At 41.3% G+C, this 70,834-nt stretch overlaps 5 protein-coding genes across 5 annotated transcripts in view; all 5 read right to left on the bottom strand.

The window, feature by feature from the left end:
- Positions 1 to 10,779, bottom strand: part of LOC128415929 (embryonic pepsinogen-like) — an 11,713-nt gene extending 934 nt beyond the window's left edge. The window contains exons 1-8 of the mRNA XM_053392796.1: positions 10,724 to 10,779; positions 10,014 to 10,173; positions 9,072 to 9,189; positions 8,254 to 8,372; positions 4,964 to 5,163; positions 3,623 to 3,739; positions 2,579 to 2,723; positions 572 to 670 (exon numbers count right to left, since the gene is read on the bottom strand). Of these exons, the coding sequence (XP_053248771.1) occupies positions 572 to 670; positions 2,579 to 2,723; positions 3,623 to 3,739; positions 4,964 to 5,163; positions 8,254 to 8,372; positions 9,072 to 9,189; positions 10,014 to 10,173; positions 10,724 to 10,779 (1,014 nt within the window). The remainder of the gene's footprint in view (positions 1 to 571; positions 671 to 2,578; positions 2,724 to 3,622; positions 3,740 to 4,963; positions 5,164 to 8,253; positions 8,373 to 9,071; positions 9,190 to 10,013; positions 10,174 to 10,723) is intronic.
- A 3,182-nt stretch (positions 10,780 to 13,961) lies between these two features.
- LOC128415927 (embryonic pepsinogen-like) lies at positions 13,962 to 28,595 on the bottom strand. Its single transcript, XM_053392794.1, has 9 exons — positions 28,473 to 28,595; positions 26,981 to 27,143; positions 25,085 to 25,202; positions 23,757 to 23,875; positions 22,842 to 23,026; positions 21,317 to 21,427; positions 20,476 to 20,605; positions 15,350 to 15,448; positions 13,962 to 14,158 (listed from the first exon to the last, which is right to left on the bottom strand). Exons 1-9 carry the CDS (start codon positions 28,526 to 28,528, stop codon positions 14,018 to 14,020), a joined length of 1,122 nt encoding a protein of 373 aa, XP_053248769.1. The 5' UTR covers positions 28,529 to 28,595; the 3' UTR covers positions 13,962 to 14,017.
- A 4,493-nt stretch (positions 28,596 to 33,088) lies between these two features.
- LOC128415928 (chymosin-like) lies at positions 33,089 to 43,816 on the bottom strand. The gene is made up of 9 exons (XM_053392795.1): positions 43,761 to 43,816; positions 42,439 to 42,595; positions 41,124 to 41,241; positions 39,240 to 39,358; positions 37,593 to 37,774; positions 36,146 to 36,253; positions 35,412 to 35,568; positions 34,426 to 34,524; positions 33,089 to 33,450 (listed from the first exon to the last, which is right to left on the bottom strand). Exons 1-9 carry the CDS (start codon positions 43,814 to 43,816, stop codon positions 33,310 to 33,312), a joined length of 1,137 nt encoding a protein of 378 aa, XP_053248770.1. The 3' UTR covers positions 33,089 to 33,309.
- Positions 43,817 to 50,215: 6,399 nt separating this feature from the next.
- Positions 50,216 to 59,477, bottom strand: LOC128415926 (embryonic pepsinogen-like). The gene is made up of 9 exons (XM_053392793.1): positions 59,368 to 59,477; positions 58,132 to 58,294; positions 57,515 to 57,632; positions 56,846 to 56,964; positions 55,925 to 56,124; positions 54,533 to 54,646; positions 53,618 to 53,762; positions 52,178 to 52,276; positions 50,216 to 50,589 (listed from the first exon to the last, which is right to left on the bottom strand). The coding sequence occupies exons 1-9, from the start codon at positions 59,421 to 59,423 to the stop codon at positions 50,452 to 50,454; spliced, it is 1,152 nt and encodes a 383-aa protein (XP_053248768.1). The 5' UTR covers positions 59,424 to 59,477; the 3' UTR covers positions 50,216 to 50,451.
- Positions 59,478 to 66,646: 7,169 nt separating this feature from the next.
- Positions 66,647 to 70,834, bottom strand: part of PROK1 (prokineticin 1) — a 5,422-nt gene continuing 1,234 nt past the window's right edge. The window contains exons 2-3 of the mRNA XM_053392798.1: positions 67,748 to 67,873; positions 66,647 to 67,190 (exon numbers count right to left, since the gene is read on the bottom strand). Coding sequence (XP_053248773.1) covers positions 67,071 to 67,190; positions 67,748 to 67,873 — 246 coding nt within the window. The 3' untranslated portion in view covers positions 66,647 to 67,070. The remainder of the gene's footprint in view (positions 67,191 to 67,747; positions 67,874 to 70,834) is intronic.

The following is a 70,834-nucleotide window of genomic DNA, read 5'->3' on the forward strand; positions in this document are numbered from 1 at the left end:
AGGAGATGAGGGGAGGAAAAATAGTGTTTGCTTCCAGCTTCTGTCTTCTCTGCAACTTCCATGCAAATACTTGGAACACCTGAGCGCTCCATAGATACATTGCTACATTTTGATGGAAGGTGTAATATGCGTCCTGAGGATAAGTGGGCACCCAGGTTTTGCACTAATGGGGGCAACATTCTGGGGATAGGAATAATTATTCTGTGGTCAGAGATACAATATCTGTAGTCAGAGATATAATACAATTGTACTGTATTGTACAATACAATTCTGTAGTCAGAGATACAATACAATCAATAAATCATGTTGGTATGGAATCGGGATGCTGCTCAGCAGAGCAGAGCCCTTATCCGAATTTGGATTGATTTTTTCCCTATCAGACATGCATGTATTAGCCCAGCATTTCTGACATTTTCAGCATATCTAATATGATTTCCCCCTAAATATTTATTCCATTTTTTCTGTTTTCAGCCCATGTGTTCATAAAGATTTTGCACTTTAAATCTGCCCCAACCCCTTTTGAATTTGCATTCTTATGGCAAGTAAATGAGATTCAAGAATGATTATGTACCTTTAGAGTGTAGGCTGATGGAGGCAAAGGATAGTGGATTCCATTGATTACAAAAACAACGTCTGGCATATTGGAGAGTTTACTGCAGTTGATTTCACTCTGAAAAAAATAAGGAAGAGAGCTGAGTTCTTGTGTTGTTCTGATGATGAAGGAAATGAACTGGCAGACCTCAAGCTTGGTTAAGAAATGCAGTGGACTCGTCCCAGTGCCAATCTCAGGAAAGAACCTTAAGAGAGAACTTGAGTATTCTGGACTTCCCTTCAGACCATCTAATGTAGCACACATGAACAGTGAATTGAACAGTGCATTGTAGCACAGAAACAGGGCATAGTGTGTTCTCCATCACGGAGAGCACGTGTTGCGGTTGGGGATTCCAAGACACCTTGCTGTTTCTGGGCAGATGGTTTGGCCAACTCGTAAGCAGGGGCGGGCTGTTACTGGGGAAATTTAGATGTTGCCATTTAGTGATTGACAGCCCTATTTGTTAAATACAAGGCACGCAGCAACGGACGTCCTCTTTCGCTGCGTGCTTCGGATCACCCGCCCTCCCTTCCCTAATGTTAGGCTGTTTGCTTGACCTTGCTATTGCCTGTCATGGGGTCGTCTGCTTTGGGGCAGGGGCCCGGTAGGAATTTTGCCATTTGGCTGATTAGTGTGTGCCACTTGGTTTTCGCCTACCGCGTAGCAAATCGTCACAACTTGTAAGGTTTGCGGTTAGGCATTGGTCTGGAATTGGTTGCTGGAGGGGTATGGATTCGGCTGTGCCTGCCCCCCAAAATGCTGCTGCTGGTGGAGGGGTATGGATTCGGCTGTGCCTGCCCCTCCAAAATGCTGCTGCTGCTGCTGAAGGGTTTTACCGTTAAAGGAACCCAGGGGCTCCCCCATGCTTTTGTCCGAAACCCCCTGGCAAGGGGCTAGGGCCACGCAAGCCCCTGGGAGCATGCTGGGGAGAGGTGAGGCATGGTTCCCAGTCCCGTCTCTCTCCCCAGGTGACTTAACTTCCTAACTTCGCGGGGGGTGCGAATGTCAGAGCTGTCCCCGTGCGGGGGCAGTTAGTGCTACCAATGCCTAAGCAACCACTCACATTGCTGTATTTGAATAAAGTTGTGGCCAAAATTATGCCAAAAAATTTAAACAAAAATTAAGTGTCAATTGTGTTTTCCTTTGGGGTGTATTGGGGACCTTGACACGCAACTAGCTGAAGATTGCAAACAAATAAACTCAAAGCTTTGAGTCCAGTCTTCATATCCCAAACCATATCCTCTCAATTAAGATGATACAACCATCCATTCTAAATTCTGCTCTGAGACCAAATTCCCCATTCTAAAGGGATGCTGATGCCATGCTGACATACTGAATCTGTATGTCTGTTCTTTCTTGAAATATTCTGTTTGGGGATATCACAACTGGGAATACAACTGTTTTGAGGAGAGGCAATGGTACTAGATAATAGCAGCAAAGCCTGCCCCCCTCTCTCTGCAGATGGAGTGCAAAAGAATTGTGCACCTTTCATATTTGTACTGAAGAAGGACCTTCCGCAAGTTTAAGGTTGCATGACAAGGTACATCTGCTGAACTTCCTTCTTCTGCATAACTCTTAAAGGTCCTCTTTTGCCAAGAGCCAATAAACCCATGAAAAACATATCCTCACTTCAGCTAACTTTGTTAATTCAACATTAGGCCCATTTTTTCATTGGATGTCACACTGGTCCAGCCAAACTCCAGTTTGTTTCCTTTTCCTGCTCTTACCATTGCCTCTCCTTCCTGCACTCTCACTACATACTCACAAAGCCTTGCATGCCATATCCCCTATGCTCAGGCACATTAGTGTGCATGAGCAATACCATGAAGAACTGTGAAGACTAGGACTGGGATGCAAGCAGGAATCCGAGGTCAAGCCTAATCTTAAGCACCTTACTCTGCTTGTATCTGAAATGTGAGCTCAGCTAATGATATGGGGTCTCTTTCAGCTACTGTGTGAAGACAATGGCCAAAAAGTAAAACTTACCATGCCAAAGTGCGTTGGAGTGGCTCCAATGGCTTTTTCGATTTTAATCATATCATATCTTGGGCCAAGCAAGAGGGATGTCCCTGTATCAACGATTCCGTGGCATCCACCTTTGCAGGCAATCTCTGTACCATTCACTAAAATGCTGAGAAATGAGAAATCATTAGACTGTGACATAGAACATTCATTGGATCAGACCACTGGTCCATCGAGCTCAGTATAGTCTATGGTGAATGGCAGCAGCTCTCCAGGATTTAAAATGCGGGGTTCTTCTAACCACGTTTGGAGATATCAGTTATTAAACCTGGGATCTTCTGCATGCAAAACATAGGCCCTACCACTGAGATACAACCCTTCCCCAAACATGGACTTAAAACAAAATGGATAGTGGGATATGATAAGTGGTTTCAGGAAGCTATCCATCCCTATGCAGCTTAGGTTCTCCATTGTGATAGCCAATATTACATCACATATTGGAAGCTGTAGACGGTAGTAAAGCAAAATGCATGAACTATTGATTGTAAGGTCTTCAGGGCAGGAACCTGTCCTTATATACACTGTAGATCACCATGAACATAATAAATAAATAAATAAATAAATAAATATGATAATAACATTGACAATTCATCCTAACAACTGACATCTTGCAAATACAAAGTAAACTACATATTAGTATTTACATTTTATTGCAAATCCTTCTCTTCATTTCCTTTTGTGCCTTATATTTTTAGCTAGCCAATAACTAGGGCTGGATCTGCACTGATATGTAAAAACGCCATTGAAGGATTTTATTTTAAAGTTACATGGCTCTCAATGTAATTTCTCATTGCCAACTGATTGCGTCTCTGCAGCACAGCGCTGGTGTCATATTTTTATAACACATTTTAATGTTATAACTGTCCAGTATAGATTTGGCCAATGAATATTAGTCACAAAAAATTTCCAGTGTTATTGTAGACGGCACCTACTTTCCCTTGTGGCAGTCCATATGTTAAGAATACCTTAATGCTACAACATCAACTACTAATAATAATTCCTGCTTACCTATCCAGTGCAATCTGCCAAAAACCCGACTGATAATTAACAGGTATCCAATTAATACGACCAGTATAGTGAGACTGATCAATTCCACCAAAAATGAACTCACTTCCTCTTTTCTTTCTGAAACATGAATATATGGTGTGCTGTTAGCAAGCCATTCATTCAGAATAAGTTGAACTGCATGTTAAAAAACGAATGTATCATATTCTTGTACCTCTGTGCAAATTACTACCGAAAGAGGAAAAAAAGAAAGGAACATTCGTAATGCACCAGTATCTAATTGTGAACAATGAAGGCTCTAAGATTCTGAAAGGTGAATGCTGTTAATACTGTATACTTTTCCTGTTTTGTTCTCCATATCACCATGCTTCCTGTTCTGCTTTGTACATCACACACTGACTTCCCCCTTCATAATCTTCATAAGATTTGTTCTTCCCTAATTGGTTTTCATTGTGATTTTAAGGGAGCCAGTTTGGAGCAGTGGAGGCCATTTTGCAGAAGGGGCCTCTACTCCACCAACCTCAGTTTACCTCCAGCCAGCCTCACCTGCCTGCCTGCCTGCCTGCTTGCACCCAGTCCAGGGAGTGTCATTGCCTGTGAGATGCCTTCCCCTCAGTCAGTCTTACTGCTGCCATTATATACACAGCAGGGAGGAGAATGGGGAAGAAAGCGAGAATTGGTTGTCTTTGCTTGTGACTGGCTCTGCTTCCACATACTGTTTGCCTTCCTGCCTTCTGCCCTAGAAAGGCTAGCTGACATCACTCCACCCTTCACTCTGGCCTTTGTCTGTCTAACTACTAGCAAGTAGAAGGAGGGGGTCCCACTTATTTGCTGCCTAGCACAGAGATCCTTCCTTTGTTGCCTGGATAACTCATCACCCAAGCTATCACTTCAGCAAAGAAGCTAGCCTAGCTATTCCAGGAATTCGAATCCTCGATTATATTGTTGGACCCAGGAATTAAAAGGGTCTTGCCATACAGCCTACGCCACTTGACCTTAAAAATAGTCAGGTGAAAAGGTCTTTGTAATGCTGTCCTCCCATTATTCTGGATGGGGTACAGTTGCAATTGGGAACAAAGATTCCATAAGTGTTTTTAGGTAGGAGGGTCTCAAGGTGATCCAATATTAAATTAAAATCAAAAGCGATGTGAGCTATACTGATGAGATATAATCTAATTTCCTATTCTGCATTTACATAAATTATAGAATGCTCTTCGTCTTCACTCTCAGCCTCAACTCTCTACCTTCCCACATCAACATAGTTCACCTGAACTTAGCTCTTCCCTTAAAGCAAAGCTCTTCTCTCAACAAATCAACTTAGCAGTAAAGCAAAATAGTATTTACCTGCTGAGATAAACAGAAAATTGGTGTTTCTCAAGCAAGCCTTCCTTCATCAGGCTATCAAAGAATGGAGTTGCTTTTTCTTCAGAAACGGAGGGGTAGGCTAAGCCCAGGATCCCATCAAATGTCATGTTGACAAAGGCTTTACCTGGCTCAGTGGTACTCAAGCCAAATCCCTGATGAGAAATGGAAAGACTGGATACCTAGGAGAGAAGCAAAGTATCTCTTTACTTTTATATCAAGCTGTGAAGTACAGAGCAGGGTTTTACTAGTGATGTTCATCTGCTTATTGACACACACACACACACACACGTGATGTATTGAAGTTACAGCCCTGTGCATGTTAACAAAAAGGAAACCTCATCAAACAGTGTTCTGTCTTGCTTTTCTTTTTAAACATGTATGGAATTTGGCTTTCCAGAGAATAATATTCAAATGTAGATAGTGGGTAAGTGTGACTTACATCCCAGTTTTAAACCTCTTTATTCAGAAGTAAATCTCAACAATTTCATTGACGTTTACTTCAGGATCCCATGATTTTGTACTGCTTCAATTTCGTATTATTTTGATGCTAACAATGGCAATTAAAAATCAAGAAATCAATGGACTATGCTGCTACGTGGGGAATGCTTTGATGTATACTAAAAAACAAACTCAGGGTTGGCATGTTCCCATCATTTTTTATTTTATTTGGCAGTAGCCCTTTCTGCTTCCTCCCCCAAAATAGTATTCTCATTTTCTTGATTGATATTAGATCGAACCTTTCTATGTTATTAAGTGATATCTAACTATGTATCACAGATCTATCATAGTAAGTCACCAGTTGGTTCTTTTTTGTTGTATTGTATAATGTTTCGATTACTCAGTAAAGTCTTTTTAAACAAAAAACAAAACAGCTATTAAGTTAAAATATATTTTGTTTTGAGTTCCTTTATATGCATCCATCTGCAGCTACATCTACATATGTATGTATTTATGTATATATGTATATGTATATGTGTGTGTGTGTGTGTGTGTTTCCAGAGAAAATAATGGGCTGTTTTGTTTTTCCTGTGTTAAAGTTTGAGTTCCAGCATTCAAACAGGCTGAGATTCACTGGCCTTCGAAATGCACAGAACTGGGGACTTCCGGGTTAGCGCCATCAGCAATGGCGGAGTTCCTCTGACTGGGAGGAACCCACTCCATAAAAATCGGGTCTTGCCGCCGCGGCGAAGGCGGAGGCCCCTCAAAAATCCCAGGCGGACGAAGCCTGGGAACGTGGGATTCGGCTGACACCAGGAGCGCCTCCCCTACTCGCAGGCAAACCCTCTTTCGGGGATCCGAAGCGACGTGGGGTGAGCAGCGCGGTGTTTTGAATCGACCGCTACTTTTACGGAGTGAAGCCGCACAGCCGTTGCCGGAGAGCGCTGACTTTTTCCTGTGGACAATTGGACTCTAAACAAGTACCCGTGAGTAGAAACGGAAAATTGGATTAAGAAACATTTTAATTTGGCACCGAAGCGGGAAGGTTCAAAACAGGAAGTCCGCCTTCCGCTTTTGTAAATAGACTGAAGCAAAAACCTTGCAAGCTAAAGTCTGGAAAGTCGTATATAATTTCCTTCATTTATAACCACCAAAACCCCCCTTGGAAGCAGGAGAAAAGGGGGGGAACTTTGACTGTTCAAGCCTGCAGGAGAGAGAGTAAAGAAAGATAAATTTCCACCGTCTCAAACCTGGGAATGGGGTGTCAGAGACAGAAATTTTTGGGGATGTTCATTGACTGTGAATGGAACGTCTTTGACAAATAGCAAAAAAAAGAGAAACAAGTTGATTCCAATGTTGCCTTTTGCATTCAAAAGAAACAAAATATTTGAAAAATGAAAGTAATTTTCCTTTGTTGGACCTGCTTTAAAAAGATGGATACAAATAGAAATTGTCTCTTCTAGAGGGAGCTTTTTAAATTGTTGCTGCAGTCGATTTGGGGATTTCACAGCTGGGAGATTAGGATCGTGGGACCAGTCTCTGACCTTGAACAAAAAATGTGTTTAGAATAAGTTTTGGTGCTTGCTTTTTTGCAAGACAAGCGCCTTGTTGGAGCAGATGCATGAGAAGATGGATCTGATGACTGTTGCAGTTAAAAACTTTGGACAAACGGTGAACACTCATATAGAAACCGTTCAGGAACCAACTCAGGAACCTGTTTTGATAGGGCAAGTGCAAGTGCAGAAGATAATGGAGGAGGTTGCTGTTGAACCTCAAGTAATACAAATGGAGAGACCTGAGGCCCCTGCAGGAGCATAAGCTGTCGTTCTTGAAGATTGAATTTGGAGTGGGCCAGGGGGGGTCTGGAGCTGTGGGGGCTCTTAATCTTGGAGGGACTTTGAAACATGCTTTTAAATATTTTCTGGATTACACTGCTGACTGTGGGGAGTGGGGCTGTGGGGAATGGGCTGATCTGATGAGGGGAGATGGAGATAATTTTGGGTTGGAGTCTCCCCGAGACCTACTCCTCAATGAGAAAGGAAAGAAATTAAGAAAGTGATCATCAAAAGACAAGGAAAAGTGCAGTTATAAACAGGAAGAAGATCTGCAGAAGGGACATGGAAAAGTCTTAAGAGCCTCGGACATAAGATTACCAGGTTGATGGACTAGATGGAATGGCCAGTAAGGACTGACATAACCCGAGACCAGGAAGAAGGGACGTTGGATGAAGATTGGAAGAAAGTTTATAAAAAAATTTATTTTGGGATTTAGTGTAAAATTAATGAATATTAGGGAAAATGTTGGAATGAAACTATCTGGCTTTAGTAGAAATGATATAAGGAGTTATGTATAAATAAGTATTAAGTTTTAAGCTTTAAGGTATTTTATGGTAAGATAAGGTTAAAATAAATTAAGGCAAATTGAATGACAGAATATAGTGAAAGATGGAAAGGATTTGCTGAGTTAATTAATAGGTTAGACTGTTAAGATAAATTACTCAACAAAAATTGAGAAAGATGGAAAGAATTTGCTGAAACAATTAATTAAACTAGAACACAAAAAGGGAGGTGTGAGGAGGTCGATGAAACAAGCAAATGAAAGATAAAGATATGGAATATTGGATCTGTGTTTTCCCCCGCTGTATTGTTGTATTGGTTTTTATGTACTTTCCCCCCCTTTTTTATGTATTGTAATGTATGTTTTGTTAAATCTTTTTGTTGTTTTCTTTTCTTCTTTTTTCTGTAATCTTTAAATTTCTAATAAAGGGAAATGCACAGTACCAATAGCTGAGTATAACATTGTACTGTACCTATATAATATTATTAGTTTACCTTAACTGTATCAAATACCAAGATTCCTTTCATGCTTCCAGTCCCATACACAATGTGGAAGTGTTTTCCTGTTCTGCGGAAGGTAGAAGACTTAGATGAGTCAAACCTCCGATGTTTTACTAAAAGTAAAAAAGAAAGAAAGCATTAAATAGATATAAAAATAGTGTTTAATTAATCATAGATATCAGGCAGAAATCACAGTATAAATTTGCTGTCTGAAGAAAACTATTGTAAAATTTTAAAGTAAAGGGTGTTTGGAAAATACTAGCAATCTTGTTAGTCTACCTGCAGGAAATATTTAGATAAAACTGGGAGCTATTATTATTTAACTGAATAAATTTTACCCAATACAAAATGATTCCCTGATATTGAAACTTGAATCTTTCTTTCCCTCCCCCATTTCTCTCTCTCTCTCTCTCTCCACACATGCATATATTCATTCTAACATTTTCGTACAATTAACTAAAAATGTCTATGTACGATGATGGGAATTGAGTTGCACACAACCAAATCCACTTGATATTCTTGTATACTCTTATGTGTGTTTACTCAGAAGTAATGCCTCTAATGGACTTTGATGGCACTTCCTTCCAGGAAAGTGGGTATATAGGATTGGAGGCTCACTCGCCAATCCAATGCATATTTATTCAGAAGCAAGTCCCTGTGCATTCAGTGAGTCCTAGGTAACTGGAATTATAGCCTCAACCAGACTCTGGATTTCTGGTTGTGAAATAATGAGCCTATTCCTTATAGCTCCCCACCACCACTTTTACATCTGACTAACATGTTTGACTACATTGAGGTACTCAGTTACTTACGGCATGCCTCACTACTGCACTTGACAGATGGTACCCAGAGATCGGATGACCCAGTGTCAAAAACAACAGAGAACTTCTGTGGTGGGGTTCCAATGTAGATTGTTCCATAGTATTCGAGCTGTTGATTTATAAAACAAATACACTTTGTAACACTTATTTTGGTTACTTCTCTCTTTTTTTAGACTTTTGAAAATTTTAGTTCCTCACAGATATGCAAGTTAATCACTGTAAATTTGAGTGCCACATAACTAACTGAAGGGTGGAAGCAGGAAATAGATTCTTGGCAAAGATTGGTTCATGCAGAAAGGGGATTTTTTTCCTCTCAAATAATTGAAGAATAAGCATCAAAATGTTCAAGCTGAATGCACAGAAACGTAACCTACAATCAGCAAATATACAACAGTAGGGCTACCAATTTTCCCCAGTGTCCTTCTGTGCATAGTCAGTAAGGTAAAATAATATTTTTCTGGCTCACATCACCCCAACTTGCCCTACATATGGTTCAGTAGGGTGGCCAGATGCAAAGGAAGTCAGGACTCATAGACCTTTCATGGATGTGTAGAATTAGGGTTGTTATTTAGTAAAGGGCATTTCAGCAGGTGTTAAGTTTGCATGATGAGAAATCACTCCTGTAGGAAATATCAAAGGTGCATCTAGCTCCCCCTAGGTGTCAACGGGATTTCAAAGTGCTTAACTATGGGTGGATCATGGGTACAATCCATCCAAAGTTAGTTTCAACATGTCCCATAGAAATCAACAAAGCTTTAAGCTAGCCATGACTAAATCGTATTCGGTTGCTTTTAGTGGGAATCACTAAGTCTTGCTTAATTGTGCCTGCATGCCGAGATAAATATAAAAAGGGTCTCAACTGAGCCTCATGTATATATTTGGGAATGTTGTTCTGCAGCACAGCAAATTGATAAAAGCAAAACATGAACTCACATCCAAGAAATCCAGAAGCGGTTCCTTAGACACATGGCCATTTTTTGCAAAAGGGAGGTATTGACAAAAGAAGCCATAACAGTGTTTCAAAAGAAAATTTTCCAACAAGTTTTCCTCCCTGAGAATCTTTCTTAGACTCTTCCTCCTCTCCAAAGAAATCCTGGTACAAAAGAAACAAACAACAACAACAACGTATTTATATGCCACCCGTCTGACTGTGTTACCCCAACCACTCTGAGTGGCTTACAACAGATTAAAACACAGTAAGATATCAAACATTTCAAACTTCCATATACAGGGGTCCCTTTAGATGTCCTCTAAAAGTCAGGTAGTTGTTTATTTCCTTGACATCTGATGGGAGGGCATTCCACAGGGCGGGCACCACTACCGAGAAGGCCCTCTGCCTCGTTCCTTCAGGGAGGGTGCAACTACTGAAAAGGCCCTCTATCTGGTTCCCCATAATGTGCTTATTTTGCAATTAGTCTTTCCACTCTATAGTCCAAAACTTAAGAATAGGTTTGATGCAGTGTGTATATATGTATATATACACACAAATATAAGTGTACACACACACACACACACACACACACACACATATATTCTTAGATTTGTAGATACAATTCACACTCCCTTTCCTCTCTTGCTTGATTAGTTAATCAGAAAGCACATATGTCTGTGAAATAAATATCAGCAATATAACGATAACTTACTTAAAGAGACATTCGGAGAGAGTAATAATGGTGAAGAGAACTGTAAGGCACTTCATCCTGCTTGTTCAGCAGAGGCTGCTCCAGTTTCTCTAGTGTTTGTTGCAGAAATGCTCTTATTTTATAGCTCCTTGTGAAGTATTCAATGTTATTGGAAGGGTGAATTATGATATTTCATCACAGAAAGCCCCTCCCATTCCAGGAAACCAAAACTGACCAGTCATATTTCTTTGTAAATATGCTGAAATTTTCCCTAAGGTGTGTCCTCATCATAAAATATTTTCAGTTATAAATAAATCCAGTGAATAAATTGCCATGCATTATATTTTCATATCTTATTTGAAACCATGAAGATGTGCTGATGGTCAATGCAGGCCAGTAGTCTTCAACCAGTCCAGACTCAAGACTAGAGATAGTGGAGAAATTCATCCAGGCAAACTGAACAGGCCCATGGTTTGCGTGTCCATTGTCTTTGTGGTCTTGCTTACAGAGAAATACGGTGGCTTTCCAATACAGGGGCTGAGCTTGCTTGCTTGTTTGTCTTTGAGAATTTTGCCAGTATGTCAACATTGCTTTCTATACAATTCAATCAGCTTCTGTCAGACTTGGCATCTGAACTAAAGTGCCTGCTACTACTGAAATCTGTATTTGCTTTAACTTCAGTCTCATTGATTGATTGTGGGGGAAATGATGTTAGCCATTAACTAATAACATTCACCATCTTATTCTTGTCTCTCCCACCCCTGCCCCCTGTGACTATAGCCTCCTTCCTGCATTTTCTTAGTCCTTTCTCTGTTGCCACTTACAGGTCTTCCCTCCTGTCACAATTCTTCCTTTTGTCAGCTCTCTGCCTGTCCCCTTTCCCTCTCTGTTGACATCTTCGTCTACCTTCTCTTTGCCTAATCACACAGCGGAGTCCTCCATTTCTCTCACCATATTCTACTGTCTTTCACCAGCTTTTATTGCTTTTCTTATAGGCATTCAAAGCCATTCCATCACGCTCCTATGACCCAATAAGAATTAGCTAAAATCATCTCTCCACCCCTTCTTCACACACGTAAATCTACTTCTGATGCACATGGAAAGTTTAGCACATATTTCTTCATGTGTAGCTCACCAGAACATTAAAAAAAATAAAAGTGTTGGTGTGAGGCTGGGTAAAATGGGCATATGACCTGACCAGATACCCTGAGAAGGGTACATATGAAGCAGGATGAAGGTGAATGGCAACAGGGCCACTTGAAGCATTAGGAACTTGACAACTGAACAGAGAGACCTCTAAATGGATCCCTTCTCTCTGCCCAGCAAGGAACTTTTCCCTTCACCCAGTCCTATTGCAGGTTGCTGGGAGTATTGTTGGCATAGACATGTGTTTCGGCTCCCTCCAATTCTTACCACCTTCAACCACCAGATTCCTGCCATCACTGGTAGGGTCCAGAGGATGCCATCATGGCAGCAAATGGGCAACCAAGCGCTCCCACTGGACTGACACTTCTGCATTCCAGCATCCTCCCATTCCTGGAGAAGAAGACCACAGAAACAGGCTAGAAAGTGAACCAAGAACCTCTGCTCCATATAGAGGTAGAGCCAGGGCCAGCCCATCCATGAGACAAGGTGGGATGACCACCTTAGGCAGCAAGATCCACAGGGGCAGCACATCCCACCTCCAAGGAATGCATCGCCTGCTGTTGCTGCCATTGGCATGTGCTCCTTGCATGCCAGATCTGCTGCCTCCTCAGCAGCCCCCTCCATGCCACCTCTACAGCGACTTGGAGGAGCTACTGGTCTCCTCTTAGGTTCTGCATTAACCCAACATGATTCAGACCTAACATGGGACTGAACTTTCAACTTAATGCGTTTTAAGAATTGGGTAGCAAGAAAAACAAGGAAACTTGGACCTAATCTAAATTCCACCAAAACAGATGAATCACTTTTATTTGGGTGTGATCATTAATGGTGCAACATCAGGAAGGTGATATAGCTTTCACAATCACTCATTTCTTCAGAAGAAGTTTTGCAAAAGCAACAGCTGTGAGGATGAAGACAGCAAATAGGTGCGATTTCCTTTATGCTGGAGAAATTTGTAAGTTCCAACTCAAAGCTCAGAGCTGCAGTTCGACTGCCCCAGAAATAAGGAAAGGCAGGTTGGCTCTTCAATAAGCTTGGTTATTTTATCCTTAACAGTTGTTTTTATCCTCCAGTCTTCCTTGGAGAATTGTTAAGGTAAGCAGCCTGTTTTTTACAGGAGCCCCCCCCCCCCAGATCACTTCCTAAAAATAGGTTATACATTGGCTACTTTCCAGGTTTGTTTCCATTCTATTCTCCATTTGGACAAGACTTATTTCTTTTAAAGAAGCCTTCTTGCCTATACTAGCTTCTTCGACATTGCTCATTAACTATGCTGGTATCCTTTGGGCTTTCATGGTATCTTTCCTGATCTGTACTATACAGTCAGTGGATGGTGAAGCAACCTAAAAACTCCTTGATCAAGAAACTCCCCAAGGTCCAATCAAGTTGAAAAGGCTGCCAAGTTTGAATCAGATGTCTCATCTGGTCAGAATGTGAAATTGTGAAAGGAGGCAGTGAAAACAGATATTGCTCCAGAGAAACCACTAGCTGGTGAGGGGGCACAGTCCTTTCACTGCCACACAGTTTAGGACAATATGCAATTATCAATAAGGGCAGGCATGGAGAACTTTTGACCCTACAGTTTCCATCATTCCTGAACTCTGGTCATGCAGGTTGGGGCTGAACTGCAGCTCAACAACATATGGGGGCCCACAGGTTCCCTGTCCCTGCAGGAGGAGTGCTTGTATCCGTGACAACTCTCCAGTTTTGTGTGTGGTATTAGTGTACAGTACTCGCTGTGTATTATTTATAGGGCATAAAAAAGAAATAAATGAGTAAAAATACTGTTAATGTACATTGGTGGCTTTTTACTCTCTCTTTCTCTCCATAACTTAAACTTGACTGTCCTGAGACTGGGCCCTTTTCCTTTTCCTTTTCCCTCCTCATTGACCTCAGAAATGGCACCTCAGCTTCACTCACATTAGCTATAGGGTATTGTACACGAATCACATCCAAAAGCTTAGCCATGGAACAGTTTATTAATTTGAAATACATAATTTTCAGATCATATATGCCACAACAACGCTACCACCTGCATCTTCTTTAAAGACATCTGACAAATATAATTTTTAATAGGACACCGAGTGATAGTATTTGTTCAAATACATTGCTATTAGTTGATTAAATGAGCAACTACAGCACTTGCATAGTTTAAATGCAGAAATTTTTTTACACTGCCTTTGCCAGTCCAACTTGGTTGTTCCCCCTGTCAAATATACTGTAGTATTCTCTGAGGAACATATCTCCTAGTATCAAGTGATCATAATCTTTGCTGCCAGAGCTAAAGCCACTCTTGCAATGGTCGTCATCCTAGAAGGAAAGGAAAGGAAAGGATATCCTTAAGATGTGGGTGATTCGACATCCATATCAACCAAGAAATTAATCTAGGTAAAAATGCACAAGGAAGGGTTGCCATATTTTAAACTCTAGCATAAGGTAACATTCCAACATAAAGAAGGACAAGGAAGGATTTTTCCTGGAAGAAAAGTCTCAAAAGGAGATAAATGTTGTAGATGTAACACTAGGACAATAGTAATAGTGCACAATATTGTAAATTGTGTATTCAGTCTATAATAATTAGCATAATAATGAACAACCAAATTGTACAAGTCAGCAAACTATTTTAAAATTATAGGCAGTCTCCACAATTCAAAATGTTTTTTGCTCTCCTCTGTTGGAAGAAATAATTGCATGGAAATGCCATCTTATCCCTGGAATTATGCCGGCTTAAAGATGATAGAATCAGTTCCACACAAGGAATCTTTGCTAAGCCCACTTGGAAATGTTGGAGGTTTAAGCTGTGAACTTCTATTGACAAAGCAAATCCTCTACTACTGAGCTATGGCCCCTCCCTATGGAGTCAATGGAGATCACAAGAGACTTATTTCCCATCTCCTCCTCACTCCGCCTCTCTTGCTAGCTATAAAGGATAGGATCACTGTGTCCCTCTGCCAATAGAAGCCCTTCTTCAGGTCTACATGTGGAGCATTAGGATGCTGCTGAGAGTGAGATTTAGAAACTCTCTAGATTGTGTTGTCACTACAAAGAGGAAACGAGGGGAGAAAGAACATTATTTGCTTCAAAATTGTTCCATATCTGCAACTGTCAAACAAACACATCTGCATACAGTATATATGTTGCTATATGTGATGGAAGGTTTAAGTCCTTCTTGGGGTCATCAAGCACCCATGTTATACAACACGTCAGAGGCAACCTTCCTGGGATGGGAATCATCTGTAGTCAGAGATACTATACTAAACTGTCATGAAACTATGTTGGTGGGAATTTGCATTGGCCTTTTTTCTATAAGACATGCAAGTTTGGGTCCAGCTCTTCTGACCGTCTCAGGATATCTAATAGGCTTTCTGCCCCAAAACGTATTCCATTTCCCCCTGTCTTTAGCCCATGTGTTCATAAATATTTTGCACTTCTAATCTGCCCTAAACTGTTTGAACCTGCATTATTATGGCAAGTAGATAATATTCCAGTTCTATCATATACCTTATGAGTATAGGCTTGTGGAGTCAAAGGATATTGAATTCCATTGATTACAAAAACAACATCTGGCATATTGTGGAGGTTTCTGCAGTTGAAGGAATGCTGAAAGAGATAAGGAAGAGTTGAGTTTGGGCATTATTCTTATCATGAAGGAAATGAACCAGCAAACCTCAAGTTTGCTCAAGAAATGTCATGGATTTGTCCCTGAGTCAGTCTCAGGAAAGCAAACATACCGCTTTAAGTAAGAACTTAATAACCATCTAGTGTAACTCACAGGTTTGAACAGCACAATGTAGAACACTGTAGCACAGAAGCACACCATCTAGCTGAATATTACAAATAAATCATCTCAACACTTCACATCTAACCCAATGGAGATGATCCAATCCATTTTTAAAGTCTGGTATGAGACCAAATTCCCTATTCTAAAATGGGTGCTGATGGCAGGCTGATGTACTGAATCTGTTTTGAGAGATGTTGTCTGGAGGAAATAAAGCCAATGTATTATGCAGGAAAGACTACGGTATGAAATAACAGCAGTGCTCTCTCTCCCCCCCTTCCTTTACTGGATCCCACAGTTTATTTTCTTTTCCTGCCATTTCCATTGTTGTAGCTTGGATGCTCATGCACATTTGCATGCATGTGCAGTAGGTATCATGAAGAACCCTGAAGGCTAACACTGAGGTGCCAGCAGCTATAGTCCAGGAGGCAGGGCGGGGCACCGACTTGGGCCCCAGATTATGGGTGCCCAATGTCACGTTACATTGCACACGCTGCAGCAGTGCCTGGTAGGCCTCCATTGCAATCTCCGGGGTCATGTCTGAGGCCTCTCAAAGCCTCCAATGTGACTTCCGGTTTCTCCTGAAAGTGCTTCGGGAGGCCCCGCAAGGCCTTGGATGTGACTTCTGGGGCCTTGTGAAGCACCCTAAATCACATCGGAGGCTCCGCAGTGTGGGTGCCAAACACCCACAATTTTGTGTGTGGTGCCTGGGCCCCCATGGGCCCCCTGGAGTTGGTACCAGTGCCAGGAGGTATCCAAAGTCAAGTCTAATCCTCACCACCTTCGGTTGTGTGCCTCTGAAACCTGAGCTCCGGCTAACAATTAGAGTATGGAGTGTGGACACTAGAGTGATAAGGATGAAATGCACCCTCTATCTGTCCATGTATGGGACTTGGAGGTAGAAGAGGGGTTTTCAGCAGAACTAATACCTGCTGAAAGTTCCTCCTCTGCACAACTATTAAAGGTGCAAGAGTTTTGTTGTGTTTTGCATCTGGCCACTTTTTATGTACTGTATAGTGGATTCTTTTCAGAACCCTGCATATAGGAAAGGATAGCCAGATAGCCCAAAGCACATGTTGTTGTTTATTAGTCATTTAGTCGTGTCCGACTCTTCGTGTCCCCATGGACTAGAGCACGCCAGGCACTCCTGTCTTCTACTGCCTCCCGCAGTTTGGTCAGACTCATGTTTGTAGCTTCGAGAACACTGTCCAACCATCTCGTCCTCTGTCGTCCCCTTCTCCTTGTGCCCTCCATCTTTCCCAACATCAGGGTCTTTTCCAGGGAGCCTTCTCTTCTCATGAGGTGGCCAAAGTATTGGAGCCTCAGCTTCACGATCTGTCCTTCCAGTGAGCACTCAGGGCTGATTTCCTTAAGAATGGATACGTTTGATCTTCTTGCAGTCCATGGGACTCTCAAGAGTCTCCTCTAGCACCATAATTCAAAAGCATCAATTCTTCGGCGATCAGCCTTCTTTAAGGTCCAGCTCTCACTTCCATACATTACTACTGGGAAAACCATGGCTTTAACTATACGGACCTTTGTTGGTAAGGTGATGTCTCTGCTTTTAAAGATGTTGTCTAGGTTTGCCATCGCCTTTCTCCCAAGGAGCAGGCGTCTTTTAATTTCGTGACTGCTGTCACCATCTGCAGTGATCATAGAGCCCAAGAAAGTAAAATCTCTCACTGCCTCCATTTCTTCCCCTTCTATTTGCCAGGAGGTGATGGGACCAGTGGCCATGATCTTCGTTTTTTTGATGTTGAGCTTCAGACCATATTTTGCACTCTCCTCTTTCACCCTCATTAAAAGGTTCTTTAATTCCTCCTCACTTTCTGCTATCAAGGTTGTGTCATCTGCATATCTGAGGTTGTTGATATTTCTTCCAGCGATCTTAATTCCGGCTTGGGGTTCATCCAGCCCAGCCTTTCGCATGATGAATTCTGCATATAAGTTAAATAAGCAGGGAGACAATATACAGCCTTGCCGTACTCCTTTCCCAATTTTGAACCAATCAGTTGTTCCATATCCAGTTCTAACTGTAGCTTCTTGTCCCACATAGAGATTTCTCAGGAGACAGATGAAGTGATCAGGCACTCCCATTTCTTTAAGAACTTGCCATAGTTTGCTGTGGTCGACACAGTCAAATGCTTTTGCATAGTCAATGAAGTAGATGTTTTTCTGGAACTCTCTAGCTTCCTCCATAATCCAACGCATGTTTGCAATTTGGTCTCTGGTTCCTCTGCCCCTTCAAAATCCAGTTTGCACTTCTGGGAGTTCTTGGTCCACATACTGCTTAAGCCTGCCTTGTAGAATTTTAAGCATAACCTTGCTAGCGTGTGAAATGAGTGCAATTGTGTGGTAGTTGGAGCATTCTTTGGCACTTCCCTTCTTTGGGATTGGGATGTAAACTGATCTTCTCCAATCCTCTGGCTACTGCTGAGTTTTCCAAATTTGCTGGCATATTGAGTGTAGCACCTTAACAGCATCAGCTTTTAAGATTTTAAATAGTTCAGCTGGAATATCATCACTTCCACTGGCCTTGTTATTAGCAGTGCTTTCTAAGGCCCATTTGACTTCACTCTCCAGGATGTCTGGCTCAAGGTCAGCAACCACACTACCTGGGGTATACGAGACATCCATTTCTTTCTGGTATAGTTCCTCTGTGTATTCTTGCCACCTCTTCTTGATGTCTTCTGCTTCTGTTAGGTCCTTTCCACTTTTGTCTTTTATTATGGAAATCTTTGTATGAAATGTCCCTTTCATATCTCCAATTTTCTTGAACAGATCTCTGCTTTTTCCCATTCTGTTGTTTTCCTCTATTTCTTTGCATTGCTCGTTTAAGAAGGCCTTCTTGTCTCTCCTTGCTATTTTTTGGAAATCTGCATTCAATTTCCTGTATCTTTCACTATCTCCCTTGCATTTTGCTTGCCTTCTCTCCCCCGCTATTTGTAAGGCCTCGTTGGACAGCCACTTTGCTTTCTTGCATTTCCTTTTCATTGGGATGGTTTTAGTTGCTGCCTCTTGTATAATGTTACGAGCTTCCATCCATAGTTCTTCAGGCACTCTGTCCACCAAATCTAAATCCTTAAACCTGTTCCTCACTTCCACTGTGTATTCATAAGGGATTTGACTTAGATTGTATCTTACCAGCCCAGTGGTTTTTCCTACTTTCTTCAGTTTAAGCTTGAATTTTGCTATAAGAAGCTGGTGATCTGAGCCACAGTCAGCTCCAGGTCTTGTTTTTGCTGACTGTATAGAGCTTCTCCATCTTTGGCTGCAGAGAATATAATCAATCTTATTTCGATACTACCCATCTGGTGATGTCCATGTGTAGGGTCGTCTCTTGTGTTGTTGGAAAAGAGTGTTTGTGATGACCAGCTTGTTCTCTTGGCAGAACTCTATTAGCCTTTGCCCAGCTTTGTTTTGAACTCCAAGGCCAAACTTGCCAGTTGTTCCTTTTATCTCTTGACTCCCTACTTTAGCATTATAATCCCCTATAATGAGAAGAATATCCTTCTTTGGTGTCATTTCTATTAGGTGTTGTAAGTCTTCATAGAATTGGTCAATTTCAGTTTCTTCAGCACCAGTGGTTGGTGCATAAACTTGGATTACTGTGATGTTAAAAGGTCTGCCTTGGATTTGTATCGAGATCATTCTATCATTTTTGAGATTGCATCCCAGTACAGCTTTTGCCACTCTTTGGTTGACTATGAGGGCCACTCCATTTCTTTTACGGGATTCTTGCCCACAGTAGTAGATGTGATGGTCATCCGAACTGAATTCGCCCATTCCTGTCCATTTCAGTTCACTGATTCCCAGGATGTCAATATTTATTCTTGCCATCTCATTTTTGACCACATCCAACTTACCCAGATTCATGGTTCTTACATTCCAGGTTCCTATGCAATATTTTTCTTTACAGCATTGGACTTTCCTTTCGCTTCCAGGCATATCCGCAACTGAGCGTCCTTTCGGCTTTGGCCCAGCCGCTTCATCAGCTCTGAATCTACTCGTACTTATCCTCCACTCTTCCTCAGTAGCATGTTGGACGCCTTCCGACCTGAGGGGCTCATCTTCCAGCGTCATAATTTTTATATGCCTGTTGTCTTTGTCCATGGAGTTTTCCTGGCAGGGATACTGGAGTGGCTTGCCGGTTCCTGCTCCAGGTGGATCACGTTTGTTCAAAACTCTCCACTATGACCTGTCCATCTTGGGTGGCCCTGCACGGCAAAGCTCATAGCTTCTCTGAGTTATTCAAGCCCCTTCGCCATGGCAAGGCAGTGATCCATGAAGGGGCCCAAAGCACATACAACAGTACAATAAACCCAGGGGACATTCTCAGGTTATGTCATATAAAAATGGCAAGGTCACACATGAAATCACCATCAGTCAGAGAGAAGCTTCCATGGATCATACTCTCATTGCATCAGGATCTAGCAATGGGGAACAATCTTCCAAGAGCCAATAAGCCCATTAAAAAAAGGCCATCACTTCATTTAATTGTGTGGATTTTGTATCAGGCTCACTGGAAGTGTTTATTTCACGGGATGTCACCCTCCCAGATTGTTTTCTTTCCCTGCCATTTCCATGGTCATAGTTTGTATGCTCATGTACATTTGCATGCATGTGCAGTATCATGAAGAACTATGAAGCCTGGCACCGAGGTTTCAGCAGTTGCAGTCCAGGCGATATCCTAGGTCAAGCCTAATCCTCACTACCTTTGGTTATGTGCCTCTGAAACTTGAGCTCTGGCTAACAATTATAGTATGGAGTGTGGACACTGGAGTGAAAAGGATGGTACTGGGCCTCTTTCAGCTACAGTATGAAGACAACCAGCAAAAGTCAATCTTACTGTTGTAACTCCAATGGCTTGTTGAATTTGGCTAATTTCAGATGCTGGGCCGAGCAAGAAGGACGTCCCCGTGTCAAGAAGTGCTTCACAGCCATCTCTGCAGGCGATTGCCTGACCATACACTAGAATGCTGAGAAATTGGACATCGTTAGATTCTTTAGATTCTGACATGAAACATAAAAATCCCACATTGTATAGAGCAGCTCTCCAGGATTTCAGAGAGGGAGTTCTCATAGCACGGCCTGGAAATATCAGCTATGCAACCGAGGTGGAATAAAAAATGCTATTTTTTAAAAAAAAGTTTTTAAAAATACATTGAATTTTCCGTAAGGCTCACCATCAACATCTAGCGTCACATTGTATATTTCACTTAAAACACACCTAAAACATTTTCTTTGCAGCTGTATAGCTATGTCCCTGGAGGCTTCTGCTTGCAAAGCAAATGATCCTCAGCTGAGGTAGGGCCCTTCCCCAAACATGGGTTGGTTTTTTAAAATGGAGAGTGGGATGTGGTAAGTACTTTTAGGAAGCTGCATTGGAAATAGTACAAGGCATAAAACAAAACTCATGAACTACAGATTGTAAAGTGCTCAGAGCACTTTTTAAATGCAATTTATAAGAACGGTCCTATATAAGTCATTCTAACAAAGGACAACTAGAAAACACAGAGTAAGTCGCACATTCGCAATTGCATTTTATTGCCCTCCATCTCTTCCTGTTTAGCTAACTAGTAGCCATTAAAATTATTCAGAAAAACTTTTCAGTTTTATTGTACCCAGTCAATATGGTAAGATTAACAATAATGTTGCTAATACTACTAATAAGAATAATTCCTGCTTACCTGTCCACTTCAATCTTAAATTTCCTATATGTGGCAGGAATCCAGTTAATAGGACCAGTGAAATAAGATTGATCAATTCCACCAAAAATGATCATGCTCCCATCTGTTTTTCTGAAACATAGATATAGATATGATGTTGTGAAGTCATTCATTTAGAATAAGCTGGACTGCATATTTAAAAAGTGTATGTGTATCATGTTCTTGTACCTCTGTCCAAATTAGACAAAAAGAGAGAGAGAAAGGAACTTTTGCAGTGCACCAGTATCGACTGGTGAACACTGGACAATGAAGGCTTTAAGATTTTGAAAGGTGAATGCTGGTAATGTTCTATATATCACCATGCTTCCTATTCAACTCTGTATTTCTTGTTCTATATATCACCATGCTTCCTATTCAGCTCTGTATATCACACACTGACTTCCCCTTCATAATCTTCATAAGTTTTGTTCTTCTAATTGATTTGTGATTTTAAGCAAGCCAGTTTGGGGCAGTGGAGGCCATTCTACTCCACCAACCTCAGTCTACTTCCAGCCTGCCTGCCTGCCTGCCTGCCTGCACCCAGTCCAGGGAGTGTCACTGTCTGTCAGATTCCCCCTCCCTAGTCAGTCTAATTGCTACCATTATATCCTCAGCTGGGTGGAGAATGTGGACAAAATCAGCTGGCTTCATTTGTGGCTGGCTCTGCTTCCATCTACTGCTTTCCTTCCTGCCTTCTGCCCTACAAAGGCTTGCTACCTCCCTTTCAAAAAGCCATTAAGGTTGCAGTGCCAGGCACTGTAGCACTGACTTCTGAGCTGACATGTACAGGATGGGCTGTATATTAGCCACCCGATGGGAGGGAGCAATTTATACCCTTCAGTTCTTGATCTACCCCCAAAATAGTCAGGTGAAATGGTCTTTGTGATACTATCCTCCAGTTATTCTGCATGGGGTAGGAGAGTGAATTGGAGCAAAAACTCCAAATCTCTAAAGTGTTTTTTGGGGGGAGGTTTCAAGTTGGTACAATATTAAATTAAAATGAAAAGGATGAAATACAATATTTTTTTAATTCTGTATTTCCATGCATTAAATAATAGTAAAAGAAGCAGGGGGGTTGACCTCTTCACTCTCTGCCTCACGTCTGTCCACCTCCCTCTCTTCCCACATTAACACTTAGCTCACCTGAGCTTGGCCCCTGCTCTGCTCTGCTCTCAAGGCACAACAAGCAAGATGGTGCAGTCGACTGCTGGGTACTAGAAAACTGGAGGGATCTTTTCTTCTTCATCATCAAGTAGCCTTGACTACAATAGCTTATTCATCCCTGGAGGGGCTTAGCATTCTGACCAATTTTGGGATGGAGGTTCCAGTCCCCTCTACCCATCAACCTCTGTGCAAACAAAGCACAGTGGCAGACAGCCTGTTCTACAAGATTCAGCAGGCAAAGCATTAGCCAACCTGTAAAGTAATCTCGGGTGCAGTTTCCTTCCATGAGTCCTCCATCAACATGCAACAAATCTTCTTAGCAGTAAAGCAAAATAGTGTTTACCCGCTGAGATAAACAGAAAATTCGTCTTTCTCAAGCAAGCCTTTCTTCATCAGGTTCTCAAAGAATGAACTTTTTTTCCAAGGGTTTAAGCCAAGGATCCCATCATATTTAGTTCTGGAAAATGGGTCTTCTGACTCACTGGTACTCAAGCCGAATTCCATATCGGAAATGGTAAGATCAGATATCTAGGAGAAAAACACAGTCTTCCCTTACTTCTGTAATCACATTGTAAAGTACAGAGCAGGCTTCTATGAGCATTGCGTTCAGGCTACAATCCTGTGCATGTTAACATGAAAGGAAACCTCATTTGACCTTTCAGACAATAATATTCAAACATGTATAGTGGCAGGTAATAAAATATTGGGAGTGGCAGGTAAGTCCCATCCTGCATAATTGATCACAAGACACAGTCCATGCACACCATTTGAATGGCAAAGCCCATTAACTTTGAGGGGCGGCCCCCATCATATAATATTTGGGGGATGAAGGGACCATGGCCCATAAGAATTGGCTCCTATGGAGAGTGGGCAAGAGCAAATTAGGTTCTAGTTTTAAACCTGTTTATTCAGAGGTAGGTCTCATCAATTTCATTGATATTTACTTCAGGATTGCATAACCTTAGTACTGCAGCTTTAATTTGTACTACTTTGACTGTAACAACGACAATTTAAAATAAACTTATTGGTTACCACATATTGTGTTCTGAATTCCTTGAGGAGCAGCCATCAATGTATATATACTGTGCATAAATATCTCCACAGAATATAAAGGGCTGATTCAGTTTTTACTGCTTTAAATTTTCCAGGATTCAAAAACATTGAGAAGTATCGTCCTTGGAAATGCACAGAAGAGTCAATATTTTTATAAGCTTGTATTCTCAACTTGTCCTGTATCTATAAAATACTATTAGTTTACCTTGACTGTATCAAGTCCAAAGATCCCTTCCATGCTTCCTTTCCCATACTTAATGGAGAATGGCTGTCCTGTTCCTTGGAAGGTAGAAGACTTACGTGGGTCAAATCTATGGTGTGTTTCTAAAGGCAAAAAGGAAACAGAAATAAATTAATACAAAAACAGCTTTTAATCAGTGATGAATAGCAGAAACAAACTGAAGGTATAAATTTTCTGAAGAGAATAATTGTAATAAAAGGACATTGGAAAACACTAGGGAAACATTTAGATAACAGGAGCTGGGATGTATTACTTTTTTTACTAATCTCACCAAACACAATTTTTTTACTAATCTCGCCGAATAATTGTTGCTTTTGAATTATGGTGCTGGAGGAGACTCTTGAGAGTCCCATGGATTGCAAGAAGATCAAATCTATCCATTCTGAAGGAAATCAGCCCTGAGTGCTCACTGGAAGGACAGATCCTGAAGCTGAGGCTCCAATCCTTTGGCCACCTCATGAGAAGAGAAGACTCCCTGGAAAATATCCTTATGCTGGGAAAGATGGAGAAGGGGACGACAGAGGACCAGATGGTTGGACAGTGTTCTCAAAGCAACCAACATGAGTTTGACCAAACTGTGGGAGGCAGTGGAAGACAGGAGTGCCTGGTGTGCTCTGGTCCATGGGGTCACGAAGAGTCGGACACGACTAAACGACTAAACAACAAAAGACTGTCCCCGGGACAGGTGAGGCTGTTGATCCCTTATTTTCAAATCTGAAAGTTGACAGCTATATACAAGGTGGGGACTCAGACTGAGCACCTTGTAGCTGAGAATGGCAGGCTCATGCTGCTCTCTCTGTATTAATTGTAAACTACTGTAAATCTTCCAAGAAACTCATTACTTCTTTTTGGAGCTTGTTTGCCTGCCTGAGATCATTACACCTGATCACTGAAAACTAAGATCTCTCTCTCCAGCAGTGGAATGCCCTGTTTTGCCACTTGAAGCATAATGGGATGTGCCCCCACTCTACTACCCTGCCCCCCCTCCACTGCCCCCCTTACTTGGGCTGTGTGGGGACACTGATGACACATCAGGTAAATGGGTATAGGATTGCAAGCCCACATCAGGTAAATGGGTATAGGATTGCAAATTCCACACATATTTATTTAGACGTTGGCATCACTGAGTTCAATCAACCCTACTCATATGTAAATAGAATTATGACCTGAGTCTGCAATGCTGGATTGTGAAATAATGAATCCATTCCTTTACACAACTTCATAGGCCCTCCCAGGTCATTTTTAATATCAGAGTGACATGCTTGAAGACTTTTTTATCGTCAGTTACTTACGGCATGCTGGACTACTGCAATAGACAGAGGGTACCCAGAGAGTGGATGATCCAGTATCAAACACAACAGTGAACTTCTGTGGTGGGGTTCCAATGTAGATTGTTCCATAGTATTCAGTCTGTTAATTCATAAAATAAACACAATTTGCAAAAGTTTCCTTCTTTTTAGGCTTTTGAACATTTTACTTCCTCACAGATATGCAAGGTAATCACTGTAAATCTAAGTGCTACATTTTTTAAAAAAAATAGTTAGAAAGGAGAAATTTATTTCCTGTCAAAAGTGGGATAATGTGAAAAGGGAATTGTTCAAATAAACAAATAATAAACGACATAATGTAAAAGCAGTATGTGCTTTAACATAACTCACAAACAGGAGAAATACAGCAGAACTGACATTTCCCCCACTTCAAATAACTTCTGTGCATAAGAAATAAGTGCCATTGTAAAAACCTGCAGTTTCTAAAAATATATATAATAACAGATTTTAAAAAAAGAATAGATTGAGACAATCTGGGATATGCAGGGAAAGATGAAAACAATTTTAAGGAACTACAGAAAAAGGGGGAGGGAAGTCAAGATTCAAAGTGTAAGAATTACTGTTGATTGATTTGTGAAATGTTTTCCTTTTTGTTATAATTGAAAATTATAAATATTTTTTTAAAAAACAAGTAAGTACCATTTATTGCCATAGAAGAGCTCTCACAATGTTCACCACAAAATGCAAGCTAAAGTACTATTTTTCTGGCCTACACAACACCCTGGCTTCATCATTTTCCTGCTCTGCCCTTTAATAAGATGGCTAGATGCAAAAAAAGAACACTGTTCTCACATCTTGAATAGTTGCAATAAAGGGGCACTCAGCATCTGTGAACTTGAATGAAGGGTCACGAAGAGTCGGACACGACTAAATGACTAAACAACAACAAGCCTGCTGAAATTCCCTCTTCTACACAACTATTAAAGGTTGTGTTCTCTACTGTACCCTGTTCTCTACTGTATCTGGCTACCCTAGGTGTCAATGGGATTTCAATGTAATTAACTTTGGCTGGATCATAACTCCTCTATGGGTCACAATCCAGCAAACGTTAGTTGCAACTTCTTATGTTGAAAACGATCACTGCAGATGATGACAGCAGTCACGAAATTAAAAGATGCCTGCTCCTTGGGAGAAAGGCGATGGCAAACCTAGACAGCATCTTAAAAAGCAGAGACATCACCTTGCCAACAAAGGTCCGTATAGTTAAAGCTATGGTTTTCCCAGTAGTGATGTATGGAAGTGAGAGCTGGACCATAAAGAAGGCTGATCGCCGAAGAATTGATGCTTTTGAATTATGGTGCTGGAGGAGACTCTTGAGAGTCCCATGGACTGCAAGAAGATCAAACGCATCCATTCTTAAGGAAATCAGCCCTGAGTGCTCACTCAGCTGAGGCTCCAATACTTTGGCCACCTCATGAGAAGAGAAGACTCCCTGGAAAAGACCCTGATGTTGGGAAAGATGGAGGGCACAAGGAGAAGGGGATGACAGAGGACAAGATGGTTGGACAGTGTTCTCGAAGCTACAAACATGAGCCTGACCAAACTGCGGGAGGCGGTGGTAGACAGGAGTGCCTGGCATGCTCTGGTCCATGGGGTCACGAAGAGTCGGACACGACTAAACGACTAAACAACAGCAACAACAATGTTGAAAACAAGAGGGCTTTGTGATAGTCATGACTAAGTCCCATTGTGTGATTGAGTTGTGGCTGTGTTTTGCTGAATTGCATCTAACATATTATGTTGATAACCTCTGGGTGTCAGGAGAAATATGAAGAAGTATCTCAACTGAGCATCATGAAAACTTTGGGGAAATACTGTTCAGCAGCATAGAAAATTGATAAGAGAAAAGCATTACCTCACCTCAAAAGAGTTCAGAAGTGGTTCTTCAGCCACCTGGGCAGCATTAGAAATATCTGAGTTGTATTTTGTACCAATGTCATAACGATATTTCTGAAGAAGATTTTCCAGCAGATTTTTCTCTTTGAGAGTGCCTCTTACTTTTGTCCCTCTCTGCAAGGGAATCCTGGAACATAAGAAACAAAATACTAGGTTTGGATTTTCTGTCTTTGTAAAATTTGCCTATTTTGCAACCTGTCTTTCCATTCCATAACTCCAAACATAATAATAGGTTTAATATCACCACCCCATCATAGCCATAGCTAGGTAATCTTGCGCTCCTGGCAGAACTGTCCAGATTGTGCCCCTTAGCCATTGACAAATTAGCTCGTCTTTCCACCTCTCCTCCATCCCCCCTTCAATTCACCCTCTATTTAAAACCTTTTCTTATGAGGCAATAATCAATATTTTTATAGACATATTTATGGACATATTTTAGCCAATTTTGTGCCCCCTGTTGCCTGTGCCCCTGGTGGGGGCCCACCTCACCACCCCCTAGTTACAGCCCTGCACACCTTCCAAACTCTCTTAACTACTAGATCTAAGCTATTACAAAAATTTGGGTACTTAGGAAATTGAACTGGAAGTTCGCACCCACTCAATGCAATCAAAGTCTTTTTTTAGCATCAAGAAATAGTACTATAGCCTATAATCTTGCACACATTCATTCATGCATCTTTTCTATAGACATGGATGGGATCTGAACAGCTTTAATGCAGGGGAAAGAAGCCAGTGGGGATTTCCAGACGTTGTTGAGCTCCATGTCCCATCAGCCCCAACCAGCAAGGCAAATAGGGATGGTGGGGGTTCAAGTTCAGCAACATATGGAGTGTTAGGATCCTAGTCCCTGCTGTAATGCATGACAGGGATATTAATCTGCTTCATCTCTCAATTAATTTAAGGAAGATAGCTGAAAAGAAAATAAACAACTGTAGGTGTGTAGGGTGTTTAATATTTGCTGACATAAAATTAATTCTTTGCAGCCCATTTTTTAGACTCCTTTTGTTTCAATTAGTGTCAGCAGCAGTTCAAAGTGTGCTATTGGGCCCTCAATTGCTTATTACAAAGAACAGTTTGACAATTCCACTTTCTCTTGTCACTTCGGACATGCTGTGATGAGCTTCAGGTGCTGAGCATCATCCTGTTACTGTGTTACTGAAGGCAAGGAGACCTATTGGGCTAAAAATGCCCCAAAATATTGTTCCATCTCAAATTAGACATTAGTGATGCTTTCTTCAGTGAGTCTATGTGTTTCTACCCTTGTAATTGCTACAAGATGACCATTTTGCATTTACTAATCTCCTCTCAGCTGTGTGTATGCGTTTATATATATGTATATATCTGAAAAATTCTTTAAGATTTGAAGTTATAATTCACATTCTCTCTCCTCTTCATTAGTTAATCAGAAAGTATAGCTGTCAGATGAGTAAATATCAGCAATGAAACAATAACTTACTTAACAAGACATTCGGAGAGAGCAACAATGGTGAAGAGAACTGCAAGGTACTTCATCCTGCTTGTCCAGTGGGGGCTGCTCTAGTTTTTCTGGTGCTTGTTGGGGGAAACTCTGTTATTTTATAGCTGCTTGAGAAGTGCCCACCATCATCTAAATATCATATTTCATCACAGAAAGTCCAGCCCATACTTGGAAACGAGAAGTAATCAGTCACCTTGCTTTGTAAACACAATGAAATCATACCTAAGAGGAAGTCATGTATTCAGCATATAATAGGGTAAATAACTCACTCGCTGGGTTTTCACCTTGTCGGGGTGAGTGGGCTTGCATGTTCCTATGACCCTTGTGAGCAAAACCATCAGGAGTCTCGTACTCCCAGCAGAGTCACCCAAGACGGTAAGGTCAAAGGGGAGGAGCTAGACAAAGAATGATCCAAGAAGTCCTCAAAAGCTGAACAGGTGGAATATAACAAGGTATGTTACAATGGCTGTGAAGGTGGATGAAGGCTGCAGCAGATAAGAATCTACCGGTTGTCGTGGTACTCATGCCATCGAAATAGAGCCTTACTGCGAAGACTGAGTGTTGGTCAGCATGCACTGATCTACATACATAAAACAAATTCACACACAGGTTTCTTCCAAAAACCCATCCCAAACCCAAACCCCCAAAGACCCATGACCATTGGCAAATGGTAATGGGGACAGGACAATGAAATCTGGGAGCCCCTAGTCATGAACTGGCACATGGGTGGTGGATACAGATTCAGTCACTCTGACTCAAGGAACGAGGCAGTTGAGCAGCTCAGCAGCTGTATCCATGATGGAGCAGCTCTATATGGGATCCACTCTGTTCACCCCGAAAAGGGGAAGGCTAGAAAAGTTGCCCTAAACATAGTCTGCCTCATTTTCCCCTGACTGGATTACCATGCCCAGTGGGGTCACCACCCAGTGGTCGTAAAAGACAATTGAACTTAGTAACATGCAATATAAGGGCTTTGTCGGGTAACACAGACCATGAGCATCCTGAGCGGAGAACTGCCATCACTGCAAGGGAGCTGCAATGTTTTAACATCGATATTACAGCACTTCAAGAAACTCGAAGAGCAGGCGAGGAACAACTGAAGAAAGAAAAAGGAGGCCACACATTCTTCTAGAAAGGTCTACCTGAGCAAGAATGTCCAACAAAAGAGAGAGAACACATATACATATATACACACACAGTGGTACCTCAGGTTACATACGCTTCAGGTTACAGACTCCACTAACCCAGAAATAATGCTTCAGGTTAAGAACTTTGCTTCAGGATGAGAACAGCAGCAGCAGGAGGAGTTTAGCTAAAGTGGTGCTTCAGGTTAAGAACAGTTTCAAGTTAAGAATGGACCTCCGGAACAAATTAAGTACTTAACCCGAGGTACCACTGTATATATATGTGTGTGTGTGTGTGTGTATATATATATATATATATATATATATATATATATATATATATATATATATCAGAATATGCACTGCTTGCAAATGAAGCACTGTGACACTCCAGAAATTTTTCATGTGCAAACATAATTAAAATCATGACCACATGTGACCACCTCAATAGCACATGAGCACAAATCATCATGAATGGGGGGAAAAGAAGAAAAAGGGATGCCAGGAAGGACGTGAAATTGCACAAAAAGAAATGAATCAATCTTATTTTGGGGGGTTGTCATTTCCTTAAGGGTGGGTGATATACCAGCCATTTAGGAACAGAGAAATCTACCTTATACAGATCCAAGCTGTTAGCACACCTACGTTATCTGCCAGTGTTCTCATGCCCTTGATGGGTATATCTACAGGCATTGTATGTCCAAAGAGCAAATTTACCACTCTTATCTGAGTTCCTCAACACATATATTTGAGCACAATCACTTTGATGTCTTATTAATAACAAATGTACATATTTAACACTGCTATTGGACTAAGCATTCTAATGGAAATTTGATAAGCTGCTCAAAATGGAATGAGATAAGCTTCTCAATAACTTTGCACGTGTGTGTTAGGTTAAGTCTTAACGCTTAAGTCCAGTCAAAGGCGACTATGGGGTTGCAGCATTCATCTCGTTTTTCAGGCTAAGGGAGCCAGAGTTTGTCTGGAGACAGCTTTCCAGATCATGTGGCCAGCATGACTAAATCTCTTCTGGCGTGACAGAACATTGTTTACCTTTCCACTGCAGTAGTACCTATTTATCTACTTGCACTGGTATGATTTCAAACTGCTAGGTTGGCAGAAGCTGGAACAGAGCAACGGGAGCTCACCCCGTCACGTGAATTTGAACTGTCAACCTTCTGATCAGCAAGCCCAAGAGGCTCAGTGGTTTAGGGTATATCTGAACCAATTTTTTCTCATGGATTTGCACCTAATCTGAATGACCTGTGATGATTTTCTGCACAACATCCTGAATTCTGCTCTACTTTCAAGGTGTTAAAGTCCAAACCTGATGGGTAAATGTCTTTCAAGTGTGTGCTATTCAATTGTCTCAGACACAACAAGGGTTAAGAAGACTTCTGAAAAATTTTAGTCAACTGGCAGTGCAAGAAAAACTAAAAATTATGAAAGGACAAAAGTCACCTCTGAAAAAGTGGCTTGTTTTGCCTTCAGAGCAGCAATTTCAAGGAGAAAAAATTCTTCAAGAGAGCAAACTCTTATCTGACAGAATGCCTGGTTTTAAAAATTATTTTAACTGTATAAAGTATTTTATTCTGCTTATGTAGTTTGTTTTTTGTAATGTCATTTTGTAATGTCACTTTCTACATATCTCCATTTGAAGAACTGTCCATTTATTCCTACTCTTGCCTTCCGGCTTCCCAGCTAATTCCTGATGCTGAGGAGGACCTCTCCTCTTAGCCTATGACTGCCAAGCTTAATCAGGAGTCCCTGATGAGGAACTTTGTCAGAAGGTTTTTGAATGTCCAAGTATGCTTTGTTGTCCAGATCATCTCTATCTATGTGCTTGTTGACACTTTCTCAGAACTCTAGTAGGGTTTGTGAGACAACTCTTTCCCTTGGAGGAGCCTTGCTTGGTTTATAAGAGCCAACTCCTTGGGGCTGAGGTCCCCCCCCAATAAAATATTTGAGTGGACCCGTGGACCCCAAAGTTGATGGCCATTGCCATTCAAATGATGTTTGTGTACAGCATCATATGATTGATTATGTGGCGTGAGGCTTACCTGCCTCCCCCAATATTTTATTTAACTTGACACCCCAAGGTTGGACATTTTATCCTTAATAATACTTTCCACCAGTTTTCCCTGGAGAATTGTTATGGTAAGCAGCCTGCTATTTCCAGGAGGCCCCCTGGATCCCTTCCTAAAAATTGCTGATACATTGTCTACTTTCCAGGTCTTGGGTATGATGGATGATCTTAGGGACAAGTAACATGTTTTTGTTAGAAGATCAGTGATTGCACATTTTCATTCACTGAGAACTCTTGGGTGGGTGCCATGTAGACTCGGTTATTTGTCCATTTTTTATTTTGTTTATTAGGCTTAGAACTTCATTTCTTATCAGCATTCATCAGTTCTTCAGAGTTGATCCTACAAAAGTTAAATTATGGTTCCGGGATCTGCCCAAAATATTCTGTTGTGACAGCTGAAGCAGAAAACTCAGTCAGCTTCTCTATGATTCCCTCATCCTCCTTTAGCACTCATTTGACTCCCTTTAGCCCAGCCATCTCCCTGCATATTTGAAGTTCTTCTTGTTAGTCTTAATTTTTTATGTGTGTTCATCAATTTCCTTTCTAGCATCCCTTATGGTGTACCTGCACATTTATTTATTTTTTGGCCAATGTTTGCAGTGATGGAGTGTAAGATACAATTACCCGGGGTGGGTGCGTGGGGCAAACCCTCAAGGGTGGTGGGGCACAGAGGAAGCCCACTGCAGCTTGCCTCGCAAAGTGGCACATGCGACGCACTCACATTCCGCAGCCAAGCAGAGGAGGGAGGTGGCCACACTGTAGCCAACTCTCCTGCTCTCCGCCCCTGGGTCAGGCTTCACCCGGGAGTGGAGCTTACACGAGGATCCACTGAGTGAGCCTGTCATGGGGGCACTTGGTTGCACCCCCTCCGAAGCAATACACCCAGGGCCACGGTCCCCCAGCCCCCCCACCTTACTGTCTGCTTGCACTTTTTTCTTTTCTTTTCCCCCCTCACCAAAGTTTGTGTTATTTTTGTTCTCAGTTTGGACAAGACTTTATTTGTTAAGGGAAGCCTTTCGCCTCTAGTAGCTTATTTGACTCTGCTCTTTAACCATGCTGGTATCCTTAGGGCTTTCATGGTATCTTTCCTGATCTGTAGTATACAGTCAGTGGGTGGTGAAGCAACCTAAAAACTCCTTGACCAAAAGACTCACCCATGTTCTAGCATGTTGAAAAGGCTGCCAAGTTTGGCCCTTGAATCAGATGTCTCATCTGGTCAGAATGTGAAATTGTGAAAGGAGGCAGTGAAAACAGATGTTGCCCCAGAGAAACCACTAGATGGTGAGGGGGCACAGTCATTTCACTGCCACCCAGTTTAGGACAATATGTGATTATCCATGAGAATAGCACCTCAGCTTCAATCACATCCAAAAGCTTAGCCATGGAACAGTTTATTAATTTGAAATACATAATTTTCAGATCATATATGCCACAACAATGCTACCACCTGCATCTTCTTTGAAGGCATCTGACGAATATAATTTTTAATAGGACACCGAGTGATAGTATTAGCTCAAATACATTGCTATGAAGTTACAACAACATTGGCATTAGCTGATTAAATGAGCAACTACAGCACTTGCATAGTTTAAATGCAGAATTTTTTTTACACTGCCTTTGCCAGTCCAACTTGGTTGTTCCCCCTGTCAAATATACTGTAGTATTCTCTGAGGAACATATCTCCTAGTATCAAGTGATCATAATCTTTGCTGCCAGAGCTAAAGCCACTCTTGCAATGGCCGTTATCCTAGAAAGAAAGGAAAAGATATCCTTAAGATGTGGGTGATTCAACTTCCATATCAACCAAGAAATTAATCAAAGTAAAAATGCACAAGGAAGGGTTTCCATATTTTAAACCCTAGCATAAGGTAACATTCCAACAAAAAGAAGGCGAAGGAAGGATTTTTCCTGGGGGGAAAAGTCTCAAAAGGAGATAAATATTGTAGATGTAACACTAGGACAATAGTAATAGCACACAGTGTTGTAAATTCTGTATTCAGTCTATAATAATTAGCACAATACCTTAATAATGAACAACCAAATTGTACAAGTTAGCAAACTATTTTTAAAATTATAGGCAGTCTCCACAATTAAAAATGTTTTTTGCTCTGCTCTGTTGGAAGAAATAATTGCATTGAAATGCCATCTTATCCCCGGAATTATGCCGGCTTAATGATGATAGAATCAGTTCCAGACAAGGAATCTTTGCCAAGCCTACTTGGAAATGTTGGAGGTTTAAGCTGTGAACTTCTGTTCGCAAAGCAAATCCCCTACCACTGAGCTATGGCCCCTCCCTATGGAGTCAATGGAGATCACAAGAGACTTATTTCCGATCTCCTCCTCGCTCCACCTCTCCTGCTAGCTATAAAGGATAGGATCACTGTGTCCCTCTGCCAATAGAAGCCCTTCTTCAGGGCTACATGTGGAGCATTAGGATGCTGCTGAGAGTGAGATTTAGAAACTCTCTAGATTGTGTTGTCACTACAAAGAGGAAATGAGGGGAGAAAGAACATTGGCCTTTTTTCTATAAGACATGCAAGTTTGGGTCCAGCTCTTCTGACCGTCTCAGGATATCTAATAGGCTTTCTGCCCCAAAACGTATTTCTTTTCCCCCTGTCTTTAGCCCATGTGTTTGTAAATATTTTGCACTTCTAATCTGACCCAAACTGTTTGAACCTGCATTATTATGGCAAGTAGATAATATTCCAGTTCTATCATATACCTTATGAGTATAGGCTTGTGGAGTTAAAGGATATTGAATTCCGTTGATTACAAAAACAACATTTGGCATTTTGCGGAGGTTTCTGCAGTTGAAGGAATGCTGAAAGAGATAAGGAAAAGAATTGAGTTTGGACATTATTCTGTTCATGAAGGAAATGAACCAGCAAACCTCAAGTTTGCTCAAGAAATGTCATGGATTTGTCCCTGAGTCAGTCTCAGGAAAGCAAACATACTGCTTTAAGTGAGAACTTAATAACCATCTAGTGTAACTCACAGGTTTGAACAGCACAATGTAGAACACTGTAGCACAGAAGCACGCCATCTAGCTGAATATTACAAATAAATCATCTCAACACTTCACATCTAAACTTCACAGTCTAAAGCAATGGAGATGATGCAAATGGGTGCTGATGGCAGGCTGGTGTACAATCTGTGTTGAGAGATATTGTTTGGAAGAAACAAAGCCAATGTATTTTGCAGACAGACTACAGTACGAAATAACAGCAGTGCTCTCTCTCTCCCCCTTCCTTTGCTGGATGTCACAGCTTATTTTCTTTTCCTGCCATTTCCATTGTTGTAGCTTGGATGCTCATTCACATTTGCATGCACGTGCAGTAGGTATCATGAAGAACCATGAAGGCCAACACTGAGGTACCAGCAGCTGTAGTCCAGGAGGCAGGGACACTGACTTGGGCCCCAGATTTTGGGTGCCCAATGGCACCTGCGACGTAACATGACGTGTTGACATTATGATGTCCAATGCAATCTCCGGGGTCATGTCTGAGGTCTCGCAAAACCTCCAACATGACTTCCGGTTTCTCCTGAAAGTTGCTTCAGGAGCCCCTCAAGGCCTTGGATGTGGATTTGTACCAGTGCCTAATCCTCACCACCTTTCGTTGTGCGCCTCTGAAACCGGAGCTCCGGCTAACAGAGTATGGTGTGTGGACACTAGAGTGATAAGGATGATACAGGGCCTCTTTCAGCTACAGTATGAAGAAAATCAGCAAAAGTCAATCTTACCTTGCCAACGGCTTGCTGGATTTGGTTAATTTCAGATTTTGGACCAAGCAATAAGGACGTCCCTGTGTCAAGAAGTGCTTGACAGCCATCTCTGCAGGCAATCTTCTTAGAATTCACTAGAATGCTGAGAAATTGGAAATCATTATATTCTTTAGTTTCTGACATGAAACATTTTAAAGCCACACTGTATGGAGCAGCTTTCCAGGGTTTCAGACAGGGAGTTCTCATAGCACTGCCTGAAGATATCAGTTATGGAACCTGTGACCTTCTGTTTGCAAAGCAATTGATCTGCCACTGAGGTAGGGCCCTTCCCCAAACATGGGTTGATGTTTTTTTAATGGAGAGTGGGATGTGATAAGTACTTTCAGGGAGTTGCATTGGAAATTGTAGAAGGCATAAAACAAAACACATGAACTACAGATTGTAAGCTGATCAGGGCAAGGGCCTGCAATCATATGCTCTGTTAATGCCATTTACAAGAACGGTTCTATATAAGTCATCCTAACAACGGACAACTAGAAAACACAAAGTAAGTTGCACATTCGTATTTGCATTTTATTGCCCTCCATCTCTTCCTGTTTAGCTAACTAGTAGCTATTAAAATTATTCAGAAAAACTTTTCAGTTTTATTGTACCCAGTCAATATGTTAAGATTAACAATAATGTTGCTAATACTACTAATAAGAATAATTCCTGCTTACCTGTCCACGGCAATCCGCCATTGATATTTGACAGGAATCCAGTTAATACGACCAGTAAAATAGGATTGATCAATTCCACCAAAAATGACCATGCTCCCATCTGTTTTTCTGAAACATAGATATATAGTGTGCTGTTGTCAAGTCATTCATTCAGAATAAGCTAAACTGAAGTGAATGTACCATGTTCTTGTTCCTCTGTCCAAATTAGAGAGAGAGAAAGGAATTTTTGCAGTGCACCAGTATCTACTGGTGAACACTGAACAATGAAGGGTCTAAGATTTTGAAAGGTGAATGCTGTTCATGTACTTTTCCTTTCTTGTTCTATATATCACCATGCTTTCTGTTCAGCTCTGTATATCACACATTGACTTCCCCCTTCATAACCTTCGTAAGTTTTGTTCTTCTAATTGGTTTTCATTGTGATTTTAAGCAAGCCAGTTTGGGGCAGTGGAGACCATTCTACTCCACCAACCCCAGTCTACCTTCAGCCAGCCTCACCTGCCTGCTTGCTTGCACCCAGCCCAGGGAGTGTCACTGTCTGTCAGATTCCTCCGCTTTAGTCAGTCTCATTGCTGCCATTATGGTGGAGAATGCAGAGAAATGGAGAATTAGCCGGCTTCATTTGTGCCTGGCTCTACTTCCACCTACTGCTTCCCTTCCTGCCTTCTGCCCTAGAAGGGCTTGCTACCTTCCTTTCACAAAACCATTAAGTGTGCAGTGCTGGGCACACTTACTCAACAGTAGAGCTGACATGTACAGGATGAATTGCATATTATCCACCTAATGTGATGGAGAGATTTATCGTTATTGATCTACTCCCTTTAATGCCTTTGCATTACAGACCTCTAATTATTCTGCATGAGGTAGGATTCTGATTTGGAGCAAAGACTCCAGAAGTATTAAATGAAAATCATAAGTGAAGTTAGCTACATGGATGTGTGTGTGTGTGTGTGTGTGTGTGTGTGTGTGTGTGTACCGTATTTCCATGCATTACAGAATAGTACAAGAATTAGAAGCAGGGGGGTTGGCCTCTTCACTCTCTGCTTCAACTCTGTCTCCCTCCCTCTCTTCCACATTAACACTTAGCTCACCTGAGCTTGACTCCCGCTCTGCTCTGCTCTCAAGGAACAAGCTGCAAGGGGGGTGCAGTCGACTGCTGGGTACTAGAAAACCGGAGGGACCTTTTCTTCTTCATCATCAAGTAGCCTTGACTACAATAGCTTATTCATCCCTGGAGAAGCTTAGCATTCTGACCAATTTGAGGATGGGGATTCCAGTCCCCTCTACCCATCAACCTCTGTGCAAACAAAGCACAGTGGCAGACAGAATTGTACAGCAGGCAAAGCAATAGCCAACCTGTAAAATAATCTCAGGTGCATTTTCCTTCTATGAATCCTCCAAGTACACACAACAAATCAATTTAGCAATAAAGCAAAATAGTGTTTACCCGCTGAGATAAACAGAAAATTCGTCTTTCTCAAGCAAGCCTTTCTTCATCAGGTTATCAATGAATGAACTTCTCCGCCCAGGGCCTAAGCCGAGGATCCCATCATATATAGATTTGGTAAAGTATTCTGACTCCCTGGTGCTCAATCCAAATTCCATATCAGAAATAGTAAGATTGGATATCTAAGAGAAACACAAAATATTCCCTTACTTTTGTATCATGCAGTAAAGTACAGAGCAGGCTTTTATGAGCATTGCATACAGGCTACAATCCTGTGCATGTTAACATGAAAGGAAACCTCATTTGACCTTTCAGACAATAATATTCAAACATGGATAGTGGCAGGTAATAAAATATTGGGGGTGGCAGGTAAGTCCCATCCTGCATAATTGATCACAAGACACAGTCCATGAGCACCATTTGAATGGCAAAGCCCATTAACTTTGGGCGGCGGCCTCGTCAGATAATATTCGGGGGATGAAGGGACCATGGCCCATAGGAATTGGCTAGTTGGCAAGAGCAAATTAGGTCCTAGTTTTAAACCTGTTTATTCAGAGGTAACGGTAAAGGGACCCCTGACCATTAGGTCCAGTTGTGGCTGACTCTGGGGTTGCGGCGCTCATCTCACTTTATTGGCCAAGGGAGCTGGTGTACAGCTTCCGGGTCATGTGGCCAGCATGACTAACCCACTTCTGGCTAACCAGAGCAGCGCACGGAAACACCATTTACCTTCCCGCCGGAGCGGTACCTATTTATCTACTTGCACTTTGACGTGCTTTCGAACTGCTAGGTTGGCAGGAGCAGGGTCTGAGCAACGGGAGCTCACCCTGTCGCGGGGATTCGAACCGCTGACCTTCTGATCGGCAAGACCTAGGCTCTGTGGTTTAACCCACAGCGCCACCTGCGTCCCACTATTCAGAGGTAGGTCTCATCAGTTTCATTGATATTTACTTCAGGATTGCATAACCTTAATAATGCAGCTTTAATTTGTGCTACTTCGAATCTAACAACGACAATGTTAACATGAAAGGGAATCTCATTTGACTTTCAGACAATAATATTCAAACATGTATAGTGGCAGGTAATAAAATATTGGGGGTGGCAGGTAAGTCCCATCCTGCATAATTGATCACAAGACACAGTCCATGCACACCATTTGAATGGCAAAGCCCATTAATTTTGAGGGGCAGCCCCCGTCATATAATATTTGGGGGATGAAGGGACCATGGCCCATAAGAACTGGCTCCTATGGAGAGTGGGCAAGAGCAAATTAGGTCCTAGTTTTAAACCTGTTTATTCAGAGGTAGGTCTCATCAATTTCATTGATATTTACTTCAGGATTGCATAACCTTAGTACTGCAGCTTTAATTTGTACTACTTTGATTGTAACAACGACAATTTAAAATAAACTTATTGGTTACCACATACTGTGTTCTGAATTCCTTGAGGAGCAGCCATCAATGTATACATACTGTGCATAAATATCTCCACAGAATATAAAGGGCTGATTCAGTTTTTACTGCTTTAAATTTTCCAGGATTCAAAAACATTGAGAAGTATCGTCCTTGGAAATGCACAGAAGAGTCAATATTTTTATAAGCTGGTATTCTCAACTTGTCCTGTATCTATAAAATACTATTAGTTTACCTTGACTGTATCAAGTCCAAAGATCCCTTCCATGCTTCCTTTCCCATACTTAATGGAGAATGGCTGTTCTGTTCCTTGGAAGGTAGAAGACTTACGTGGGTCAAATCTATGGTGTGTTTCTAAAGGCAAAAAGGAAACAGAAATAAATTAATACAAAAACAGCTTTTAATCAGTGATGAATAGCAGAAACAAACTGAAGGTATAAATTTTCTGAAGAGAATAATTGTAATAAAAGGACATTGGAAAACACTAGGGAAACATTTAGATAACAGGAGCTGGGATGTATTACTTTTTTTACTAATCTCACCAAACACAATTTTTTTACTAATCTCGCCGAATAATTGTTGCTTTTGAATTATGGTGCTGGAGGAGACTCTTGAGAGTCCCATGGGCTGCAAGAAGATCAAACACATCCATTCTGAAGGAAATCAGCCCTGAGTGCTCACTGGAAGGACAGATCCTGAAGCTGAGGCTCCAATCCTTTGGCCACCTCATGAGAAGAGAAGACTCCCTGGAAAATATCCTGATGCTGGGAAAGATGGAGAAGGAGACGACAGAGGACCAGATGGTTGGACAGTGTTCTCAAAGCAACCAACATGAGTTTGACCAAACTGTGGGAGGCAGTGGAAGACAGGAGTGCCTGGTGTGCTCTGGTCCATGGGGTCATGAAGAGTCGGACACGACTAAACGACTAAACAACAAAAGACTGTCCCCGGGACAGGTGAGGCTGTTGATCCCTTATTTTCAAATCTGAAAGTTGACAGCTATATACAAGGTGGGGACTCAGACTGAGCACCTTGTAGCTGAGAATGGCAGGCTCATGCTGCTCTCTCTGTATTAATTGTAAATTACTGTAAATCTTCCAAGAAACTCATTACTTCTTTTTGGAGCTTGTTTGCCTGCCTGAGATCATTACACCTGATCACTGAAAACTAAGATCTCTCTCTCCAGCAGTGGAGTGTCCTGTTTTGCCACTTGAAGCATAATGGGATGTGCCCCCACTCTACTACCCTGCCTCCCCCCCTCCACTGCCACCCTTACTTGGGCTCTGTGGGGACACTGATGACACATCAGGTAAATGGGTATAGGATTGCAAGCCCATATTCAATTCCACACATATTTATTTAGACGTTGGCCTCACTGAGTTCCATCAACCCTACTCATATGTAAATAGAATTATGACCTGAGTCTGCAATGCTGGATTGTGAATAATGAATCCATTCCTTTACACAACTTCATAGGCCCTCCCAGGTCATTTTTAATATCAGAGTGACATGCATGAAGCCTTTTTTTAATAGTCAGTTACTTACGGCACCCTGCCACCCTTACTTGGGCTGTGTGGGGGCACTGATGACAGCTGGTTCCAGTGATATTTAGCAAAGTCTCACTGAAACCAGTGACACAGAACACCCACGGGTGCCACCTCTTCTGCTTCTGCTGCCCGGGGTAGCTACCATACGCTGCCTCATGGGTGGGCCAGCTCTGTCTCTTCTTCCACCATATATATTTCAAAGAACCACATTGTTTTAGCATTATCATTTTGTACCGGTCACTAAAAATGACTGTGCACAATGATGGGAACTGGGTTTTACAAAACCAAATCTACTTGATTTATTGTATACTCTAATACGTGTTTACTCAGGAGTAACATCTATAATTGAATTTAATTTCTCCCAGGTAAGTGAGCATATAGGATTGCAGTCTATGCATATTTATTTAGAAGTCCCATTGCATTCAATGAGTCTTACTTTTAGGCAAATAGAATTAAGGCCTCAACCAGACTGGTTACGATATAATGAACTCTTTCCTTTATGCCACTTCGTTTCCTTCCTTTTGTATACCTGGCTAACATGCTTAAACACTTGGACATTCTCAGTTACTTACTGCATGCTTTATCCTTGCAATAGATAGATGGCACCCAGAGAGAGGATGATCCAGTGTCAAACAGAACCTTGAATGGCTGTGGTGGGGTTCCAATGTAGATAGTTCCATAGTATGTCAGCTGTAGATTTATAAAACAAATATGCATTGCAGCACTACCCTGCCTCTCTCTTTTTGCTTTACATTTTAGTTCCTCATACTTATGCAAAATAATCCTGTAACTAAGAGGTGGGGTGGGGGAGAGGCAGAAATAAATCACAGTCTTTCATAGGGTAATGTGGAAAGGACCTTGTTCAAATAAATGAAAAATAAACAGTATAAATTGTTGAAACTTGAAAGATGCAGCAGTAGAGCTGACATGCCCTTCCCATGTATATCTATGCATGGGCAATAAATACCGTTTATCTCACTTAATCTTTAGCCTTTTCTTCTCTTGAAAAGACTTAGAATCAGAGGCAGCAGAGGTTTAGAATCTGAGTTTTCCTTCTCCTAGATGGGCTACATTCCCAAGTTAACAAGCCCCATTTGCCCCTCACTTCCCTCTACAGCAGGGGTAGTCAACCTTTTCATACCTACCATCCACTAATGCATCTTTCTTGGTGGTAAAAATTTCCTTACTGCTCATCAGTGCTCAATGGAATGAGAATTCAGCTTGTGCCGTAGAACCCCCTACCGCCCACCCAGAATCCTGAAACGCCCACTAGTGGACGGTTGACAACCCCTGTTCTACAGCATGTACAGAAACCGCTTTCTTGACAGTTCCACCCACTATTAGTCTCATCCGCTCAATCCACCAGAGCCTGTCTTTTCATGCAGAGGATGTTCCCAACTCACCAAGGGCCTCAGACCCATCGGCTCCCCTCACCTGCTTTAGCTGGCAGGGCTCGCAAACCTTTAAGGGTCTTTAGCAAAGAGACTCTGAGCAAGTAGAAGCTTGCAAGACGACAAACCACCCCTGTTGAAGCACTGTATTCTACACCACTACAGATATTACAGATGCGAGAACTCTGATCTCTTTTGCATCTGGCCAATGGGATTTCAATGGGGTTCCAAAGTGCTTAACTTTGGATAGTGCTTAACTGGGTGCAATCCAGCAACTCGTCCCATAGAAATAAATGGGGCTTTGATCTAGCCATGGCTAAATCCCCTTTCCATGCTTTTAGTGGGAATGAATCATGGGTGTGATTTGCTTAACTGATTATGTTGACACCCCCTGGGTGTCAGGAGAAATATGAGGTATTTCAATCAAACATCAGGAAAACATTGGTGAAAATTTGCTCAATGGCGCAGCAAATTGATAAAAGCAAAGCAGACTCACATCCTGGAAGTTCTTAAGTGGTTTCTTAAATCGGCCACGTTTAGAAAAGGTTGTGATAAATTCTGTATCAATGTCATGATGGGTTTTCTGAAAACTTTCTAGCAAGTTTTTCTCCCTGAGCATCCCTCTTCGCGTCTTCTCTCTCTGCAATGGAATCCTGGTACAAAATAAATGAATGATTATGCTTGGATTCTTTTCTGCTACTGTAAATGTGCTTATTTTGAAATCAGCCTTTCATAATTAATAGGTTTAATGCCATCACCACATCCAAACATTCTCAACTACCAGGTCTAAGCATTTCCAAAATTAAGGCATGTAGGAAATGAAACTTAAAGGTCACATCTACTCAACATGACCAAAGTCGTTCTCAGCATCAATAAAGACTAATATAGATTGCAATGTTGCATACAGTCATTCATGCTTCTTCTCCATTGACTTCAACAGGATTTGAACAGGTGTAATTTGGGATTAGAGAACCTGTAGATCTCCAGATGTTGTTGAATTCTGGCAACGTAAGGAGAACTACAACTTTCCCATCCCATCTGCAATAGAAGGGAGAAACACATATGGATCTGCTTCATCTCTCAATAATTTTAAGGAAGTTAGCCAAAAGAAAAGAAAAACCTGTAGATCTGTGGGTGTTTAGCATTTGACTGAGATAAAATGAATTCTTGAGATGCCTTTTTGTTTCAATTACTGTGAGCAGCAGTTTAAAGCATGCTATTGTACCTTCAAATAGTTGAATGCCAATAACAGTTTGGCAGTTCCACCTTCTTTTGTCTCTTCAGACATGAGCATCACCCTGCTAGAGGGCTAGCAAAGGCAATGTGACATATTGGGTTAGAAAATATAACACACACACACACACACACACACACACACACACACACACATGCAACTCAAAAGAGCTGAACCAAAAATATTGCCCTGTCTCTAGTTAGAGATTAGTCACTTTTTCTTAGTAAAATCTACATTCTTTAAATTTAGAAAATTAACATTATATCATATCATTGATTAAAAAAATCTGAAGATCCTAAAATGACAAGAAAATCAATATTTCAATAGTTAATTTTAAAAACAGTTAGAAGTTGGCCACTTTTTCCAATCTATGTCCTGCTGCACTTTTGGCTCCTACAACATATTGCTTTCCGCTAACAGTCAGTTAAGTGTGTACACACACACACAAAAAAACCCCCACACCTATAGATGTGTTATTAGTTCTGAAGATGGAATTCACATTCCCTCTCTCTCTTCCCTTGCTTTATTAATTAATCGGAAAGCACAGCTGTAAAGTAAATATTAGCAACTTGATGATCACTTACTTAACAAGACATTCAGAGAGAGCAACAAAGGTGAAGAGAATTGCAAGGCACTTCATCCTGCTAGTTCAGCAGAGGCTGCACCAGTTTCGCTGCTAATTGTTCTAGAAACTCCATTATTTTATAGCTGCTTGAGAAGTAACCACCATTTGCTAAAGAACAGGTGGTCATATTTCATCACAGAAAGTCCAGCCCATTCCAGGAAACCAGAACTGATCAGTCACATTTCTTTGCAAATATGTGGAAATCATACATAATATTTCAGCATATACCAGGCATCCCCAACCTTTGGTCCTCCAGATGTTTTGGACTACAATTCTCATCATCCCTGACCATTGGTCCTGTTAGCTAGGGATCATAGGAGTTGTAGGCCAAAACATCTGGAGGGCCAAAGGTTGGGGATGCCTGGCGTATACCACTGTAAATATAAACAATTCCATTGAATATGTTGCCTTGCATTCTATTTCCAACTCCTGTTTGACACCCTGGAGACTCACTGACAGTCAGTGTAGTCCAGTGGTCTTCAACCAGTCCAGACAAATAATGATTGAGCAAAACAATTATTTTAATAATAATTTTTATAATTATTAAAATCATGTAATAATAATTTAATATATTTTTTTTAATGTTGGAGCAATTCATACAGGTGAACTGAGCACCAAAGAAACCCAAAGTTTGCATGCTTGTTGTCTTTGCGAAGTTGTCTTGCTTGCAGTGGAATTCTGTGGCTTTTCCTCATACCGGGGTGGTCCTTTTTTGAGAATTTATCCAGTATGACAACACTGCTTTTAATACAACTTAGTCAGCTACTGCCATCATTGACATTTGAAGTGAAGTGCCTGCAACTGCTAAAGTTCCAAGGAATACATCGCCTGCTGTTGCTGCTATTGCCATGTGATCTGTGGAGGCCAGATCTGCTTGGAGGAGCTACTCATCTCCTCTTACCCCAGGAAGGAAATGGTGGAGGCTGCCATCTTGAGTCTCCTAGGTTTTGCATCCACCCAACATGATTCAGACCAGGCCCCTTCTGCCCCCTCTTCCCTGGCAGTGGGTAGGGTGCCATGTTTTTGCTCGCCTCAGGTGCCAAAATGTCTTGGGCCAACCCTGGAGGGGAAAACCCCCCTATAACAATAGCAACTGATTGCATTCTTGACAATTAATAGCAATTCCCTTTATACCAAATAATAATTTGAAATTTAGATCCCTTGATAATTACTGTTACCAAATAGGAGGGCCATTTGCAGTGAAGCCATATTTTCTCATAAAAATGTAAATGAATGATAGTTAATTGTTGTTTCCCAAGTTCCTCATAATTTGATAACTTTTACGCTGCCTTACTTTGGTTTATACAGCATGAATTTTTTGAACTCATTTAATGACCTCAAGGCCTAGATTTAATTACTGATTTTTTTTATTAGGCCATAGGAATTCATTTCTCAAACATTGCCACATTCTCGCTGTTTCCTCAGTAGCTGCTATAGGAAGATGTTGAAACCAAAAAAAGCTTATACTGGATAAGATACTGATCATTCTTGCATATATTCATCTGGAAAAAGCTAGTTTTAAGAATTCCCATCTTTCCATTTTTACTTTATTTATTTTTTCTTCCGAAGTATAATAATTTACTGAGCAGGGAGAGTCTGTGGCAGAGAGAAATGCAGAAGCAGGAGAGGAGGGAGGCCAAGAGGCAGGGATGAGTCAGGCTGGAGACGAAGCCAGGATGTCTCCCGCTCCTCCTGCGACAAGCTACCCTCCCTCCTGATCTCCCAGAACTAGAAGAGGTATGAAGAAAGAGGAGCAAAGATAGGTGCACCAGTGGAATCTCAGATTCCTTGGGAGGGACCTGGGAGAGGCGGAGACTTAGGCAGCTGTGGGAAGGCGAAGACCTGCAGTCCCCACAACTGCCTCATAGGGGCAAGATCAGCTGAGAAGAGCTGCTGTGCTCACTAGGCCTGCTACTCTTGAGCAGACCTTGTTTCTTCTAGTAAAGAATTAACTTCACTTAGTCTGTGTGATAAGGAAAGTGGGTGGCGCTGTGGGTAAAACCTCAGCGCCTAGGGCTTGCCGATCGCATGGTCGGCGGTTCGAATCCCCGCGGCGGGGTGAGCTCCCGTCTTTCGGTCCCAGCTCCTGCCCACCTAGCAGTTCGAAAGCACATCAAAGTGCAAGTAGATAAATAGGTACCACTCCGGCGGGAAGGTAAACGGCGTTTCCGTGTGCTGCGCTGGTGCCGGCTCGCCAGAGCAGCTTCGTCACGCTGGCCACATGACCCGGAAGTGTCTGCGGACAGCGCTGGCCCCCAGCCTCTTAAGTGAGATGGGTGCACAACCCTAGAGTTGGACACGACTGGCCCGTACGGGCAGGGGTACCTTTACCTTTAGTCTGTGTGATTTATTGTTGACCTGCTTTTGACACCCACTCCTGGCAGCTAGCAGCCAGAGCAGAAGGTGGGGGGACAGGCAGTTCACTGCACCAGCCTGGGCTTGGGTGAAAGAACATGACCACCTAATCCATTCACTCTCCCCACAAGCCCAGTGCAGAGAAGGTTGGAGTGCTCTGTTACAGAAGTATTTTAGAGAGCCAAAATTTTATGAAACTGTTTTTTTTTTCATTAAAAATGTTTATTTCTCTTAAATAACACAATTAGTTCAGGTCCTGACAAGCATCTGTATAGAAGGCAATATACAGCTTATATGAGTCAAAACATTTTCTAATGTGTGGGAAGTCCTCTGTTTTTATTTCTTGCTTCTTAATGGGTTTTTTTTTGTACAGTTGTACCTCGGAAGTCAAACAGAATCCATTCCAGAAGTCCGTTCGACTTACGAAACGTTCCAAAGCGTGGCTTCTGATAATTGCAGGAAGCTCCTGCAGCCAATCAGAAGCTGCAGAAGCCCCGCCGGATGTTCGGCTTCCAAAAGAATGTTTGAAAACTGGAACACTCACTTCCAGTTTTCGATTGTTCGGGAGCCAGAACTTTCGACTTCCAAGGCATTCGGGAGCCAAGGTACGACTGCATAGTTTTATTTATGTGATTGTGAGATTATATATATATATATATATATATATATATATATATATATATTAATGATACAGCAGAATACATTGCAAGAGAGCCGTTATGCTTCAAGCCTTGTGCCAATTTCATTTTATTAGTCAGTTTTTCCACAATTGCTATCTGCCATACTTGATTGTAACAATTTGTCAAAGAGATAATCTCCACATTCTTCCAGTGTCTCCTTATTACAAGCCTGTCCTCTAGCAAAATGGAACCTATTAAGGGTTTGAACTGTAAGTTAGTATTATCTTGTGTGGAAAGATGGAACAGCAGAAACTCTGGACATATTGTCCAGCAATTGCTTTTATTTTGACAAATATTTGGCCCCCAAACTGAACCACTTCTCCACATGTCCACCATGTATGTTGATTAGAGCCAAATGGGCCATATCCTCTCCAAGAGTTTGGTGAATAAGACACTCTAATATGGGCTAAACATATAGGTGTGAGATACTATTTTTGCAATATTTTAAGTGCTATCTTTCATTGAGGTTGAGACAGATTTAAAAGGAAATTTCCCCACAGTGATGCCCAGACCTCTTTATTAACAGTGGCAGTAGGCTTCCCACATCTGACTTAGACCATCAGATGTACCCATATCTATTAAGATTAGCATACTATACAGTCTAGACACCAGACTCTGTTCCATCCATTTCATGAAACCGTTGATGTGCTCCGATATTATCAGATACAGTTCTAAAAAGGGACACTTATTATGAGAGTGGTAGGTCTTCATGAATATTATAAAAACTTCTTCCCTTACAGTGTGGTTCTTTCAGTTAAATTCTGATATTTGCTTTTTAAAGGTGGAAGTTGCTAATAAATTTCTATGCTAAAGCTAGGCAGGCTTCCCTGTTCTGAAATCTGGACTGAATGCTGTCCAAAATTCAAATGAAGCTGGACAGACTACAGGAATTTTTCATATCCAGGCAATTATTCCTGGTTTGGTAGCCACCCCCACCCCCCATCTTTTGAATGTACTAGGAATCCAGAACTGTGGATGCTCTGAGAGCCAGTGTGGTGTAGTGGTTAAGAGTGGTAGACTCGTAATCTGGTGAACCGGGTTCGCATCTCCGCTCCTCCACATGCAGCTGCTGGGTGACCTTGGGCCAGTCACACTTCTTTGAAGTCTCTCAGCCCCACACACCTCACAGAGTGTTTGTTGTGGGGGAGGAAGGGAAAGGAGAATGTTAGCTGCTTTGAGACTCCTTAAAGGGAGTGAAAGGCGGGATATCAAATCCAAACTCTTCTTCTTCTTCTTCTTCTGATTTTCAAGACATTTCTTACTGCTATCAGAATTTTCTCTCTGTAACTTTTTAAAAAATACACTGTATATCTCAAATACATTCACATTACATTTTTAGATAACAGAATGTTTGATTGTAACAAAGTTTGAACAAACACAGGGGAGAGGACATATGGCTTTGACTAGGGCTGTTCAATAGTCCTTTATCAACAGCACCCTATTGGCACTGATGAAGTCTGTACTGAAAAACCTACACAAGTAACAATAATAATACATAAACAAATGTGGCTATCTTTGAGTGTGGGCTGGGTTTGTTGTTAACCTGAAAAGTGTGATACAACTTTAAAAGCAAATGAGGACTGTGGAGGAATGTGTTTGGACTTCAAAGATCAGTCCCCTCAATCTAATGAGCAATTCATCCAATTAATTGGCATTAACTATAGGCTGACATTAACTATAGGTTTCTGCACATGAATCACTACAGAAAGCCAAGCTTTTAGCCAGTTTCATAATTCATAATTTTCAGAATGTCTGTGCCATAGCAATGCTTCCACCTGCAGGCACTTTAAAGTTATTACTTTTAGAAAGGCACAACTGGATCTACTTTAATTTTTTCTTCCCAAAGTATCATAATTTGCTGTATAAAGTAATTTCTTATGGGGAGGGGGTGAGTGGGCAACTTACAATATATTTTAGTGGTTTAGATTTTTCTTTTGAAATTTAGTTGTTTCTTCTATATATATTTTTAAGAAAAAGCCTCTAAAAATTTAAAGCCCTGTTTGGTTAATATTAATCTTGCATGCCTCGCTCCACACCCAATAAGCACGGGGTGCCTTTGCAGCAAAATACAAGGCAAGGTTTTGCCCAGTATCTTGCCTGTGTGATGGGCTCTTGGGGAAAAGCTGTGCAAAACAGGATGCACAGAAACCTAGGTGCTTATTTAATGAGCAATTTCTGCCACTCTTTCAGCATGCCATGCCAGCTGTGGGTTTGCCAGTACAAATGCACATGAAGTGGTGAGCAGAGTTGGGGGAGAAATTCGATTCTGTTCACACTGAAAGGCCACCCAACAAATGCCAAAATGCAGCCACCTTTCAGGATTTGGACTTTTCCAAATTTTGCAGGACAATTCTCCTGCAAAACAATGGGTGCAAAAAAATAAAACCCACATACCAGGGTAATGTATTGGTGAAAATAACATACAAAAACGCACTTTTGCTTTGGAAAAATATGCCTATTTGGCAAAATGGCATGCAAACCTGCATATTAGGAGACATTAGAACTAAAATTATGTGAATTTTCATGAAGACTTTTTTTAAAATTCTGGAAATGTGGAGAACTGAAGTTAAGGCTGGAAAAGGAAGAAACTGGGAGAAAGCTAAATGGGTGGATTTGCCCATCCCTGGTGGTGAAGCTTTCTGGAGAAAAGATGTTTTCAGTACAGGATCCAGATATGGTTGTATTTCAATTGATCCAAATGGTTATACACTCACTTTTCAAACTGTTCTTGCCTGCCTAACAAGGTGGCTCTAAGGATAACTAAATTTGGAATCACCTGAAACTATCAGGGCAGCAAGGTGACACAGTTGTATCCTCTCCACCCAGTTTAGGGCAAAATGTGATGATCAGTTAGGAATAGGATGGTGAACCTGTGGTTCTTCGGGTGTTGCTGGACTGCAACTCACTTATGGGGGGGCACAGGTTCCTCATTCCTGAATTAGGAGCTCCTATATTTCTGGTCACTCCAATTCTGTGCATTGTTTTATTGCACAGTAATTTATATTTATAAGCTATAAAAAAGAAAAGAAATAACAACAAATAAAGTATATTGATGTGTTTTTTCTCTGTGTAACTTACACTGGAGTGATTCTGAGAGTGGGCCCTTGGCCCTTGCCTTTCCCCTCCCCTACTCTGCTTGCTGACCTCTGAAGCAGCACCCCAACTTCACTCCTAGGCACCAAGGTCCCTTTGGTCCCCCAATAAAATATTTGAGCTCCCCCACCATTTATGGTCATTGCCATTCAAATAGTGTGTGCACACTGCATCATGTGATTGATTATGCAGGGTGGGGCTTACCTGCCCCCCTATTTTATTCAAATAGGCACCCCTGACTCACATTAACTATAGGCTTTTACACAGAAATCGCTAACAAAAAAACTTAGCTTTAGAACAGTTTATTAATTTGAAATTCACCATTTTCAGATCATATATGGCATAACAGTGCTATCATTTGCAGGTTCTTTAAAGACATTAGATAGATATTACTTTTAAAAGTACATAGCTGGAGTCGCTGCTATTTGCTCAAATAAATAGCTATGAAGTTAAGATGCAATCTGAGTAAGTTGATTAGATGAGCAATTACAGCCCATGCTGTTGTTTAAAAGCACAGTTATTCTAGACTGCCTTTGCCAGTCCAACTCGGTTGTTCTCCCGGTCAAAAATACTGTAATATTCCCTGATGAACACATCTCCTAGGATCCAGAGGTCCCCAGCTGTGTTTTGGAAACCGCTAGTGCATTCTGCTTGCATTATCTAGAACGGAAGAAAAGGACAGCCATCAGATAGGGGTTATTCTACATAAATACCCATCTAGGTAAAAAATGCTTAGGGTAACATTCCAACATTTAAAAAAGGAAGTTGCAGGATATTCTCTGAAAAAGTCTCAAAAGAAATGGAGAGAAATAACACAAATTCAACAACAAAAGAGACAATGGTGCACATTATGTACTCACTCTATCAATAAATAATTTGATATCCTAATCAATTCAAATAAGCAAATTGTACAAGTATGGATAGTATTTAAAAGTTATAGGAAATCATGATTCTGACATTGCTTTTGTTCTGCTCTGTTGGAAACAATCATTGAATGGAAATGCAATCCTATCCTTGGAATTTGTATAGGGAAAAGGTTGTGCCAGTGTGGCGAATTTGCACTGCTGCACTGACATTAACCTTATTCCTGGTTGACATCACAACCACCACAAGGGGGTGGGGAGGGCATTTGCAGAGGGTTGGACTAGATGATCCTTGGGGGTTGCTTCCAATTCTGTGATTCTATTATTCTATTAAGTGCTACTTGCTTCCTCCCACCTGCCTCTGCTACATCAAAGGATGGGATGCAAGCCAATGCAAGTGACAACTACCTGGCACAGCACAATCATAGAATCAATCTGCCAGGCATCCTATATTGAAAACATATTGTATGCTAGGGTTCGTATTATGTTATGTTGCTGCTATATCTAGGTTATTTTCTTTTTTTCCCTTTCAGATGGAGTGGGGAAATTGTTAGACTCCCAACTCCCATCAACCCCAGACAGCATGACTAATGGTCCGATATGTTGGGAGCTGGGGTCATACCTTATTGGGAGGGCCACAGGTTCCCTATCAATGCTTTAGGGCAATGCTTTGCCTTCAAGCCTTTGGTGTGGAAATGGAGGAGCTATTATACATGGAGCAGTCAGGGGCAATGGGTGCAAAGGGGCCCTTTTTCTTGCATTGCGTTTCCAAGGTTAAACTTGATACATTGGGAAATAGGATAACGCGGGGAGTGAGATTTTGAAATTCTCTGGATTGTACAATATCTGATAAGAGGAAACAAGGGGAGAAAAACAGAGCATATTTCCACATTCAGCCATCTCTGCAACAGCAAAACAAATAACTTGTAGCATTTGAGCACTGTATTTATAGCTTGATCCCAGGAGGCTATTTTTGGTGGAAGGTGTAATGTGAGTCCTCCTGGGAATGATCGGGCACCCAGGTCTTCCACCTTAGTGGGGCACCTTTCCCAGAATGGGAATCATCTGTGGTCAGAGATACAATATCAACAGTCACGAAACTATGTTGATGGAGAGTCTCTTGATCCTTGACAGGACAGAGTCATCTTCTGTACCTGGGTTGACCGGTTTTTTCGTGAGATACACAGGTATCAACCCAGCTCTTCTGATAGTGTCTGTATATCTAATAATATTTCTTCCCAAAGATTTCTTTCCTTTTTCTGGTTTGCAACCCATTTGTTCATAAAGATTTTGCCCTGCTGATAAACCCCCAAACCCTTTTGAACTTGCACTCCTGATGAGTAAATACAATTCCCTAATTCAGTAAATACAAATCTGTTTTGTACCTGATTAGTATAGGCTGAAGGGGTGAGAGGATACTGGATTCCGTTGATTACAAAAACAACATTAGGCATATTGGGGAGGTTACCACAGTTGATTTTATACTGAAAAAGATAAGCAGGAGTGTTGAGTTAATCTGAAGGAAATGAACAGGCAAACCTCAGGTTTGCTCAAGAAATGCAGTGGTTCCCCCCACCCACAAAGTCTGCCTCAGGAAACCACACCTTCCACTTTAAGTGAAATTCTGAAACTTCTAGACTTCACTCAGATAAGCATCTGGTATAACCCACAGGCCTGAGCGGAACATTGTGACATAAAAGCAAAGCAACTCACTGAAGACTACAAGTGAATCAACCTAAAACTTCTCATCTAATCTTCATACATAACAACCATGTGCCCCAACCAATTCAGATAATACAGCACTGCATTTTAAACTCTGGTCTGAGTCTAGATTCTTCATTCGGAAGGTGGAGCTATTTGCATGCTGAAGTAATGAATACCTATGTATGCTCTGTGCTGAAGAACACTGTTTGAGGGAAAGAACCCCTTTTCACAATTATCAGTCAGGATATTTTGAAGAGAGACAATAGTACAAATTAATGACAGTAAGGTCTCTCTCTCTCTCTCTCTCTCTGCGGGTAGTGTGGTCAGATCCAGAATTGGACAGGACTCTTGCACCTTTCATAGTTGTGTAAAAGAGCAAATGTCTTAGCCTGTCTTGCAAGCTTACACCTACTGAAAATCCCTCTTCTACACAACTATAAAAGGTGCAAGAGCCCTGTCCAATTCTGCATCTGGTCACCTTACATAAATTGCAAACCCTTCTCAGAACACACAACAGTCCAATAAACTCATGGGACATTCTCAGGTGACCCTTGTCATATGATAAAGGCAAGGTCACATGTGAAATTCCAGTCAGATAGAAGATTTCACAGATCATCCTCTCATTACATCAGGATCTAACAACAGAGGGCAATTTACCAAGAGTCAACAAGCCTTTTTGAATGAATGCCATCATTTCAGCTATCTTTGTGAATTCAGTATTAGGCCCACTGGAGCTGTTTCTTTCCCTGGATGTCACCCAGGCTCAGCCAAACCTCAGCTTGTTTCCTTTTCCTGCCATTGCCATTGTCTCTTCCTTCTGCATTCCCTATACATGCTCACAAGGGATGCTACCACTCCAGTCTTACACACCGTATTTCCTTATGCTTCTGCACATTTGTGTGCCTCTTGCAGTATCATGAAGTAACATGAAGCATGGGACTGAGATACCAGCAGCTGTAGTCCCGGAGGAAACCGGGATCAAGTCTAATCCTAACCATCTTATGTTGCGCATATCTGAAACCCGAACTCTGGCTAAGGATTTGAGTACCGAGTGCTAGGGTGCTTTTGAGTATTTTTCAGCCACAAAGTGAAGAGAATTGGTGGGAGAGAGTAAATCTTACCTCGCCATACTGTGCTGCGGTAGCTCCAATGGCATTTTGGATTTTGCTAATTTCATATGCCGGACCAGCCACGAGGGACGTCCCCGTGTCAACAATTGCTTGACAGCCACCACTGCAGGCGACTGTCTGACCATTCACTAGAATGCTGAGAAATTGGAAATCATTAGATTTAGACATGGAACATACAAAACTGCCATATACTGACCATTAGTCCATCTCACTGAGTAAACTCCAAGCTGACTACCAGGGGCTCATCAGTGTTTCAGATAAGGCTTCCTCCTAGCCCTACTTGAAGTGATTGAGCCTGTAACCTTCTGCGTGCAAAATGAAAATGCTCTGCAACTGAGCAATGGACCTTCCCCCAAACATGAACTTAAAACAACATGGATAGCGGATGTCATAACTGCCTTAAGGTAGCTCTCCATTCTCATTAAGGAAACGTTCTCTCCTGTGTTAGCCGATATTACATCATTGGAAATTGTAGAAGGCCGTAAGACCACAGGCACTATAGCTTGCAAGCTGTTCTGGGCAGGGACCTGTCCTCTTACACTCTGTAAAAGTGCTGTTAATGAGGATTCTATATAACTAGTTACCAGCATGAGTCTGACCAAACTGCGGGAGGTAGTGGAGGACAGAGGTGCCTGGCGTGCTCTGGTCCATGGGGTCACGAAGAGTCGGACACGACTAAACGACTAAACAACAACATATAACTAGATAATGATAATAACTAGTCAGTTCGACCTAACTGCCAACTAGCAGTTGGCAAAGTAAACTGAACATTAGTATTCACATCTCATTGTCCTCTATCTCTTCCTTTCTTTTTGTATTTAATATTTTTAGGTAGTAGTAGTAGTAGTAGCAGCAGCAGTAATAGTAGTAGTAGTAGCAGCAGCAGCAGCAGCAATTTATGCTTACCTGTCCACTGCAATCTGCCAATAACCTTGCTGAGTGACAGGAATCCAGTTAATAGGACCAGTAAAGTAAGAGTGATCAACTCCACCAAAAATGACCATGCTCCCACTTGTTTTTCTGAAACAAAAATATATGGTGTGCTGTTGGCAATCTATTCATTCAGAATAAGATAAACTGCACATTTAAAATGTGAATGTCACTTACTTCTGTACCTCTGTCCCAATTCCCATTGAGAGAGAGAGAGAGAGAGAGGAGAGAGAGAGAGAGAGAGAGAGAGAAGGAAGGTGTATAATATCTCACAGTGAATAAGTATCTATTAGTGAATTTCAAAAGGCAAATTCTGTTAATACATTTCTCCAGTCTTGTCAAGTACATCATAATAATGGCAACTCTGGTCTATATATTACAAACTGATTTCCCCTTCATAATATCATAATGTCTTTCAGTTTCCTCCTCCTTAGTGTCACTGTTACCCTTGTAGTTCTCAGCCAGAAAGAGGACAAGAACTAGAATTGTCACCACCTGGAAGATTGCAGTCTTCCTTTCACAAGACTTCAGTCCTGTGCACACTAACTCATGAGTATCACTGTCTTCTAAGCTGACATATATAGATCTGGGCTGCATATTATACACATGGTGAGGGGAAAAGATTGACACTTTTTGTTGACTCCTCTACCTCAGAAATAGGTGAAATTATATTTGCAATAATGCCCTCCAGTTATTCTGGATGGGGTAAGTTTGTGATTTGGAGCAAAGACTCCATAAGTGTTTTTATAGGGATATCAAGGTGGTTCAATTGAAATCAAAAGGGATATTAACTCTACTGATGAGATAGTAATTAATTAATTAATTAATTAATTAATTAATTAATAATTATCTATTCTACAATTTCACAAATTATAGAATAGTAAAAAAATTAGAAGCAGAAGTCTTGGCCTCTTCTCTCCCTGCTTAACTCTGTCTACCTACCTCTCTTCCACATTAACACTTAGCTTCCCTGAGCTTGGCCCCTCTCTTCATTGCAAAACTCTGCTCTCAAGGCACAACAAGCAAGAGGGTGCAGTTATGTCCTAGAAAACTGGATGGACCTTTCCTTCTTCATCAAGTAGCATTGACAACAATAGATCATTCACCTCTGGAGGGGCTCGGCGCCCTGGCCAGTTGAGGGGGGCTTCCAGCCCTCTCTGCCAATCATTTTCTGGGGTCCCTGCCTTATACCAATGCAAGTACAGCACAGTGGCAGCCATCTTACTTAGAGTACAGGATTGGCCAGCCTGATTTACAACATAACAGCCAGAGCAATAGCCAAAAGACAAGCTGTGTCAGATCAGGCACATGATTCCTCCCAGCTATACAAAACAAATAATATTACCAAGAGATAAAAACACTATTTACCGGCTGAGATAAACAGAAAACAGGTTTTGCTGAACTAAGCCTTGTTCCACCATGTTATCAAAGACCGGAGTTGCTCTATCAACAGCAATGTTTGGGTAGCCTAAGCCCAGGATCCCATCAAACTGAGAATAGACAAATATGATGCCTGGCTCACTGCTGCTCAAGCCAAATGCCTGATCTGAAACGGCAAGACCGGATACCTAGGAGAGAAACAGAGTAGACCTTTACTTTCATGTCAAGCTGTGATCTGCAGAGCAGGTTTTTACTACTGATGTATTAAGGCTTCAGTTCTATGCAAGCAAACTAAACCCGGTAGGGTTTATTTCTCTTTTTCTTTTAACCATAGAACAAGATTAATCTGTAAAAAGGTGCAGAGCAAGTAGTGGCTCTTTTAAACTTGCTTTCTTCTTGAAGATGAAACTTCTTTATATGACCAACTGTGTCTTGACATTTTGTACATGAATCAATAACGTCTCCTATGTACCCCTCATACAGTGATCATCTGGGAGGCTTCCCTTTTGTCAGAGAATTTCCACAGGGCATGTGTCTTATATTCATTCATCAATGTTTGCTTCTGTTTAACTGGCTTGCACCCTCTTTTTCAATCTGTTAATTCAGAAGGAAGTCCCATCTATTTCACAGAAATTTACTTTAGGATCCTATGACTTAAGGACTCCAGCTTTAATATTGCACGGCTCTGATTCTCTAAATGGCCATTAAAAATATACACTATTTGGATAATTTTGATAGTTTGTTCTGAATTACTTGATGTGCATCCATCTACACATCTTTAAAGGAAAGACTGCTTTCCAGTTCCAGGATTCAAGGAGACTGAATTGCACTGGTTCTAGAGATGCCTATAACATTGTCTTTGCAGTTTGTACTGTACTCATGTAATGCAACTGAACTGAGTTGAATTACCTTCACTGTATCATATCCCAAGTACCCTTGCATGCTTCCTGTCCCATACTGAATGGATATGGTCTGTCGAGTGCTTTGAAAAGTAGAAGACTGAGATGGGTTAAACCTCTGGTGCTTTTCTAAGAAGAAAAAGAAAACAGTGTTTAACTAATGTAAAAATGGCTTTTAATTATAGATATAAGACTACAGTATAAATTTGGTTGCTTGAAGAAACATTACATTGGAACAATGTAAAGTGTAGGGCATTTGGAAAATATCTAGCAGAAAAACTCATATATTCAAAAAAGCATATTCTTTTTAGCATTTTCATTTTTGTACACATTACTAAAAATAATAGTGGAGAAAAAAATGGGAATTAAGTTTTGCAAAACCAAATCCACATGATTTGGATTAAAGTTTTACACAATTTTACTCAGAAGCATGCCCCATAATTCAATCTGAAGGAGCTTACTCCTTCAGGTATAGGATTGCAAGCCCACCTTCAATTCTACACATGTTTATTTAGAAGTTGGCCTCACTGAGTTCAATCAACCCTACTCATAGATAAATAGAATTATGACCTGAGTGAAATAATGAATCCATTCCTTTACACAACTTCATAGGCCCTCCCAGGTCATTTTTAATATCAGAGTAACATGCTTGAAGACTTTTTTATAGTCAGTTACTTACGGCATGCTGGACTACTGCAATAGACAGAGGGTACCCAGAGATTGGATGATCCAGTGTCAAACACAACAGTGAACTTCTGTGGTGGGGTTCCAATGTAGATTGTTCCATAGTATTCAGTCTGTTAATTCATAAAACAAACACAATTTGCAAAACTTTCCTTCTTTTTAGGCTTTTGAACATTTTGCTTCCTCACAGATATGCAAGGTAATCACTATAAATCTGTGCTAAGTACATGCAACATACCGTGGTACCTCGGGTTACGAACGTAATTCGTTCCAGAGGTCCGTTTTTAACCCGAAACCGTTCTTAACCTGAGGTGCGCTTTCGCTAATGGGGCCTCCCGCAGCTGCCGTGCCGCCGACACGCAATTTCCGTTCTCATCCTGGGGCAAAGTTCACAACTCGAGGTACTACTTCCGGATTTGCGGAGTTTGTAACCTGAAGTGTTTATAACCCAAAGTGTTTGTAACCCAAAGCGTTTGTAACCTGAGGTACCACAGTATTATGTCAGGGTGTCAGGAGAAATATGAAGAAGTATCTCAACTGAGCATCATGAAAACTTTGGGGAAATGTTGTTCAGCAGCACAGCAAATTGATAAGAGCAAAGCATCAACTCACATCCAAGGAGTTCAGAAGTGGTTCTTCAGCCACCAGGGCAGCCTTAGAAAAAGATGGGTTGTATTTTGTACCAATGTCATAACGGTGTTTCTGAAGAAGATTTTCCAGCAGATTTTTCTTCTTGAGAGTGTCTCTTACTTTTGTCCCTCTCTGCAAGGGAATCCTGGAACATAAGAAACAAAATACTAGGTTTGGATTTTCTGTCTCCCTAAAATTTGCTTATTTTGCAACCTGTCTTTCCACTCCATAACTCCAAACATAATAATAGGTTTAATATTACCACCTCATCTAAACTCTCTTTACTACTAGATCTAAGCTACTCAAAAGGGGGGGGGGGAGAGCACTTAGGAAATTGAACTGAAAGTTCGCACCCACTCAATGCAATCAAAGTCTTTTTTTAGCATCAAGAAATAGTACTATAGCCTATAATCTTGCACACATTCATTCATGCATCTTTTCCATGGAATGGGTGGGATTTGAACAGCTTTTATGAAGGGGAAAGAAGCCTGTGGATCTCCAGAGGTTGTTGAGCTCCATTTCCCATCAGCCCCAACAAGCAAGGCAAATAGTCATGGACGGTGGGGGTTCAAGTCCAGCAACATATGGAGCACTAGGATCCCAGCTCCTGCTGTGATACAAGACAAGGATGTTAATCTGCTTCATTTCTCAATTACTTTAAGGAAGATAGCTGAAAGAAAAACAACTGTAGGTGCGTAGAGTGTTTAATATTTGACTGACATAAAATGAATTCTTTGCAGCCCATATTTTAAGACTCCTTTTGTTTCAATTAGTGTCAGCAGCACTTTAAAGTGTGCTATTGGGCCCTCAGTTGCTGATTACAAAGAACAGTTTGACAATTCCACTTTCTCTTGTCACTTCGGACATGCTGTGGTGAGCTTCAGGTGCTGAGCATCATCCTGTTACTGCGCTACTGAAGGCAAGGGATAAAAAAAGCACACACACAAATGCCCCAAAATATTGTTCCATCTCAAATTAGACATTAGCCATGCTTTCTTCAGTGAGTCTATGTGCTTCTACCCTTGTAACTGCGGCCAGAGGACCATTTTGCATTTACTAATCTCCTCTCAGCTGTGTGTATGTGTTTATATATGTGTTTATATCTGAAAAATTATATAAGATTTGAAGTTATAATTCACACTCCCTCTCCTCTTCATTAGTTAATCAGAAAGTGTAGCTGTCAGATGAGTAAATATCAGCAACAAAACGATAACTTACTTAACGAGACATTCGGAGAGAGCAACAATGGTGAAGAGAACTGCAAGGTACTTCATCCTGCTTGTCCAGTGGGGGCTGCTCTAGGTTTTCTGGTGCTTGTTAGGGGGAAACTCTGTTATTTTATAGCTGCTTGAGAAGTGCCCACCATCATCTAAAGATCATATATCATCACAGAAAGTCCAGCCCATACTTGGAAACGAGAAGTGAACAGTCACCTTGCTTTGTAAACACAATGAAAGAGGAAGTTATACATCCAGCATATAATAGTGTAAATATAAATATCAATGAAGTCAGTGAATGTGTTGCAATGTATTCTGGTTTCATCTCCTGTCTGAAATTCTGGAGAACTGATGACAGTCAGCATAAGCTATGCTGAGCTAGAGGGACCAGTGGTCTCACTCTGTATTAAAGGTAAAGGGACCCCTGACCATTAGGCCCAGTCGTGGCCGACTCTGGGGTTGTGGCGCTCATCTCACTTTATTGGCCAAGGGAGTCAGCGTACAGCTTCCAGGTCATGTGGCCAGCATGACTAAGCCGCTTCTGGTGAACCAGAGCAGTGCATGGAAATGTCGTTTACTTTGCCGCCGGAGCGGTACCTATTTATCTACTTGCACTTTGACGTGCTTTCAAACTGCTAGGTAGGCAGAGGCAGGGACCGAGCAACGGGAGCTCATGCCGTCGTGGGGATTCGAACCGCCAACCTTCTGATCGGCAAGTCCTAGGCTCTGTGGTTTAACCCACAGCGCCACCTGCATCCCTTGACTCTGTATTAAACAGCTTATTTTTATCATTTAAATTTGTATACCACCCTTCATTCAAATATCACAGTGCAATTCACAACATATAAATAGAAAATGACAACACAAAATATGCAATAAAGCAAAAGCAAAGCAAAGCAAATAAAAAACCCTCCTCCCTGTAATGACCTGAACTTAAGTGTCATCGAGTATATGAAACATATCATGGTTGAGGACTGGAGCACATAATGTATGCTTTATGTGTGTTGCCCTTCTTGCATTTGGGTCGCCTCCCTTTTCCCTGTGGCAGAACGCAAGGCGTGTTATGGAAAGCTACTGTGGAAAGTGTTGGGAGAGGGGTGCGAAGCAAAACTAGCTATGGCTACGCTCTTGAGTTCTTAATGAGCATTTTGCTCACATGACTTGCCCTGTTCTGCAGTCAACAAACAGAAACACACCCCACAGCGGGGAAGGAAAGAGTTTTATCTAGCAGGCAAGGATGCAACAAAATGATGGAAGCAAGATTGAAAGGAACCTTTCATAGAAGCAAGATGTCTGTAACACTATACCTGTTTTCGTTTTCCTTTTTCATTTTCTGCTCCATGGAGAGTGATCCATTAGTAAAATATTGCAGTAGAACCAGCACAAAGCCTCTACTGAAGGAGCCCTTTACAACTCTGTTTATGCTCTGGAGAGTCCACTAGAAATCAGAATGATCTCTTGCACTTTCCCAGACAGTTGTGGGGATACTGTTCCAGCAAAGGAGATGCTGATTCAGCAGGAGGACTGGAGTCCTCCTGGGCAGGTGATTAAGATACAGGCAGAATTGTTAGTGGATCAGTGGTACACAATGAGATTCATTTGGACCGTCTGATCAAAATCTCAGTAATTCTGCATATTGTTATGGCATGCTGTTTATTCTTTGGAGGCTCAAGAGCTATGGGGATCTGAACTTCATTGTCAGGATTCATACATTTAATTTTCAGGTTAATAAAGAGCCACAACAAAGGCAGGAGCCTATTATTTTCCAGTCAAAACCATGCATGCCATTAATTTTAGCCGTTCTGTCCTTACCTATCAGGCTAGACTTCTGGCTTTAAATGTTAGCTTCCCAATCTTCCATGACCTCCAGGTCCCTGATGCTTGAAAAAGCTGCATCCTTGGGAATAACTTCAATTTAAATCAAGACAATTTACTTCAAATAAATATGTTTACAACAGGGGTGTAACAGAAATACATGACAAATACATTGTCTCAGTGAGCAGCCACAGGCTGCTTTCCAATGTTGTTAAGTACTGCCAAGGACAAGGAATGCCTAGAAATATTCTTCTCCCCCACAAACCTTGATTCCAGTCTTCATCAAGCCTCCAGGTGCCAAATTTCCTCCTACACCCAGGCTCGAAATGCCTGTTCTGATTTTTCACTAGGATTCCCCTATAATCTACTAGCGATAAATAAATGCAGGCCTGTTCCAGTTTACATGAACTCGATCAATGTTTTATATTTTCAGGGGAAACTATAGTTTTGGTTCAGGTAGGTTTTATGAAAGTTCTGTTGATTGCATTTCTTTTTACTTAGCGGCTAGATTAACCATGAGAAAGGTTTTATCTGGAGATTCCGGGGATCTGTATGGTCAGTAAAAATAGCTTTTGCTATGAAAAGATAGAAAAATGAAAGGATTTAGTAGAACTGACTCTGGGACAAAAAACACAAGAAAATGTGGTGCCATCATTTCTTGCAGGTGTATTCCACAACAAATTATTGGCACAATAACAGTGCATTAGTGGTGGTTTTATTCTATTTATCTATTTGTGTGTAAATGATTTCAGAATATGCATTGCTTGCAAATGAAGCACTGTGGCACTCCAGAACTTTTTTCACGTGCAGACATAATTAAAATCAGGACCACATGTGACCACCTCAACAGCACATGAGCACAAATCATCATAAATTTCAAAAGAAGAGGAAAAAATGGGGAGGGGGGATGGATGCCAGGAAGGACCTGAAATTGCACACAAAGAAATGAATCAATCTTATTTTGGGAGTTGTCATTTCCTTAAGGGTGATGGGTTACTGGGTTCATCGGAAGACGTTGTGGGAAAATAACAGCAGTGAAAACAAAACAGGAAAAAGGTGCAATTTCCTCCACAGTGAAATTTGTACCTTCCAACTTCTCCTGTGACAACAGCAAATTTACAGGGGCAAAATGGAAGGGGTAGAGGCAGCCAGCCATTTAGGAACAGAGAAAGCTACCTTATACAGATCCAAGCTATTAGTCCACCTACATTATATCAGCCAATGTTCTCATGCCCTTGATGGGTATATCTACAGGCATCGTATATCCAAAGAGCAAATTTACCACTCTTATCTAAGGTCCTCAACACATATATTTGAGCACAATCACTTTGATTTCTTATTAATAACGAATGTACATATTTAACACTGCTGTTGGACTAAGCACTCTAATGGAAATTTGATAAGGTGCTCAAAATGGAATGAGATAAGCTTCTCAATACCTTTGCAGGTGCATGTTAGCTAAAAGGTAAAGGACCCCTGAACGCTTAAGTCCAGTGAAAGGCGACTATGGGGTTGCAGCACTTATCTCGCTTTTCAGGCTGAGGGAGCCAGTGTTTGTTTGGAGACAGCTTTCTGGATCATGTGGCCAGCATGACTAAACCGCTTCTGGTGTGACAGAACACTGTTTACCTTCCCGCCGCAGTAGTACCTATTTATCTACTTGTGCTGGTAGGTTGGTAGAAGCTGGGACAGAGCAACGGGAGCTCACCCTGTCATGGGGATTCAAACTGCCGACCTTCCAATCAGCAAGCCCAAGAGACTCAGTGGTTTAGACCACAGTGCTACCCGTGTCCCTAGATGTGTGTTAGGGTATATCTGAACCAATTCTTTCTCATGGATTTGCACCTAATCTGAATGTCTTGTGATGAACTTCTGCACAACATCCTGAATTCTGCTCTACTTCCAAGGTGTTAAAGTCCAAACACCTTGAGACTATTCAATTGTCTCAAACACAACAAGGGTTAAGAAGACTCTTGAAATTTTTTAAGTCAATTGGCAGTGCAAGAAAAACTAAAAATTCTGAAAGGACAAAAGTCACTCTACACCTCTGAGAAAGTGGCTTGTTTTGCCTTTAGAGCAGCAATTTTAAAAAATTGTAGAGATAAGCTACATTCTTCAAGAGAGCTAACTCTTACCTGACAGATTGCTTGATTTTAATAATTATTTTAACTGTATAAGGTATGTGATTCTGTTTTATGTATTTTGCTTTTTGTAATGTCTTCTGCTACACAAATAAATAATATTTGTATTAATTCATTCAAGTGTATGCAAATATATAGACCTGTCTCCTCCCAACCTTTATTCCTCCATTGCTCCTCCAATATCTGAACGTTCCTGTTGTTTGAGAGTGACATAAAAAAAGCATTTCCACCTATTCATCTGTCCTCCAACAACATTCACCTCATACAGGTTGTTTCTTACTGACATTTTTCATGCCACGACGTGGCTCCAACTAATTCTGTATACCAGTCAGATGGAAGTTGTCCACTAGCACCTGTTTGCACTCCAGAAACATTATTGGTATGAATGGCCCGTTTTAATGCAAAATATGTGGTACTGCTTCTCATTTCTCAAATATTCCATTCAATTTGATCTTCTGGTGCAATATCACATCTTCAGAGCATGCAAGACTTCAATGTTGATAGGAAAATGAGGTCCCTTCTCTTGTTAGCGCATTCATTGCAGTGTGGAATGTGGTTCCAGGAGTTCCAGTGACTAGTGTTAGATATTGCATGTGACCTCTGCACAACTCTGCCAGTTTTGCTTGCCATTTTGTAACTGCATTTTGTGACAAATATTGTATGATTGAGTCTTCTTTTTAAAATGTTGTGTGAATGAACACAGTGATTCTAATCTATCTTAATTTCTGGATAAAAAAGTGCATAGTTCATGAAATTCGCTATCACAAGATGTGCTCAGGGCCACCAGTTTAGATGACTTTTTGGAGGATAAAGTGGCTGCCTATCAATGGCAACTGTCTTGATGACTACACATTACCTGTAGTTATCAGGGTTATGATGCTCATCTCTGTGATACAGCCTCCTAAAAAATTATATCACATGCTTATGGTTGACATCATTACTCTGATGAATATCAGTAACGGGACCACGCACAAGACAGTGTTACTGTTTGTGATTCACATAGGCATCTGGTTTGTCATTGTGAAAAACAGGATGCTGGACTAAAAATAGGCCTTTGGTCTGATTCAGCAGGGCTGCTCTGACGTTCTTAACACCAGAAGGGTATTTCGTCCCGCACAGCTGTGCCCCACAGCTGGACAGATTGTTTAAATCTCAGCAGCTTTTAGGGACTGTGATCTGATGTTTGGTGAATACTTACTTTTCATTGCCAGTGCCCTCACAGAACAGCAGAACAAGAACTATGGGTGATATCCATATCCCTTGTCCCATCAGTACAAGGATTTCTGTCCATGCAATGGGATTATCCTCCCTCTTCTCGCACTTTTAGTCTTCAACTTGGTACAAGATAGGCATTTGCACTAGACAAACATTTGGCCTGATCCAACAGGGTTCCCTATTCTCTTGTTCTATTTCCTCAATTCAATTTTATTGCATATTTCCCTTATTAGATTTGTGCGTGAGTTGTCATGATGCAACAGGGCATTTGAATTTGACACTGAAGTACTTAAATGAGTCAAAACACATTAGTTACCAACTTTATCTTAGTGAATAAATAAAGAGCTCTGGTGCTGTAGGTCACCTTTTCTACAAAGCAACCTTTTTAGGATGTTGTACGTGGCAAGTATGAATTCGTTTAGCTGGCCATCGCCTCTTGCACAAACCTCTCATTGTCTGGCACATGGAGTGGGGTTTATTGCATGATATTTTAAATGTGCAAAGTTGTCACATTCAAAATGATAATGTGAGGAACACCACTATTATTCACATTTTACAGATGGGGAGCCAAGTGAAAAATGGAGACTTGCCCAAGGACAAGGTGGAACGTGAACCCAGGCTTGCCAGAGGGATAGACAACAGGGATATCTATAGGCCACAAACATAAGCACATGGGCCATTTACCTGCTCCTTAGACTTCTGTGTAAGAGACTAGTTCAATCTCAGCCCCATATTGCAGACAGGGCTGATAGCAGGGCCAACCAGCACAGCAGTAGACAAATTCATAGAGGACAAGGCTACCCATGGCTACTAGCCATGATGGTCATATTCTACTGCCACTGACAGACACCGCATGCCTCCAAATACCTGTTGCTCAGAATTGCAGGTGGGAAAAGTGCTCAATTCCTGCTTGCAGGCTTCCTGCAAGCATCTGGTTGGCCATTGGGAGAACAGGATGTTGGACTAGATGGGCCATTTGACCTGATCCTGCAGGGTCTTCTTCCCATAGTGCATTCGCACAATTTTCTTTTTGTCCTATTGGTGAAACAGGTTTCTGAAGCTGTACAAAAACAGTAAAACCTATTTATCAGTGGCAAAAGTAGGAGAATTGTCTATGTCATAAGAAGTGGCCTCTTTTTCAAGCATCTATGAAAAGGCTTTGACCTTCTGCCTCCAGACAAAGAGTTCCCAAAACAACACCACAATTTCACAATGAGACAGAAGTTCCATACATATATAATATTATGAACGACTGCAGGAAAATAATTCAAAGTACAATACAGCACACTTGATGGTTAAAAAAACAAATGTACACATTACAGAGAAACATTCCATATTATATGGCATATTCAGGCCCCGTAATTCTGGGCTTCAATCCACAGTCAAAGCAATGTACTTCAGGCTGCGATTCGGATATACACATCTTCAGCAGTGAGTCTGCTAGGAATTCACGCTCAGCCCATTTTTCAATAGATGTACACATTGTCAAATTGAGTCAAGATAAAAAGCAAGGCTTTCCTCTTGATTCCAGTGAGAACTAGCTGTGTGGAATGCAGATGTGGTCAGTCCTTGTGGCAATCATATCACTTGTCTTTCTCTTTCCCTCCCGCCGTCCCCCTGAGGAACGTTTCAAGGTTTTTATTTATTTAAGAATTGGCTTCTTATTTTAATAATTTTAAAAATAATCTGTGGGATGGTATCTACATAAACAGGAAAAACAATTCCACTGGCTGAGTTGTTGGGGGTGGAGGTGGAAGAGTGTTTAAGAGAAGAAGTAAAAGTCTATCCAGAGCATATGGAAGCCTGGAAACTGGTACTGGAAGAATACAGCACTCTCCCTATCTCCCCCCCCCTCTGTGTGTGTCAGTAGAGGGGTGCATGTCAACTGCAGAGCTCACCCAATAGCAAAAAAACTTATACTACTTATTCAGGCCTTAATAATGAAAATTGGGGCAGGGCCAAACTAGATGGGACTTTGAACTTTCAAGATTTAATAGTAGTCATGGATGAGGAGGAGGAAGAAATATAACCAAGACCACAGTACTAGGGGAACGTACCTACAGGTTTTGTCCTACAGGGCAGCTGGCAGTTGCAGAGGAGATTTTATTGGGGGGAAAGATTTGAACCTCCCATACTGTAATCCTGATTTGATTTTTTCACACACACATATGCAGGGTGGCATGTGAAAACCTTTAAAAATCAGTGGCTGGGGCTGATGGGGGGTGTAGTCTGAAACTTGTGTAGGGTTGGAGAGTCTGCTCTGGACAAGCCCAACTGATCAACAGCCTTTTTAGGAGGGAGTGCAAACAGCAATTCCCCAAACTTATTTCAATTAATCAATTATATTATAAAATCTCCCCTGATTCATTTGTGAGCACAATTCTTGGGTGTTGATGAATCACTGACTCCATTAATGTCAATGGACAATGCTTGTGTAAATGGACACTGAATTGTTCTCATAGGATGTCAAAGACATAAGGATGTGTTTAATATGCACTGCAGATTAGGAAGGACTATGCAGCTTTCCTTTCCATTAAAAGTCCATGCTCTTGAAGTCTATTGAACATCGGTATCGACCATCAATGAATTTGGAGCATATGAAGTTTGGCAAACATGGACAGGTATGATGTTGCCGTTTTCCAAAGAAAGGGACCTTTCAGAGAAAACACAAAATGAAGAATGTTAATAATATGCTATCAGTGAAACCCAAGGTAAATGCTTTAGAACAGAGCTGGGCAGACTTGTGGAATCTACTTTGTGTTTTTGCTAGAACTCCCAGGTCCACAGCCAGATCTGGTTCAAGAGGTGGAAGCAATTAACTATTGCATCCCAAAAGCTATTCACTGGACTAAACTGCAAATATGAGTACAAATAGACATCTACAAATACTACAAGTTGGACTCTAATACTAGCCAGCAGACATGTACAAAGATCAGACAGAAAGCAACCACATCAGATGTATCATGTCCCTCTCCTTCTGTCCCTCTTCTGTCTCCACTCTGTCCTTGCCTCCATGCCTGAAGACAAGCAGACAGACAAGCCAACCACTGCTCAGAGACATTCCACACCCCTTCAGGCATGGCAGCACCCTGTCCAAATGTGCTCCCCTCCATCTGACCAACTCTGTTAAAAAAAAAAGTGCATCAGCAGTCATTAAGAACATTAAAAACAAAGGATGTTGGTTTGTGGGCCGTGGCCACTTGCAAATACCTTATGACTGATGGGGTGGCATTCATCTCCCTCTTGCCCTAATGGCGTGCACATCCGGAGCCCCCGGAGCCACAAGCTGATGGCGCAGCATGTCCCAACTCCACACTGGAGGTCCCTTTCACAGGCCTAGAAGAAAGATGCACCACAGTAGTATGAATTAGCAACATGGAGGAAACTACTATTCCTGGCAGCAAACTGACTTGACTGGAGGTGCAATTGTATCTAGGAAATTTAAAGGTGCCCATCTCTGGTGAAGAGCTTTTTAGGATAGAAAGAAAACCATTATGTCTCGGAGACATTGCGGAGTAGGAAGAGTAGCCATGTTGGTGGTGATTATAGGGGCACAGGTTTTTGTGTAAGCAGTAGTAACATTTAGACAAGGCTGGCACCAAGGGTAAGTGCCTCCCAGTGTGCCTGCTCCTCTCCTGAAGCCAACAGCATTGCAGCGATCTGTGGTGGGTACCTGTGAGCTGCCCATTGTTTCTATTTTCCCCAGCATGTAGCATCTCTCTGTGGCATTGTGGGAACATCCAGAAAGTGGCTAGGATTGTTGCTGTCATATTAACATGGAGGAGCTGAAGGATGCTCACAAATTTATCTGGGCAGCTGATTTTCAGAAGGACAGTCCACAGGGCATTGCGATTTACAGTGTCAAAGGCCTTAGTCAGGTCAATAAATGCCATATACAGGGGTTGGTTTTGCTCTCTGCATTTTTCTTGAAGTAATTGAGTGGTGAAAATCATATCCATTGTCCCCCTAGAAGCTCTAAAACCATTTTGGGATTCAGGAAGAGTAGCCTTAGATAGTGTTATGAGACGGTTTGCTAAGAATTTTGCCGACCGCAGCTAGTAAAGAGATGCCTCGATGGTTTCTGCAATCCGTTCTATCACCTTTTTGAAACAGATTGATAATTTTGGCATCCCTAAAGTCTGCTGGGATCTCTCTCCCCAGATTTTTTCAATGAGCTTGTGAAGTTGTTGTGTAAGTTCAATTCCTCACACTTTGAAGACTTTGGCAGGTATCCCATCAGGTACACAACTCTCCCAGATTTGGAGATACTGCAAGCTCATCTCTAATTTGCCTTTGGTGCAGCTCTTACTAAATCTGTTTATTTCCACTCTGCAATCCCACCTGACTACTCCTCATTTCTTTTTCTTTTTCTTTTGGAGCTTGAAAATCTGATGAATTGGTTACACTGGACTGTATTTGGTATCCCATTGGCACAATGGTTTCCGCTTGTGTAATGGGAACTCCCTTCCCGCCCCCCGCCCCCCAGTGTCTGCCCTACACTTCCCCAGAAGGTTGGGGAAACGTCTAGAAAAGCTCTAGGGGTCATGTGGGGAAGGAGTGAAGGAGAGACTCAGTGCTACATTGGATTCCACCCTCTGAAAGGTGGGGTGGACATAATGGATCTTGCCACTGAGCACTCCATTGGATAATATGTCATAAGATCCCTTCTAGCTATAACCTTGCATATTTTTTTAAAAAAATGGTTATTGGTTTATAGATGTAGCCCTAAAGTGGGTTGATCTTTTTAAAACATCTACTTCCACTGTCATTCAAAAACCATCTGACTCACTCACACAGCTGTGACAATTTAAATAGATAAAAGTCAGGACAAATACGTAATAATGCAATTTGCTGCATCTGTTAAAATTCAAATAGTTTAAATTAAGTAAAGATGAGGAAAATAAGTATCAGTCTTATTCAAGGAAATGCCACACAAATAAAAATCAAGTTCTGCCAAGCTTATTCATGAGACATCACATTGAAGCCATCAGAATTATTTAAGGAACAGGAAGTAACCCATCAATAATGAAACTACCACAACCCAGTTATTAGAATATGATGTTTGACAGTTTCATCCTTGTTTGAGACGGGGGGCTGGGGAAGATGACTGTGATGGAGTGTTGACGAAACAGTTGTACTTGACACTTGACTTTGAATTAATCTGAATTCTACTTGTTTTAGACCTATATAGAATAGTATTTATGAAGTTATTTAAAAGCATTTATATCACAAAAAATTCCATGCCACATCTAAATAAGTGCTCCGTATCTTTGGAAGCAACTTTATTTTTCACAGAAGAATACTGTTTTTTTCTCAGAAGAATAGGCTACTCCAAACTGCGTAATATTTTTGTCCATTGAAGAAGTGGAAGTCCTTGCATCAGCTGATGGGACTCTTTAGGCAAATCCCACTGATAGTTACACATTTTTGCAAAGCAATTTCTGCCACCTCTATGCCATCTTTATATATATAACAGCAGCTTTCTAAACACTTAAGCAGCCTTCAGTTCTAAAGAGATTTCCCAGCAGCTTCATAGGAGGCTGCCTTATGTTGCATCAGACCATTGCTCTATCTAGCTTAGTATTCTCAACACTGGCTGGCATCTGCTCTCTGGGATTGCAGGCAGAGATTTCTCCCAAGCCGTACCTGGAGATGCTGGGGATTGAACCTGCAACCCTCTGCATGCAAAGCAGACAATCTACCATTGACCTACAGCCCTTCTCCAACCACAAACAGGATTTTGCCTTAGAGCTGATGTAGAAATCAGCTGCTGTGTGGAAATAGCTGCTCACGCAAGTGCTCTTCTCACATGAGTAGTGTACCATGCAATACTGAGACTTATGAAACATCTCTGGGGCTACCTTTGCCATTTTTCTAAACACAGAATAAACTGCTGCAATCTTCTATAAAGGCCTTAATTAACACATGGAGGTATTAATTAGGTGTTAAAATATACTTTAAATGTAAATTTTGCACCAGCTCTGGTAATAATAGGCATTTTAAAGCTACTTTAAGTTTTGAAACAGCAGTATTTGGGGGGGGGGGTTCTCATCATTTTGTGTAGGAAATTCTTTATTGGAAATAAACAAATTTGACAAAATCAGTAATACTGAGCGGCAAAAACTATGTATCCAATGTTAGTTCTACTTCAAGTAGACCTACTGAAAGTAATGGACATAACTTAGGTCCATTAATTTTGATAGGTTTGCTCTGAATTGATTTAGTGTGATTCTACCCACTATCAAGGAAGAAAAGCATTTCAATAATTAAGGTTGTGTTTATAGTGAACATTTAGAG

The sequence above is a fragment of the Podarcis raffonei genome, chromosome 6 (assembly GCF_027172205.1).
Source record: "Podarcis raffonei isolate rPodRaf1 chromosome 6, rPodRaf1.pri, whole genome shotgun sequence".
Lineage (NCBI taxonomy): Eukaryota > Metazoa > Chordata > Lepidosauria > Squamata > Lacertidae > Podarcis > Podarcis raffonei.

Excerpts from the sequence above, each read along its gene's own strand:
- LOC128415926 (XM_053392793.1), bottom strand. The coding sequence starts at position 59,423 with ATGAAGTACCTTGCAGTTCTCTTCACCATTGTTGCTCTCTCCGAATGT. Across the intron at positions 58,295-59,367 it reads CTCTCCGAATGTCTCGTTAA|GATTCCCTTGCAGAGAGGGA; the intron begins GTAAGTTATCGT and ends CTTATGTTCCAG. Across the intron at positions 50,590-52,177 it reads CTTCAGCCTATACTAATCAG|ATAATGCAAGCAGAATGCAC; the intron begins GTACAAAACAGA and ends CTTCCGTTCTAG.
- LOC128415927 (XM_053392794.1), bottom strand. The coding sequence starts at position 28,528 with ATGAAGTACCTTGCAGTTCTCTTCACCATTGTTGCTCTCTCCGAATGT. Across the intron at positions 25,203-26,980 it reads CACTTCTGAACTCTTTTGAG|ACTGAATACTATGGAACAAT; the intron begins GTGAGGTAATGC and ends ATGAATTAACAG. Across the intron at positions 21,428-22,841 it reads TTTTCTGTTTATCTCAGCGG|AAAAACAGATGGGAGCATGA; the intron begins GTAAACACTATT and ends TCTATGTTTCAG.
- LOC128415928 (XM_053392795.1), bottom strand. The coding sequence starts at position 43,816 with ATGAAGTGCCTTGCAATTCTCTTCACCTTTGTTGCTCTCTCTGAATGT. Across the intron at positions 41,242-42,438 it reads CACTTAAGAACTTCCAGGAT|CTGACATACTATGGAACTAT; the intron begins GTGAGTCTGCTT and ends ATAAATCTACAG. Across the intron at positions 37,775-39,239 it reads TTGGACTTGATACAGTCAAG|ATATCCAATCTTACTATTTC; the intron begins GTAAACTAATAG and ends TGTTTCTCTTAG.